A 72089-nucleotide genomic window follows, 5' to 3' on the forward strand; every position below is an offset into this window, starting at 1 on the left:
GAGAGAAACTACAGGCATTCCGTATTCTAGTCTATCTGGAAATCTGAAGAACCAGGTTTTGTTCACATCTAAGCCCATTATTCTGGTAATAGATCACGCCATTATACCGCGTATACTTTATCACAAAATACAGGCGCTAAATTTAGTTTCCATTATAAAGTGACATGAGGAAATAATGAAAGCAGTTCAACAACTCCATTTAACTGACAGGATATTCGATATTTGTGTCTCAATTAGTTGGCTGAGACTGCAATAATCGGTAAAAGTTTTTACGCCAGAGAAAGCAAAACATGAAATCATTACTAAAAGACAACTCTTAGACAACATCAGATGCTGTCTGGCTACTTTTTGTCATGAACGGAAATGGTTTAATCTGGGCTAAATTTCTTCTCATTTTTATGTAAGCCATAGCCCCACTATAAGTCTTTACTGAACTTAGAAAACAGTGTGTTTCAAAGATCGGTCTTTTACCATTTGAGAAAGCATGAATAGCTGAATGCTGTCTCAAAATAACGCCCTTTCTCAAGAATATTTCACTTCACCAATGAAGAAAAGTTAGCATATCACGTACTTATTCATTCATTTGATTGTTGTTTTACACCGTACTCAAGAATATTTCACTTGTACGACGGCAGCCAACATTATGGTGGGAGGAAACCGGGCAGAGCCCGGGGTAATCCCACGACCATCCGCACTTTGCTGGAAGACCTTCACATGTACGGCCACATGTCACGCACACAAGGAGGTAAGTATTCTCAAAAGGTACATATATAAAGCCTGCATATTTGGACATCTGTGTTCCATTATCATAACTGGTGTGCGCTTGCCCATATATATGTTGTTCTACTACACTTCGTTTTACCTTATAAAGAACATTCTATCTCATAATTTACCTTTTTCCTCAAATTGTGTACGGTTCGTTGGAAATGCATCATCTCTAATCAGTGACATGACCATAAATGTTTTTCCTATACCTTTGGGAATGTTGAGTCTTATTGACAGCAGAGACAGAAGCTTGATAATTTCCTATGTGCTTCACTATCGGGAAATGAGCTGTTGCTTAGTTTTTGTATGTGGTAAATTGTCCAATGTCCCAAATGTCTAGTTGTGAAATGAAGCTATCAGCGAAGCAGTTTGCCGCCATTGTCCTTGTAAACAGAGGGAAAATGAGATTTCTCAATATCGAGTTGATATTCAGTTATATATCACAAGGCAGTATACATGTATTCCGTGTGAAGTTCTAGCTTCATGAAGCAATGATTTACCACGGAGGTACTAAACTTAACTACAATTTCACAAAATGGGAAATTATTAAATGCTGGCAATATGGTAGCTGTGAGTTCCAATCCAAGTGAAGGTTTTGCAGCAACCTGCGGAGAGTCATGGGTTTCCTCCCGCCATAATACTGGTCGATGTCGTATAAAGTATGTAGTGATATATTCTTGAGTTTGTTGCAAAACTTTAATCGAATAAATACATAAATAAAGTGTTAGACACAGGCTCATACGATTGACCACTACATAATCGAAAGCATCAGGGTCAGTATTAAAAGTCCCACATTCTTATTACACCCGTTCCAAGTCTATCATCGCAAGACCCATTCAAGACCACAGCGTCAAATATCAGTTCTTAAAGAAATGTAAGAAATAATATATAAATACCAAAGCCAGAGTATAGGTGACGATATTGCTTCTTTAAGATCTTATTTTTTTTCAGGGGTGATGTAAAATTTAGAATAATGTCATAGAAGAGATTAGTGCTTTTCGCGTGCGTCACGTCCTTTGGATATTGTTTTGCGCAAATCACGAAATCAACAGGTCTCCAGGAAGAACATACTCGCAGGTCTCCATGAGCAACATACTTGCACGTCTCCATGAGCAACATACTTTCACGTCTCCATGAGCAGCATACTTGCACGTCTCCAGGAAGAACATACTCGCACGTCTCCATCAGCAACATACTTGCACGTCTCCATCAGCAACATACTTGCACGTCTCCATCAGCAACATACTTGCACGTCTCCATCAGCAACATATACTTGCACGTGAAGTTCATGTGAGCTTCCATTAAATTACATCTACGACACGTAAATATATTAAATGAAGACTCCAGCTGAATGCATAAATGGATACAACTGTAAATATACACATCCATTGTGCATCCACTCGTAAACATCAATCTGCCTTGAATAAAACCTGTAATGGTGCATAGTGACCTACACGTTCTCTGGTATGCATTCCCCAGATTAAAGAAGATAGCGTTGTGTCCTTAGCGCTTATGTTGTACCTGGCAATTTTAGTCTTTCGGCCATAAATGACCTCACGTGCGAGTCGCCGGAAATGATTCATTATATTAAACAAAATATTTTTTGTTTTGTCAGACCGATGCTTTTAGCCAAACGGTACTTTACTGCAGTTGCTATGACGTTTTCATCCAGTGCGAAATTTCAATCATAATTAATTTTACTGGCTCCCGGTTCTTGAGTTTAGTACAGGATATTAATGGCTCTTTAACTAGCATTAGATTGGGCGTTTGGCAAATGTAGATGAACAAAACACACATAAATCCGATCACATTGCCATTGACTCCTTTGGAACCCATTACCAGCGAAGGATTAATCCGTTCCTCCATTAAACCTGCAATTAATTCTAATATCAGTCCATTTGGGCGTTTACCTTTACATCGTTAAGGACATGCAATTATACAAAAAATTAAAGCAATGCCAGGAATGTTGCCATTAAGGGAAAACAGGGTTTAGAAAAAAAAAGTAGATTGTATCTAACAATACTACCCGATCTACCGTTTTAACGCCTGTTTGACTCCGCTGTTAACGGACATGTGAGAAGGTAATATGTATAAGCAAACAGTATGGTTTTATGGCATATGAATAAAATATGCGCCAAAAAGAAAGGAAAAAAAATTAATTTCGAGACATATTTTATATTTTTATTATCCCTTGTCTTCTATGCATATTTTCCGTCAGCGGCCGGGAATGTTCGGAACTGACGTTATCTATGAACATACTATCAACGCAGAACCAACTGAAACCAAAGCGCTTCCAATTCGTGCTGTTCTCTGAAAACGAGTTGTTTCGAAAGCTATCACCATTGAGGACACCATAGTGACTACCTAATTTCCGCATAGACCACCGGGGGCCTCAGGACAACTGTAGTTTAAATCCATCTTTACACCCCGAAGAAGAAAGCCACCTTCTGAACTCCATTATAACATAAAAAGAATAAGAAAAACAAAGCCAAGCGTTTCGTGTATCCCATAAAAAGGAGGGAGCTTTTGGTCTTCATATGCTTCTGGAAATAGGTGTCTCATACATGCTATAAATACATTGAAGTAAAGCATTTCTGCAACAAAAAGATTGAATCGCCCATCAGTAATATGTTTTCCGACTACCGGATGGAGATTTAAACTAATTGGGTACAGGCTAAAGTCGGCCGTACGACATAGAGAGAGCTATTGGTGGAAATAATTGTCACTTTAACAACACAATGCGGCTAGTGTTAAATGGAATCTGATTAGAACTTGGAGGTTGTACAGTATATGCAGTGTAGACGAGGTACGTTGTTAAGAGACTAATAGTACCTAACGCCATTGGTTTACGTCCGTACGACAAAAAGGAACTGAATTTTACTGTGTATAAAACAATGAACGAAAGAATACCCAACAGACTTCGCATTCACAATAAACATTTGTCAATGTATTAATATAACCTGATGGAGGCTTGTCTTCCGCACTGTATATTAGAAGTTCATTCACCATAATAAATAGCTTGGTACATAAAAAGTGTGCCATATCCTTCATCCGTAAAGCATGATTCTAAATCGTCCATCATCCATGTACAACACGTGTCCGTGGCCCATACTCAGTAAAACATGAGTGTCCGTCCACCATCCTCGATCAATATAAAATGAATATGTTGATCCTTGTTCTGTTTGTGTGGTCCTTGATCCACAAAGCACGAGTGTGTGTGTGTGATTCCTGATCCATAAAGCATGTGTACACGTATGCAGTTTCTTGATTCGTACAGCACGAGTGTGTGTGGTCCTTGATCGATAAAGCACAAGTGTGTGTGCGTGTGTGTGTTTGGTCCTTGATCGATAAAGCACAAGTTTGTGTGCGTGTGTGTGTGTGGTCCTTGATCCATAAAGCACAAGTGTGTGTGTGTGTGTGTGTGTGTGTGTGTGTGTGTGTGTGTGTGTGTGTGGTTCTTGATCCATAAGGCACAAGTGTGTATGCGTGTGTGTGTGTGGTCCTTGATCGATAAAGCCCCAGTGCGTGTCTGGCTCTTGATTCATAAAGTAGGAGTGCGTATGGTTCTTCACCCATAAAACACGAGTGTGTGTGTGGCCATTGATCTATAAATCACGAGTGTTTGTCTGCTCCTTGATCAATAAACCACGAGTGTGTGTGTGGTTCTTGATGCATAAAAGCACGAGTGTGCGTGTGGTCCTTGATCCATAAAGCACAAGTGGGTGTGTGGTCCTTGATTCATGAAGCAAGAGTGTGTATCTGATCCTTGATAAATAAACCACGAGTGTGTGTGGTTCTTGATCCATAAACCACAAGTGTGTGTGTCTGATCCTTGTCCATAAAGCACGCGTGTGCGTGTGGTACTTGATCCATATAGCACGGGTGTGTGTCTGATCCTTGATCGATAAAGCATGGGTGTATGTGTGATCCTTAATCCATAAAGCATGTGTTCATGTATGTTGATTGTTGATCCACAAAGCACGAGTGTGTGTGGTCCTTAATCCATAAAGCATGTGTTCATGGATGTTGATTGTTGATCCACAAAGCACGAGTGTGTGTGGTCCTTAATCCATAAAGCATGTGTTCATGGATGTTGATTGTTGATCCACAAAGCACGAGTGTGTGTGGTCCTTGGACCATAAAGCATGTGTTCATGGATGTTGATTGTTGATCCACAAAGCACGAGTGTGTGTGGTCCTTAATCCATAAAGCATGTGTTCATGCATGTTGATTCTTGATCCATAAAGCACGAGTGTGTGTGGTCCTTGGACCATAAAGCATGTGTTCATGTATGTTGATTGTTAATCCATAAAGCACGAGTGTGTGTGGGTCCTTGGAGTGTGTGTGTGATTCTTGATCCATAAAGCACGAGTGTGTGTGTGTGGTTCTTGACCCATGAAGCACGAGTGTGTGTGTGGTTCTTGATCCATAAAGCACAAGTGTGTGTGTGATCCTTGATCCATAAAACACGAGTGTGTGTGTGATCCTTGATTCATAAAGCACGAGTGTATGAGTAATTCTTGATCCATAAAATCACGAGTGTGTGTGTGTGGTTCTTGATGTACTCATGACGAGCATGTCCCATGATTGGTACAACTCATGTGGATGTCGTTATACAGTAAACATTTCCTGTTAGAATATTTGATTATGAAACAGTTATGGAAGACGTTCCCAATGCGCCATGAAAAGAATAATTTCATTTTATTTATTTATTTATTTATTGGATTAGGAGTTTAATGTGGTACACTCAAAAATATTTCATATACCACAGCGACCAGTATAATGTGGAAGGAAACAAGAATATAGAGATTACACATAGCATCTGGCTGTGCCGTTGTTCTCTGCATGGAGGAGCGACAAACAGCTGTGACATGAAAGAATGGGTACGTTTTTCTGTGGATGATCAGCTTTTTGCCATCGTTAGTGAATTTCAGCCTGTTCATACAGACAAATGCCCTACTGGTTCAAAGGATATACTCCATGCATTAATATACACTTCTATTAAGTAGAATTCCACTGCTGCAGTAAAAAATGCATGTCTCTTTTCAATTCAGTGAGGCAAAGTGGTAGCTTTTGTGACGAGAATTGGCTACCAATTTACTTAACTGAATACGGATCACAAAAAAGAAAAACATCAATTAAACTGCCCCATTATCTGTCTGTCACTCTTTGCACTGTTACATGTTCTTGGCAGCACAAACTTCTGGACTCAAAAAATAACATTTCTCTCCAACAAACAATAATGTCGGACAAAAATCTCTATAGGTCGAAGTAAAGAAGAACCATGTTTGAACAAACATTTAATGATGTGTTATTTCAGCAAATGTACTGTTTAATATAATGCCAGAGAAACTGAACTGTGACACGTGGGACAGTATTATCACGACTTCGGGTATAACAAAACCAGAGTGGTCATATAAACCAATCCTAGCCACCAAATAGCCCAGCTGTGTCAGCCTTCCCCACTGCTCTCAGGTCAGTTGTTTGTGGCTAACACTACATGCTTCTGGCTTGTGAATCCGTTCCCGTCTGTACCATGAACATATGTTATTAAAACAGTTTCGTGGCGATTATACATGTTTTTTATCTAGCTCTCGTCGACCAAATCACAGTTATCGGTTACGAGGGAATTTTCGCATGGCTTCTGCTATAATGGTGTGCCGAAAGATCACGGTGGTCTGAACTATTTGATAACATATGTTCTATGTACTTATCGGAACACTACAAATGAAATATTATACAGGTTGAACTCGTTCTAGTATTTGTGTTAATAACTAAACTGTCCCACTTCTTAAAAACTGTTTTCATTTTGCCGATGTGATTTCCTTCAGTTTTTTTACACTCATCGATAGCTGTTGTAAATGAAAAGATCATATCTGTATTACCGTTGATTTCTTTTTGTGGCCGTTTTTTTAACATAGTAAATACTGAGTCTATCATTTATTTATTTGATTGGTCGTTTACGCCCGTACTGAAGAGTGTGTTTCACTTAAACCACGGCGCTCAGCATTGCGGTGGAAGGAAATCTGACAGAGCCCTCTGCCATTTGCTTTCGTTAGAAGACAGACCTGCCTATATAGTTCAGGTATATATAGATGAAATTGGACATACCATGTTTAAAACCCATTAATAAACTGAGAATAAAAAAGTACCTGTTAAGGTACTGCTGTTCTACTCAGATTGTGTTGTTCCTTTCAGGACAGAAGGTGAACTGGGCCAATAGAATATCAGATGCATGCCTGTGAATTTATGTTTTTGAAACCTATTAATACTGGGTGAGCGTAAAGATGAGGTTCAGTTGATGTAATATTGTTACCCACACTCTTTCTTCTCCGGCTTACACTGAACACAATCACCCGCGGATAATGGTTACAATATCTATTTCTATAAGCACGAGTCCTATAGTCTGTTTTTTGAGTGAGTCGCCTATATTCAGCTCTCTGTAAAATCAGTCATACTCGCCACCAAAGTTGCCTTTAGTCAGTGACACATGGATATGTTGGAAATCTATGTTCTTGCAAGGAAAATGAAGTTAGGACACTGTTTCTAATTCAGAATGTTGAAGTCCATAAGCTCGGTTTCGACCGCAAGAACCCATTGCCTCTGGTGACATCATAATTATTAAAAAACTGGTGGCATGCTGGATATTGGGCGGAGTTCAACGTGTTTCAAAGGAGGGGGGGGGGGGGGAATTTTGGTAGTGAATATGACTGATTTTACAGACAGCTGAATATAGGCGACTCTCTGAAAGAAACAGACTATAGTGGGTGGCGCGCTACCGCGGAACATTGACCCGGAAGCCTCTAACAAATGCTGTTGCTGTGAGCTAAAGTGCTGTTCATGCTGGATTTCTTTCAGGATATAAGTGGAAATGTCTGCTATCAACCTGCCGACTGCCATGGGGTTTCCTCCGGCTCTGTGCGATTAAATCAACACATAATACCGGTCGAACTCGTATAAGTCAAATATTCCTCAGTACGGGCCCGAAACACCACTAAAATACATAAATTATTTCCAGGGAAAATAAACCCTACTTCACCGTGTTATTTGTTACAGTAGCCCTTCAATCTAGAACAGACAATCGTTGAGTTTACCCTTACATGTACATACCTTTCACTCGTCAGCTTATTATCTTACTGACCAATTCGCTCAACAATAGAATGGAGTATAGTGTTTTAATGGAAACTGTGTCTGGCAGCTAAAATTAAATATGACCCAATGTAAACCCCATTACCAAGATTGACCATGTCAATCAACATTACTGCTTCATGAAAGCATTTCTGCTACCTGAGGGACATGAAATCGCCATTGGAGAACTGGATTGTCTGTTTGTATCTGCCTCGATTTTTTGTTACGTCTACAAATCTACCCGCCTTCATGAAACTGAAAGCACAGCCTTAAAACATTAAAAAAAAATAAAGTAATTAATTACCTCTCAAATATTTACGTTTATTTCAGTTCAGGCGGGGAGACGAATGACATTTAACCACTCTTCAATGAAGTATCAAACAGCCCGAGGAAAATCAGCCTTTAGGTTTAGCTGTTTCATCATAAAAACTGATTATCTGTAACAAAATTATATCTGGCAATATATACTGAAGATTCTGTAATAACAAACGGAGATGAAGTAGTTCATCACTGACAAGTAGCAACTTGAACAGAGGTCACTCATTACTTTCTCGTTAATATGTAAATCTGCCGCAGTGTTGGAAGAAAGTGGCACATCAACAATCGTCGGTTGTTTTTTCTCCCAGTGAAAGTTTTCACAAATGCGTGTTAACCATCATAACTGCATTTAACTGATATATGTCTGTTTTTAACCACACAGGGTTCAAACTAAATTTTCAACGATCCGGACCATTTTTGGGCAAAATTTGCTGTGTTGTATGATGTGAGAATAAATGAATCCGTTCTCACTACAGAGTAAACAACATTGCATGGAACTGCAAAACTTCATCACATTGCCTCATCAGAGTGTTGATCAATATTGTGTTACAGAAAATAATACGTTATACACATGCGTATGCACCATTTTCGATCATTATTTAATACTGAGGTATCCTCATTAGCAGATTGTTTCCCGAGGGATAATAAGATAATGCCCATGTAATAATAGGTGGTGTCAGTTACCAGGCCCGCTCAACTAATCAGTGCAGCTGACCATTACGAATCCGTTGTTTTGTTACTCCTGAAAATCATCTCATACGGATATGGTACTTCGTACGCAGATGCGTTATCCCAACGTCCCCATCTGTAACAAAATGGAAGAAAGACAGGTCCAATACCAGAGGCTTTTTAATCATATCACAAAAATGAATTCCGCATACTATGTGTTCTGAATACAGAATATTATAATTGTGTCCAGCACAGAGAAAAAGCTGTGCAGTGACGAGTGTAACAGCTGGCAAATGACCACACGAACCAGTGAAGTACGGCCTCTCATCAATTTACCTCAGTTAGGTTTTTATTCTAACTGTTCATGTAAATGCATAAATAGTAGCAAATTACACGCACCCTAGCACCAAGAGCAGAATTCGGTCAAAAAATGCAGTGATGTTAATTGTAATTTATTAGACGTCACCGGTCTAGAATTACTCAAAATCCTGTGCTGTCATCACATTTGACATACAATCCCATTAAATAATACAAACCTTCTCAAACCCCTTGCGTGGACATCGGTACGGTGCATGAACATGTTTCAAATTACACTTAATCCCGCTAATATAAACGTATCGAGATTACAGATCGTAAATTACTACCTGACGGGCGTTTGATTTCAATTAGGAAGATCAGACTCGAACTTGTGTTGTTCCAGATCTGTTCTGAAGCCGTGGAGAGACATGTATATATCTCATTACTAGTACTGCCATGCATAAACCATAAAAGCTGTACACTACCGCTGACCTGCTCTTCTGTGAGTTGCCATCCGGATGCCGCACCAACATTACTCTCTAACTGTGCCAGCTTTGTAGCTCCCCACAATCACGGATGTCACGATCTCCTTCTGAAGAACCCAGCGAATGGCGACTTGGGCAACAGATTTATCTGCAAGGTTGGAAAAAGAACACTGCACACCCGATTCTCTATATTTAACCAGATTTGATGATGCGGATCAACAATCCATTGTTCCCATGTAACACCATTTACGTTGCCATTCATTTGTTTTAATCTTTCTATCTTCACCCGTTGGCCATATGCAATCCGAATTCTTTGTAAAGTCATGTTTGTTCTACGATACGTGCCCGGTACACATATATTGTTACCTGAAAATTGCCAATAAGTTGAGTGTATACGAGTTCATTGAAAAATTTAATTTAGGCATTTCAATAGAATCGATGTGACAACTGGTATATATTCCCCTAAACTATTCTTTCACGTTTCGTCAGTGAATTCCGTATCTCCGATTTGTTAGCTTGGCAACTGATGTCGTTTTTAAGGTTTATATCGATCTTTACAAGTTTTAATAAGCAATTTTTGGCATGCCTATTCAAATGCTGACAAGTTTTGCAGCCTTGGAACGCCCTGCCTTTAATCAAAGCGATATCCCCCCAATCCAGTCACGGTACATGCTGACACCAGCCTAACCAATGCTTAGCATGTTAACAAGGAAGTATCAAGATTTGTCGATCAGTTCTTGAGTCTGAGCTATTCGGGTTTGAACCCAAATCGCCGGATGTTGAAAGCATCACACACTAACCTCTTCTGCACTGCAGACCACAGTGTACATGTAACGGGATCCTACCCGATGAAGTAATCCAAGAAAGCCTTGAGCAATTTGTAGTTTTAAAATTCTCTGTTCACTGGCTGAGTTATTCTGTACATGGGATACATATTCCCTAGTTGACCACCTATTTGCTGCTATACAATGTGGTATTTACACAAAACGTGACGGTTGGATTGACCTTGTCTTCCAACATACCGTGCTGTTTTCCGATTTCTTCCATTTTCGCAATCAAATTCACAGTACTGACATCATTATTCGAGTACTTGGACCAAGCTGGGTGCGACTGTAAATTAATGCCCTTTGTCTGCGCCCAGCCTATGCGTGTGTCAGTGCCTGCGTCTATGTTTCGCTTGAACTTGCCAGCCAGCAGTCACCCTAAACAAACACCAATCCCCAATGTGTTACAATGCACTATTCTTGTCTAAGTCTCACTAAGTCGCAGAATATGTACACACCTAATGACTCCTCGTCGCAATTAGCTTAGAACGACGAAAAGGGACCCAAGCATTCATATATACATACACGCATATACATCCATACATGCATAATATTCAACGTTATTTTTACATTCATTCTACAAGGAAAATCATACCAGAACATGCACTAAAGTAATTATCGTCCAGAGAATTGTAGATAATTATTTTGAACTGTATCAATGGGTAGGACTGCAATGTGCTTGGATGTTAGGGCTCCACTTTATTTGGTAAAGGATTCATTGACCTAACCCCTTCAGAGGGCTCCACGGAAGTACTCCCAGTCCTTCATTCAGGACACACGTCAAAGACCTCCAATTCAGACTCACGGGAAATTAAGTTGTATTGTTGCTAAGAGGAAATCAAGAGACAGACGCCATCAGGACTATTTTCACGGGCTCATTCACTAAAGTGTCACTTTCTTCGCAGGTGATATACACTTCACCCTTGCGGACGCATATAAGAATGCAGCTCTCGCTGGGTCACCGGCGACTTAACAACGTGTTCAGCTATTTGTCACATATACGTCGGCGACCAGGTTTATGGATTGGGGAAACGGCGCCCTTCGCCAGTTGCATGACAAACCTTTAGGCATCAGAACCACATAGAATTTAGATTGGAGTTAGCGAATAAAGCGGAATCTACATTGTAGCTAGGTATCTGGCTAAGGCCTGCCACATACGTACCCACATACGTATAGATCACACTAAAAAGATGCTTCTCTTTTATAAACAAATTTCTATACGGTTTATAAACTCGCCTTGGTGTTTATTTATGACGACTATGTCTGCAGTTATAAGATAAAAGTGTGAAAAGCCGATAAACATGAAAAGTGTTCTTTGATAGTTTGTGTTAAACGACGTTTTGCGAATTTGGCCTTGCGATTATGATGTTCGTTTTGGTTGACGTCTGTTTCGATGCATTATTTTACTACAACATTTGTTTGTTTGTCGACCTATTACACTAATTAGACGAAGTCATTTTTACTGGACTATTTGTGTTTAAAATCCCATCAAATTACTGTGTAAACATGTCCCTTTTCTGTTTAATATCATAAACCCATTTTTGCGATACACATAGTCTTTATGTCTTTATGTACGCATTTACAACTGTGAAGAAATGGGTTTTTTTTATAAGCGAAACACGAATTCTCAATGGCGAAGAAATACAACCTGATTTTCAAACGGGCAACCAGTGTAGATCATCTAGGGATAAAACTGATCACCAACGTCTTCTACTGCTAACTGGATGGGTGGAATTCAGAACTGGCCACTTGAAGACTTCCCCCGGGGTACCCAGAATGGTACACGGAATGTACTTATAAAAATACACTCACACATTTCTACCATACACGGTATGCGTAAAATTGGCGCCAGGTCTTTACCACTCATTGTCGATATTACTGCTTCAGCGGATGCGTTGTGACTTGGTTGATAATAGTGCAGGATAAAAAATGAGGCATAACAAATCACAAACGTTTATCTATGTACGAGTACTTTTGTACCGGCGAAGTACTGATAAGTGGTTTATTTATTACCGGATGTCTGGACGACATATCGGATATCTGATTGGCGTTCGCCCAATAGTTTCCTGCGTTTTACGGGTGGACAAGGAAGCAAGGCCCGAAAGACAATGTAACGGGTTACAAGGCAAACTATAAAATCACAAAGTTTGAACAGATCAGGTATGAGCTATACATGCAGATAACTGTTGGAAAAACCAATCAGGGAGATTGGTTTTACATATCTCAAAGATTCGTCAGAGAAATTATCAGTGTGTGGAATCAATACTGCTGTTCCGCGGCTAACCTTGTTGGTCCACGACCACTGAGGTCACATTCAAATCAATCCTGATTTATTTATTTGATTGGAGATTTAGGCTATACTGAAGAAATTTTAGTTATACGGCAGCGGCCAGGATTATGGTGAGAGGAAACCTGGGGAACCCACAAGCATCTGCGTTTCTGCCATCAGATTTTCCCTAGTACGACCAGACGGGAAATCACCGTGGAGGAAAAAAGTGTGGCCTGGGAAAGCCGGCCATCCTTGACAGAAAGCAAGAAACGTAAGCCTGCAAATGGCAATTTGATCGCTTACTGCCACCAAAGTCCCACTAACAATATGTAATCTTGGGAATCTGCAAATTCTCTATCCAGTATAACAGACTACAGCATAAGGAGTAAAACCTGAGCAGTGACGATAGGGTGATAGTTGGCAAACGGACATACGTTTTACGGGTGAAATCTGCTCTCTTGCCAGTTTATCTCAGAGGTTTATTACATTTATTCTTGTACATTCTTAAAAAATAGCAAAATACACGCCCAATAATACCATGGCTGAAGCAGGATTAGGTAAAAAAATATGCATTGGTGTTAGTTGCAATTTCTTAGACGTCACTGGTTTAGAGTTACTTAACACTCTGTGTTGTCATCGCATTTCGTATATAGTCACAGATGTGGGATTAAACCCGAATTTCATGTTCCTTGTTTATGGAGTCGCGTTGTTTACCACTGAGACACGCCTTGATTCCCACCCTAGATAATTAATGACTTCCCCAAACTCGTACAATGTAATAAGCTTACTTGCAGGCTAATCCACCTGTTCAATCCCATCTGTCGGGAGCGTTCCACGATGGCTTGAAGTTGCCAGCCTGTCACATTACTGGCACCTACATATCGAATCTTCCCGCAGCGAACTAAATCATCCAGCGTCCGCAGAGTTTCTTCTATTGGGGTTCCATTGTCCCACAAGTGAATCTGGTGGAAAAGTAGTAAATAATGTTAAATAAGCTCAAACGACCCATGAGCAGGAGAAAGGTATAAACGTGAAGTCCTAAAAACCCTATCCTACAACCATATAAGTATACATGCACATAATTAATGCGTTGGCGACACCAAGCCTACATGGAAACTTATTGTTGACGTTTACGTAATTGTTACACTATAAATACTGCGTAAAACAGCATGTTTTGGAAAGGCCAGTTCACACTAAACTAAGAGCTCAGAAATCAGTACATCAAAAATGACCATGCCCAGTCCAGACTAAAGTTTAGTTTTTATCAAGCGCATTTATTGTTGACGTATCTTTTCACTGTGTGAGGTCATTGAAGTTACACAAGAGGCAGTTTCTAGGACAAGCTCATGGAACAACAATCTATACTAGCAGTATAGTCTCAACGTACTCGGGAATGGGATAAATATAAGATATACATGTATTTTGTCGGGCACAGTATGTTGCGATTTTCAAGTATGCTCATTTTTGACATGCCGTATTCTTCCACCTTTCCAACCACCTCTGCAACCGATATTTTGAAACATTCTGAGAGAACTATGGAGTGTAGAGAAAAAAAATGATCTCTATATGACCCTTTCATCTTCAGTGACACAAGCAAATCATTTCTGGTGTCAGTTTCATACAAAATGCATGCATAAATTTCACGCAAACAAGTGGTTGAAAGGGTTGAAGATTTACAGTATTCTTAAATTCCCCAATTGTATTCCATCGTTTTAAACGAACAACTATGTTTTGCTGTGGTTTTGCTTTCGCGCTATACGATGGATGGCATTTGTAAACATACATATGTTTGTATACATATATATATATACCTGATATAAATCAATGTAGTCAGTTTTCAGTTTCTTCAGGCTTTTGTCACTTGTTGCATGATGTGCTTCCGAGACAACCCGAGGTCATTCGACCATCGCCTACATTGCCCCGGACTTTCGTCGCCAACACGAAGTTATCTCTCTGTTGCCTGATGCATAAACGATAGGTAACATATACACTGATTGGTTGAACTAACAGCTGACTTTTGCCAGATAAATACTAAAATAATATTCTAGTACAGCGCTTTTAATATTTAACTTTACTGGTGATGTTCACATTAAAAGAAGATACCCCAAAGAAAATGTAAATAATAAATAGACAAATTAATAATCATCATTAATCTCAATCCTCGAAGCTTTACTAGATAGCTGCACAAATTTTTAAAAACGTTTAAATAAAATCATGTACATATTTTAATTCTACGGTGGGGTTTATGGGCCATAATTATGTTACTGTGCGCCAATTACTTGTAGAACAATCTACGTGTAACCATATTAGGCTATGGTAGCAATGACTATACTTATATTGACAAATGCTCACTAGCTGTGTTCGAAGCGCCATTACTGAAAGGCTATACGGTTGAAAGAACAGTATATATGAACACAGATAGGTTGTTATATTTCCTCAGTAACACTACTGTCTGGGGTTCAGGTTGGGTTCAGGTTCAACACGTCACACGGAACAAAAACACAAAGTAAAGCCACACAGTTGCAGAAATTACAAAAGGCAATCTTACGGTATGTTAAAATTTACTGGCGTTTATAGGACTCACTCAATCTTGACACAAAGATTTAATTTGTAACTAGACCTCAGCTCATCACCATCAATTCTATCGGCGCCAATACCACGGACACACTTAGCACTGAGGTGTTGTAAAGTCGGTCGAAATTTTCAGACATTCACTGGCACGTTTGGCCTATACCCGTGAACTCATCAAGTGTATGAGCGCTCAAAGCATATACTCTGAACCAGAGTGTTGTTAAATCCATCGACCGTTTGACACGGGTTTAACCTGTAAGTATCAACCTGTATACAATCGCTCAAACTATAACAACAGTGGGCCAGCTCATCCTGGCTTCCTCCTCCGGCCGTACGTGGGAAGGTCTGGCAACAACTTGTGGATGGTAGTGGGTTTTCCCCGGGCTCTGCCCAATTTCCTCCCATCATAATGCTGGCTGCCGTCGTACAAGTGAAATATTCTTGAGCACGTTGTAAAAACTCCAATAAAGAAATAAACATACACGGTGGTTTTAAATCATTATTAAGTCCCTCAACCATGTAAACTGTAGGTTTATGTACATTCGATCATAAAGATTAATGGCTAATTAATACACGTTAACGATAGAGCAGAAAATGATTACATGTAGTGCTTTTGTCTGTTTACTAATGAAGAAACCTTGCGCGATCACTAATATGCGATCACTCTAATTTACCAATAACCAGCTATAACTATACCATAACGACTTCAGTATGGTCCACTAATGGCCTTTCCAATTATGACATTTTATCTGTTTGGTTAATGATTTACGCCATGCTCAATAACATGGTCACTTGGTTGGGGACGGGTCCGTAGTAAGAAGAAATCAGTCCGGAGAAAGCACTTAAATGCCACAAATTCTCCGACAAATCCTTCTGAGGTCAGCTCGCAGCTGAAATACCGAGAGTAAAATTCGAACGTGCTATCTTATTGGTCAAGGACTAGTGTTTAGTACTTGGGCAGTATAATCTAGCAAGTTACACTTTATGTTAAACTGGACTTGTGGCGACGCACTTTGATAGCCAGTTGCCAACTATCTCTTCGGAACGTCCCCCGGAGTATACGTTAGCGGTATCCAGGAAGTTACCACCCAGCTCTGCAAACTTGTCCAGTAACACATAAGAGTCTTCCTCTGTTAGCTGACTTGGCGCAGACTCCTGAAATAGTACCAGAAGCAATTAAGTGTACGCAAAAATAAAACAAATTCCTTAGAGTAAGTGGTGCATTGAAACAGTCCAAAGCAAATATATTTGTCTCGAACAAATATATGGAGTGTTTAATATTTCATCTGCTTGAAGCGAAGACAGTTTTATAACAACAGATAGCCGATGCAAAGGATTTATTATAAGACCTTGGAGTGACATTCGACCAATTTCCTTAAAGAAACGTCCACGGTTCTGGAAGAAACTCTATGCATAGCGTTATTGCTGCAAAATGTGTGTCTATTTCTGGTAAACTGACCAAAACTAAACACACCAGGCATGGGAAAACTTGGGGAGGCGGCAGGGTGGGGATGCTGCAAGACGGATTAGCAAACTTCGGGACCATTAATTACTGTTGACATCATCAACTGAACAATCTCCTTAGCCTTCCCATAAATCTACATCTACATTTTAATCACCCCCGGCATTTCGTACTGGAAGAGTGTATCATTTTAGCTAATTAGTATTTAGATCTTCTCCACATACTTGGAACAACGGCACATCAACAGCAAATTGTTAAAGGAAGAAAATATTCGACCAAATGAACAGATGTATCGAACGTTTAAAAAGCATGTCTTTTCATTTCTTTGACGATGTATAACCAAGACATGGACAAAGTAAGCAAAATCTTCATATCTCGAAAATCAAAAGCTATATAAATCCGAGAAAGCACCTGTTTCCCCTGTGACGTCACACAATTCTTGGTGTGCCTTTTTTGCCATATTGACTGCGTGAGCGAGCCAAGAGTATGAGAGGCTAAGATTAACATTTGATTTACTCAGTTACCAAGAACAAAATGGCTATGGTTACATTAGTTGTATTATTTATAGTCTTTTTTCCCCCAATATAACTAGATCGAAACAAAATCGGCGTAATTTGCACATAAACACTGTAACGAATGTATCTGATTTTCACTTATGTAACATCAGAGCACATGTACATGTGAGTTGTACTTCTTTAACAATTCTTAGGCAAGAGTGGATCAGAAATACTTGTGTGGAAGATGTGGTGTTTTAGTGTTATATATGTTAAACTTCTATTTCAATCAATGCCCATTCCATACCATCGACCAAACAACCGACACCTTGATTTGTGGTCTATATTTTAGGGACTGTACGGTTTCTAGCTGTGACCCACATTACTCGTATAACCGGTGATGATCGCAGGATTACTGTGTCGGCGTGCATGTACAGGCCTACAGAGAGCATAGTCAAGGCCCCCCTGATGTCAGATATCTGCAGATTTGTTTTCGACTATATCTTGATTTATCCTAAACACAGCTGAACAAAATAATCGATGTTAAACATTGGATATATAACTTACACAAAACCACCAGAAATTAAGACTAGTCTAAGCATGACCAAAGACAGTGGCGTGGACTAAAACATGCATATCTCCTTGTATCTCTCATGTATGTGTATGAACTATTACGTAAAACAGCCCTCAAGTGATAATGTTGGGCACCCCGCCTGTGCTGTTTGAAAATACCATATTTTAAAAACTTTAGAGGATTAATGTGGCACTGTTATTGTGAGAAATTTCCCAAAAATGTGAGTAGGGTGCCCTAGTGGGACGCACAAAGCTTGTTCTGTGTTATGGTCTGCGTCACTAAGTTGAAAATTTGTTCTGCATATTCTTGCCCATTCCACTGTCTTACGAGATAATATCACATAATTAGAAAAGGATTTAATCAGTCTGAGTCGTGATATGGTCTGTAAACTCTGTATCTTCTGAGGAGTGTTTTGATGGGCTGACTGTTGTGCTGTGTTAAACAGGGACAAGGATACAATTACAGATATGCACATTTTCTTACAAATCTCACATCAGGATACCCTGTAGTGGACATGCTACATTTGACCTGTGATGTAAGCTTATCGTTCTGTAACTGTACTGATGCTGTGCACTTACTCTGTTAGGGTTAGTTCCGAAAGTCATACACCCCAAACAGATGTTTGAAACTTTCAGACCGGAGCTTCCCAGGTAGTTATAAAGCATAGGGGACTTGTCAGCGGCCATTTTGTCGCCGGCGTCTTCAGGTGAACACGTCTGGCAGTGAGTTTCACTACTGAGAATTACTTGACCGGTCGGTGTAGATCACTGGATCTGATTAAATCTGCACAGTCACCATGGTAGACCTTCCCCCCCTGTGATAACCTCCTCACCCGCGCTGCAGTCTCAGCCCACCGTTATAGGTGCATATACACTTGACATACATTACACCACGTGTTACCAGAGCTATCCTAAACATTTTGCTATACACATCTGATAAAAGAAGCATCACGGCAAGTGTAAACTCACGAGTTCCTGTGAAACAACCACGTTGCAATGAACAAGTATTCGTTTACTCAAATAATTATTGAATCATTCATGAAAATGAATAAAATAATGAAACTAAAATAAATGATGAAAATTAATTAAGTGATGGAAATAAATAAATGATGAAAATTTACTACATGATGAAAATTAATAATTGGAACTAATTGAAATCAATTGAAATTAATCGAAATCAAACACAATGAAATGAAAAAATCTAAAAGAATGTGAAAAATAAAAAATGGTTGAAAAAATGATGAAACAAGAAGTGAAAAAATGAAAATCAATGAAAAATCAATCAAACTTAAATCCACTATCAATTAATTCAAAATCAAATTAACTAGTCGCATATAGAGGGGGTCTATCTCACTGGTTGAATGTCGTCTTCTTTACATCTCATGGTTTGTTTTACGGGGAGTTGTGATTTTAAAGAACGACATTGACACACAACACACACAATTTTCTGGCCGACCGTAAAGTCAAGCAATCATCATTGTTGAGCGAAATTACTAAATTTGATTTTTTATTCCGTTATTGTAGGTCATTTCCAATATGAACATTGTTATTTCCTAATTGTGTTTTGTTGGTACACGACGAATTGCATTTCACCTAAAACACATCCTTACAGTTTACTTCACCACAAAAACGCTGAAAATGGCTGTCATTGACTCGATAGCCGTAGGAAATTTTGCATGATAACCGTTAGGGTGATGCTAAACTGATGGCAAAAAGAAACAGGGTGAGTGAAGTTTGATATATTGAAAAGACCAAAGACTTTAGAAAGTCTTGAGTAAGAACGGACAAAGCAGCCATCAAATCATTTTACAAGTGAACAAACAGAGCAAGGGTAGAAAAATAGCCATTCCGTCTTGGTTAACAACAGACAGAGTATACAAAAAGTTGATTATTTTTAAAATCAGTCATTATCAAAACCAATCAATATCGCGTGTGGCCACCCCTTGCTTCAATGCATGCGAAATCTCTCTGACGCATAGAAAAATGTCAGTCGTCTGATGAGATCACGTGGGAATCGTTGCAATTCATCTTGGAGTTTGAACGCCAGTTCTTGTCGGTTGGTTGCAAGGTGTGGCCGTTGTCTTACTCGACGACCCATGGCATCCCAAAGGTGTTCTATGGGGACATATCTGGAGAACGTGCAGGACACGGCAAGACGTTGCCGTCGTTGGCGTCCAGGAAGTTCTGCACAACTCGAGCTGTATGGGGTCTGGCGTTGTCATGCTGGTACAGGACACCACTTGGCGGCTGTTGAAGGAATGGCAGGACAACAGGACGTAGAATTTCATCCACGTAACGTTCAGCTGTTAGGCTCCCGTAAATGATGACCAGTGGTGTCCGTTCCTCTCCACAAATCACACCCCACACCATCACGCTGCCGCCACTAAACGGTTCCACCTCCTGGACGTATGATTCAGCCGTTCGTTCACCTCATCGACGGTAAACTGGCTGTCTGACTTCGGCTCGGAACAGGCAGAAGCGGCCTTCATCCGTGAAAACAACACGTTGCCAATCACGTCGCTGCCAACGACGTGCAATTCGAGCCCATGGCAGCTTCTGGCGACGATGTTCGGCTGTCAACAACTGCCCTATGAATGGTCGATAGGCCCTAGTTCCGTGAGCCATGAGTCTCCTGGACACGGTCTGCCGACTGACCCGGTGACCTAATGCATTGATTGACGGTGACGTCAGTCAAGAAGCGGTTCCTCAGGTGTAAGGTGCGCAGGTATCCGTCTTCTCTGGGCGTAGTTACCCTAGGCCTGCATGTTCTTGGTTTGTCCGATGTCTGCCCTGTCTGTCTGTAACGTTGCATCAAGTTTGACACAGCAACACGAGAGAGCTGAAGGTCCTTGCAATGTGGGAAGGGGTAGCTCCCATCTATACCATACCCAGGGGCCTATCGTGTTGTTCTGGAGTCGGTCGAGGCATTACTTTGGTGGTTTTTTAGTCAGTGTGCAAGTCCAGCACACTGTGTGTAACGTTTTTATACACCTATTACATGTGCAGTGGCGACCATCCATGATTTTTCAACTTTTAGTTGTCTCAAAACAAATTCGTGTGGGCGTATATGACGCTTGTCGCACATGGGGATATGCTTCGTACAATGTTTTCCTACAATAATTTGGTATTAAGTTGCTGAAAAGGCTGATTAAACTTAACCCACTGACTCGTACAGTTTGGCCGTCAGTTTAGATTTTTTCTCCATACTTAACAACCTGACTTTACTGCTAGTTTTCCCTCCACAACATTTCCTATGGTGTTTCCTCTGGCTCTCCACTTTGACCTTTCCTTGACTTTTCCCCTTGTGTTCCCAACAAGCACATGAATATTGTGATACCATGTCAGGTGTGTGTATATATACTCTGTCTTCATGCCCATGCCACCAAAGTGCTGCCGCCACTGAGGTATCATGCCGAAGGCAGCGGACGTGACACCCAACACAGTCACATTATACTGAAACCGAGCCAACCAGTCCAGTTTCCTTGCTCTAGCCTTAAAGTGCTGAGCGCCAAGGAACGAGTACCATTATTAATGTTTTTGGTATGACCCGACTTCGAGACGGACGCTCTAACCATTAAGCCACCGAAGTGGTCTATCACGATAGTGTATTCTAGTCCTCATAACCCTTTATATACCCAAAGCTCAAGTATATTTCACTGATGTTTTGCGGTGTGTGGCTGGGACAAAACAGGCATAAGGGACACCATGACATTAAACCATGCGTATATGTTGTCCAGTTGCAGATGACTGTTCCAGACATGTAACTTCTCTTATTATCATTGCTCAAAATAATTTATAGCATAATATATGTTCATTATCTTACATGTGTACAGGTACACTTGATAATACTTGCTGAAGAAATGTTAATAAAAGAAACACCGTTCACTTAATACTTCCTCAGGACACTCCATTTTTTATTTTCGTTACACTATCCAACCGGTTACATTTGGAGGCCATTTCCAAGCAGTCGATATGGCAACTGTGGGCCCTGTAGCTGAGTATTTGTGATGGGAAGTACCCCCTGGTGTGAAGATAACGTCAAGGTTCTGTCTCTGGAGATTCCGGACGTGGCTACATTAACCTCAATTCAGACTTTAATCATCTGTACTAATCTACCTCTCTGCAACATTAAATGTAGCCTGGTAACAGCCTAAACGAGATAAGTTTATATTCAGGCATGTGTGTGTGTAGCAGGTCTAAAAACAACCGGTGTCAGCGAGTGAATTCCCTGGGAAACTATAGTGAGAGATGCCGTACTCAAAACGTGGACAATATAATGGCCTCATCTTCGACATTAAAGGTTTCATTAATTACCTCCTTAAACAATACTCGCATTACTGACCAATTCCCCGTGTTATTTATAGGACAATCCTAATCTACATTATTGTAAGCTTTCATTTTCCAAACATCTTTTTAGTGGGTGAATCTGGGACAAATATCACAGAAATTCTTCTTTACGTCCTCAAATGGCTACACAGTTGGTATATAACGTGTCTAGTGTTACCGTGTTTGCATATGACACTTATACATGAAGACAAATGGATCTTTTTATGTGTTTACCAGTTATTATGACCGCTACAGCCTTTATATTAACCAATGCAGTTAGCGTTTCTATTGTATATGTTGTCAATATGTTGGGTGTAACATTATCAGTTGTTACACCCGTTATATCTGCGCGAAAGTCAATAGTCATTAGGCTTAGTGTTTCAATTCATCTAAATGACAAACAGTTGTTGACGGTAGTGAGAGGTTGTGAGAGTTTGTGCAGAAATTGTGGCATTGCTGTGCTATCCCACAAACAATGAGAAACAAATTCTGCTTTATTATTTTGTATCGTGAAACGTCAATATTTTGGAATACTGTCACAACCGTCTGCATCTAGCGTGGATTTGTTTACTTTTCTCAATGAAGTTCTTAGATGTGACTGAGGTCATGCGTGCTTCACGTTTTAGCAGGGATCCAAAACATGATCTATCACAGGCGCGGTCCAGGCACGTGGTACATCTTTTGTTTAGATTCAAAAGTAATCATATCTGCTAATGGCGCGTTACAGGTTGTCTGTGGCAAGTGTGTCCACTGTCAATGACAACCGCGTGGACCTGAAATTTTGAAATAAATTTGTCCAGATTAACCTGCAGTGCGACCTCGCCGTAGTTATATAACATGTAATTAAGAATAAAGTCGATGGAGCATACATATTTCGATACGCGGCCAGTCGAAGTTTATATTATTTCATATAATGACAGTTGTCCTGGCACACAATTGCACGCTGGGATAGACCAATTTATTCATGTCTAACATGACGTTCTTCTAATAACAGAGCGAGCTGAGGTGATTAATTTCGAGCCGGTAGCGGCATGCATACAGGTCACGCGTGCCCGGAAGCACAGTTACTTTACCACTGATTACCTCACCGTTCTTTAGCTGAACAAATTGGACATCATTAGACGTCGGTTGTTTTCTTTTTTGTCTAATGCTAAAGCCTCCTAAAGAGTCGCGTGTCAACAATTCACTTGGTTTCTTCCATATGTGCTTGCGTGATTTTCGTCCGTTGCTAATAGATGAAATTTCAATGTGAAATTCTCGAAAGCTCAGGTTCAGATGCATTTTCTTACAAGATCTAATTAGAAATTTGACAACTGTCTCAGAAAAAAAAAACTACCAATTCTTGAAACAAAATATGTGTAACACTAATGCATATGTGGAGCTCCACAAGCCTAATCATTCAAACTGTCCATTCAGTACGACATGGGAAGATGATTCAGGACGCAGACCTAGTAAGGACGCGGTTCCCGTGTCCATTTAGCAGTTTTCAGTGTGAAAATTCAGCAATACGGAATGTTTCGTAAGCAGCATGCGTTCACGCAATCTCAATATCTTTTTCGCAGTACACCCAAGACGTCATTTGCCGGCTATATTACGTCAGGTATTGTGATTATCAGCAGAGTTTTTAACCTCAGGCAATATGATCTGTTCGTGATATTTATCTAAGCCTTTATGTATCCTAGCCGAGTTTATTCAACAGGAAGGTAATCTAATGGCTTGAGATGCGCTAGACACTGACCTTTGCGGTTGCGAACTCAGAGTTAACTCTCCGTTGCGAGACGTAAAGAACAGTGGTTTTACTGTGCTTTGCAATAACCGCAACTTCAATCCATAAAATTGGCCGCAGTCGTGTAGGCGATACGCGGCAATTTCTCCTCCCATGTAAGACCCCAAAATCATCATGGTTGTTTTATTAAAACCTCTGCTAAGAAAATATATGACAAATAAAATAGATTTCGTTCGAACATAGGATTTAACCAGTGTCACTAACGGAGGCATGGGAGAAGCTAACAATTTTAACAAAGACTGCCCCTATCTAAAATATATTATTTTTTGTTGTGTCTTAGGTGTATTTACTTTTGTGGTTCTCTGGAAAATACTTTTTGTTCAGCGGGCTTATTGGGCTTATGTGATATTTTCAATGCTTAATTGACTTGTCTGAAGACGAAATATTTTTTCTTAGCACTATATACATGTATAAAAATATAATAATAGGTTGGTGATACTGTACCCAGTGAGGTCGTGATGTTATACCCAGTGATGTTGTGGTATTGTACCCAATGATATAGTGACATTGTACCCAGTGATGTCGTGATATTGTACCCAGTCATATCGTGGCATTGTACCCATTGTTGCCGTGACATTTTACCCAGTAATGTCGTGATATTGTACCCAGTGATGTCGTGACATTGTACCCAGTGAAGTCGTGATATTGTACCCAGTGATATTGTCACATTGTATCCAGTGATGTCGTGATATTGTACCCAGTGATATTGTCACATTGTATCCAGTGATGTCGTGAGATTGTACCCAGTGATGTCTTTGCATTGTACCCAGTGATGTCGTGATATTTTACTCAGTGATGTCGTGATATTTTATCCAGTGATGTCTTGATATTGTACCCAGTGATGTCGAAATGTTGTAACCAGTGATGTCGTGATATTGTACCCAGTGATGTCTCGATGCTGTACTCAAAGATGTAATGTTGCACCCAGTTATGTCTTGATACTGTACCCAGTAATGTGGCGATGTTGTACCCAGTGATGCCGTGATATTTCATGCCATGAAATTGCACCCAGTAATGTCGTGATATTGCACCAGGCGATGTCGTGATATTGCCTCCAGTGATGTCGTGATATTGCACCGAGTCATGTCATGATGTTGCGCCTAGTGATGTTGTCTTTACCACAAATGTGCTGCTGCACGCTAAACCCGTGCTACATCAAATGTACTTTTTGTATGGCGACTTGTTGACTACCCTTGTATTCCGGTACAAACGTTGTTTGCTGCATTCAGTTTGATGATTACAATTTTTTTCTGATGAAACAGAAATCGACTAAGAATGTGTGACTATGTCATTCACTTTAGCAAAACATCTAATGCATGTTGAAGACTAGAACTTGGTGATTTGCCAGTTTTCAACAGTCAAATTGTATAATATACAATAATAACAATCAAACAGTAGAACATTGAAGGAAAGAAAAACAATCATGACGTCGACTTTGCACAATTTTGCACTATTATTTATCGCATATCGTGCATGTCGGAAGTGACGCAACACGCACACAAGACGACGTGGCATCGCTTTATCAGTAAATATGAAAGTTTACCGTTGCAGATAAAACAGAGGGAACACTTTTGGGTGGTTTAAATGAACTTTATATTCAGCTGAATAGTCATACGTTATTATAAACTACTGTCACACAACAGTGTTTTAATGGAATAGTCGAGACAAAAAAAGTTGCTAAAAACATAAATACATTAAGTAAAAGTTGAAGAACCAAAATCTTGTTTCAAATTCAGCAGAGTTATTTTGTACAGGTGACTTTGATGGAGGAAGGCATTGTTTGGAAATTCAAAGATTTAATTCTAGTGTCACTCAAACGACATGCCTTTGAGTCGTATTTTTCTTAGATGTAACAATAATTTATTGAGTGTACATTTTTGTAAACTGCAGACTATGTACACAAAGACATCTGGTCTCATATGAAGTTGTAAATTTGGCACGTTCTTAATTGACTGGATGCCACCTTCCGCGCTCGAATTGACCACTCTATCAGTAGATGTCGCAGGCTGTTTTTCTCTGGCAAATATTCAAACGCTTGGCTGAAAATGAGTCTGACGGTTTCGATTATTTGGGTCAAAAGGAATTCCGCTCACGTAACTGTGGCTTTGACAACGGCTTTGTCATGATCTACGACACTCGATGGAGGACAGCGATAAAGCTCTTTTCCTATTCACACATTAATCTGACAACTACGCTGATCATACTAAACCGGTCTGGCTCCGCACCTCTCTCTTTGGTGGGTTGATCACACGTCAGATAGCAGGACCGCTCGGAGTCTGAGATCGAGCTATCCGACCGAGAGACCATTGGCTCTCATAATCAATTCCATTGCGCGATTCCATCCCGTTGACTCGGGCAGAACATAGAAATGTGCGGTGGACAGCTTACAAATAGTCTGTCTCTTTTTCCTGTAATAGACACGTGTGCGTTTAGATTCGAGCTTGTATACAAATGCATTCACATGTATTCATCACTAAATATATGTCATGATGATGATGGAAAGGCGCCATGAATGTTCTAGGTGAAGGAATGAAACCGTATCAAAGTAATATACCATGCTAGTGTGTTAATTATTCATAAACATCAACAAATCAAAGCCATATTTGAGAGCCGGGTGATACTGAGGAATTCAAAGTTGACTATTTTTGGCTATTATTGTTAGACAGCGAACACAGGAGAATAAATGTGTGTTCTTAGAACACCGTGACTGGATGAGTAATTATTCCTGACAAATTTGATGTGTTGCTGCGCGGTGGAACTGTATAAATATTCTCGCAGCTGTCGGTGACACACCCCTCTACCTACTACTATACATGTAACTCATTTTACACCCATAACCATTACACCCATAACCATTCACATTTCAATTTTCATATAAAACGCCCCACAGTCAACACACGCATGTACATCCACAATCCACTGATTCATACATATACATATATATATATACATATATATATTCACACATATACTCACACACGCACACATTAAAAAACATAAACCTCCACAGCATATTTATTCATGAAACACTTTGCTGCAGTTCACAGTTATGGAATGCTTTTTGGATATTATTTCTTTTGCTCCTTTGTCTTTTTTCATCTTTTCTGCTTGTTGCAAGCATTATTTTGTACACAGGCTTGATTTCGGTATAAATATGCTTTTGTTTTTCATGAACCGTAGACGAATGGATATTAAACTAAAATGTTGAAGCCCCGGGTAAGTGACCTCTGAGTCGGTGGGTTTTATTCCGATCAGCTGTTTATTAATTTTGTGAAAGATTTCATCGGTCAACCCCAATTCAGGAATTTGACAGGAGTTGTCTCAGGGGACGAGGCTTATCAGGGTTGGTGTGGCCTGGGATCGCAAATCTGGGGACAGTGACGTCATGTCAAACGTGAGGCTTAACATGTAAGTAAATGAAAAATTAATTGTGGACTGTACCCCCCACATCACACATGATTCAGAAACATTTACACCACAAATCATTATGGACATCTATTCATGAACATCCGCACCAGACATGCCGGTACTGATGATCATCCGCAGTACACATACTCATGAACATCTACACAACACATGCTCATGAGCATTCACAATACACATATTTACCAGTACCCATGAACATCCACAACAAAAATACTAACGAACAACCACACTACAAATACTTAAGAGCGCCCTCAACTACACATACCGGTACCCATGAACATCTGCACCACACATACCAGTATTCATGAGGATCCACAACACATTTATGAACTTCCGCACCGCACTTAGTGGTACTCATGAACATCCACATTACACAGCCATGAACACGCACAGTACACATACACATGAACATCCACACCACACACACTCATGAACTTCTACACCACACACAGTGGTACTCATGAACACTCACAATACACAGTCATGAACACGCACAGTACACATACACATGAACATCCACACCACACACACTCATGAGCTTCTACACCACACTCATGAACACTCACAATACACAGTCATGAACACGCACAGTACACATACCCATGAACATCCACACCACACACACTCATAAACATCTGCACCAGACATACCGGTACTGATGACCATCTACAGTACACATACTCATGAACATCCACAATACACAGTCATGAACACCCACAACACAATATACCGATGAATATCCACAATACGCATATTCAAGAAAATCCACAATACAGAGTCATGGACATCCACATGAAACACATTCATGAACATCCACACCACTCATACTCAAGAACATCCACACTACACATACCCATGAACATCCGCGCCTGACATACCGGTACTGATGATCATCCACACCACACATACTCATGAACATCAACAGTACACATACTCATGAACATCCACAGCACACACGTTCATGAACATCTACAACACACATACCGATGAACATCGACAGCTACCCTTACCTCTACTCTTGAATATCCACTATAGACCATTCTCTTGAACGTACCTCGGCTTCAGGTCAAATGGCTTACTAAGACGTCGACATACCGCATAAACGGTTACATATAAACATCCTCAGCTCAGATACCCATAAATCTCAATCCTCCAAATATAATTACAACTTGCATAAGAAAGAAATCTCACTCCACAATTCCAACATCCATACTCTAGAACATTTGCCCAAACTATCAAATCATCTAATCAGTATCGATGAACATCCACCCAAATGCCTTCTTAATGAATGAGGTGGACGTAGATGAGGCTATTCGTTTGACATCGTGCGATTCGTGTGCTGGACATGCATTACCTTTATAAAGTATTGGTGAACTCATCACAAGAACGGTCAAAGGGACGTAATACATTTCATCCGCTTAACTCAATTCAGGTTTCCCGTAAATATTTCGCACCACACTTATGCAGTTTCCAAATAGGCTTATTTGGTGAGTTCTGCTATGGAGAGCTAAAGGTTGATGGCTTTCATTAACACAAAATAAATTTGTATGGTGATTGTTCTCCATAAATGCTTCCATCTTGCTTTGTCATCTTATATAATTGGGACAATGAGCGCTATCTGGTCGCCAATTCTGACGCTTCCGGTGTCTCCAGTCACCTAATCCTAATACTTCTACCTTGAAAACTGGAAAACTGGAAAACATGTGTGGTTTAGGGTGTACATTTGTGTTTGTTATTCGTTTGTAGTTATTTTTTAATCCAGGCAAATATGTAAATGTTCTCAATCTTAGAAAAACATCGCTATTTTGTCCCCAAATGAAATCTGGATACACTAATAGTAATAATTTAACCGGATCTTGTCGAGACACAACCTAATTTCCACTCTTTCACTGAGATTTGTGGTTTTGCCTTACAATTTTATTTTTTGTTTATTTCGGTCTTTTTTTTTTGCAGACTCTGCTTTTCACTCATCTATGCCTTAACAATGCAAAACACTGACAGTGGCTAAACATAGTAAATATTCAGCCGAAATGCAAACACTGAAGGCAAATCAAAATGACAGCAACAAAGGGGGTTAACTCTAACAACCTAATCTCTACGACTGTGTCACTGCGTGGAATTTGTTGATTACGCCGCTGCCATTGTTCGCGGAGCCTTGGTAATAATGTGCGGTTGACAAAATTGCTGTGATGTTTTGTACAGTCTAACGTTTAAGTAATACCACCTGTGTTCATCCAACATGGTGTGTGCATGTATGTGCACATATGTTTGTCACCGGAAGAAAAGTCCTAAACCTTCGTGGCATTGCTAATTCCATGACCAGTAAAAATGATCGCCATCATATCTGGAAAATTTTTGAGCATGGTGTCAAACAGTAATTAAATGGATAATAAATAACTTTAAAAAATGAATAAATACATAAGTAAATAAAAAAAATCAAGGTCCAGTTTGAACCAACGTCACAAGTTATTATTACTAAAACGAAACTTGCCATGGATATTCCGCCAAACGCTTTTACTTCAGTAAGTTTCTTGAATTTCACACTTCAGTTACAGGATCTCTGCCGCTCTACTGTATAATTAACTGTAACTGCTTTTCAAACTAAGGCAATGGGATGTATGATGTATCGTGTTCAACAAAAGCCTCACGTTCGATTTTGGGTAGATATTTGCTGTGAAAAGGTAAGCGATATAGGCCTACACATTTCGATTAACGACGACTTAATCTATAAGTCAACAAAAACACAGCTATTTTACATTTATGCTATACGATGTGAGATTCCTAAAAACGACGATCGTTATTCACCTTGACTTCGAAGAGTCATTTAAAATCTGTATTCTGTAGGACCTAATTTGAACGATGTTCAAGCGAGTGTCGTTTTTTTTTCTTTTACAACTGTTTGGAATAAATGGTAAGATGCTCACTTTTGCAGAATTAAAGCACAACCATCTGAAACAGAAACTACAGCACATACCATAACAAAATAGCAAAAGTGCATTTTGTGTGACAAGTTCATCATGTTTCCACGAACATATGGCGTAAACACGTATCAAATAAACAAATCAATAAATCAGTGGATTACATGTATAATTTTGCATATGCCCACAAGAATGCTGGGACAGTCATAATAATACACATTTATGGTTATAATATTCTATATTCCAGGTGTGTTAGCAGTATGTGGATTATCGGGGGTTTCCTACCACCGTGGTATACGGTATAACGACGTGGTATAAGTGAAATATAAAACAATAAAATAAGTAAATAAATTCCCACAGCGTTTATATGACACAATCGCAATATCATGCACAGGTGCATGGGAGTCTTCAGTAGCCTATCAATGATCGGTTATTTACCTCCAGGCAGTTCAATTTCCTGCACCCATAAAACTCAACTCCATCGTATGGGTGAAAAATGCTTAAAACAATATATGAAATCAGTATACTCATCGGTGGGTTTTGCTCATCGGTGGGTTTTGCTCATTGATGGGTTTTGTTTGTTTTCACAAGGATTATATGATGCGATCACGAAACAGCCTCACATAATGACGTAAGTGACTGCCGATAACAGCGGACTGAGTTAGACATCAACAGTTCATGGAAACCAAGCCACTGATGTTGCTGCGGGACTCGATCGATAGCCCATTAACGTAACAACGTCACTGGACTATCTATGTCAGTTTGAGGATGTCTGTTCACATTTCGTGCCGATGATCACCATACCGGCAATCTCTGTCGTGAGCTCTGCCCCAAGGAGTTCATTCGAAGGACTCTCATTTGAGCCAACATATTAACTTTTCTTCCTTGACCAATGGATAAATTCAACTTCCACTGACGCCCAGTCCTCGACTTTACATAAGTATACGTATAGGATTTCCAGGTGTGTTGGTTCACTGTGTTGCTTTATCCTGATCAAGGTTTTCGTCAATTCACCGCATTGCCATTAAGTAATTATTCCCGAATGCTAAGAAAATTTGACGTTGGAAAGTATTTGGTTATTGTCGAGATCTATGTTAACACTGTTACTGGCAACATCGCCGTCACAATTAAACAAAAACATGGTGGTAAAACCGATAAAGGCGTTATTCAATACATATTGATTCTGTACCGGTTCTTTTCTAAAAAGGCTTTTAAATAAATTAAAAATATCTGACACGAAGGCTTTTGTTGATTTTTTCGGAGATATGACTGTGTTTCTTTCAATAAATCCCATCAGTGGGAATGCTGTCACGTCTTACCAGTCATGCAAACAACAGAGGACAAAACTGAAGGTGAACCAGGCCACTATCGGAATCTGGACCCACTTTCCATTCAGTCTATTGTTTGAATCAGTCACACGTGTTACACCTTTGGGGTATGTTACAAGCGTTACCTGGCTCGAGTCTAAGCAGAGCGTTTTTAATGAATCATGGTACACATGACAAATTTGTTCCACGTTGCATACAAAACATGTCATCAAATGTACGATAAGTGTGAATCTTTTGGCCCAGCTGCAAGTTTGTAACAGGACGAAAACAATAATGATCTTGTAACGATCTCAAAGGAACTTCTGTAATTGTCTTTATGTTCAGAATTTAATAGAATTTGCTGAAGCTAAAGTATCGCAAAGCAACAAAATGCTGTAAAACAAAAGGTCAATTATCTAAGATTGATGTGATAGGTTTGAAAGGCTGATTATAAGTGCAACGTTTCCATCAGCTTACCCTACAGAGAGTATCGGGGACATTAGATTCTATTAAACTACCTACTACTGTCGTACAACTAAATAACCAATCAGCAAATAAGAACAAACAAGACAGTCATGAGACTAGGCGATGTTATTGTGCCCTCAAGACAATGACGTCTGCATTACACTGTCACCATACCATCACGTCATGTTGTGCGAGGAAGGAATGCGTTGCTGATTTTGATATGTGCCATTTTCAGATGTACATTAATGGCAAATTGGAGGATGTTAAAATGTTAGTCTGCACCTTTGGCCTTCCTTCTGATGAACAAAAGCCCTCGCCACATTTGGATGTCACGAAAGAATAATGACAATAACTTGCTCAGGGCTATACGCAGCATTAATACATGTTTGATAGTGGAAATGTACGTACTTCTAAAATTTACTAGAGCAATGCAATCACACACATGTCTTGATCACCCTTTTATAATTTCAATACATGAAAATTTGGGTATTTTGCATGATTAAACAGTACTGTGACAATTTGCCTTGAAATAGCTCAGTGCTGTAAATTGTCCATTTACACAATTGTAAATTATAGAAGAAAGACATCATGACATTTGGAAAGCACAGGGAAGTTAGCCTGGGGCAGAAGTAATGTAGGTTGTAGACAGCACGTCACACTCCACTACAGGTCTGTAGGCATAGGCAGACTCAGTAGGTTACTGTGAGATAAACCAGGACATTAAGACATGACCTTCCCCACTGTTGGCTGTTACCACGATCATATTGCTTTACATGATTTATCAGTGAAGGAGCAAACCAACGTCAGTGGCCATACCAAGGTCACCAGCCGACAGAACGTGTCAGAGCCGAATGACATTGCGTCAATTCTGAAGAAATACAGACGAGATTCAAACGAGAATTGGAGGATAATCTGAGATCATCAGGACATTCCGATTAAACCTCCAATTAACTTCACCCCAATCTCACAACGTATACCAAAGACTGGATTGCATGTTTTTACACTAAGACATGTTACTGTCCCATTGATGGATGCATTCAATTCAAGAAACCAAAATGTTTACAAATATCTTATTAAAAAAACAAAAACAAATTACAGGTTGGGATGAATTTTGCTTACCACAGAGACATCAGTTCAGTGTTGTTAAAACTGAACCACATAAAACCATGCAGTGTTTTGGTCTTGCACGCTAATGCAATGAGTTGAAACAATACGCCTGCCCAGCTTATTTTTGTTTGTCTATAGGCAAAACTCGTTATGTTTTATGTCCTCAGTATGATTTATGACTTTAACAAAAGACTGGAATTACAAATGCTCTGTCAACAAAGCTATCGCATTTCACTTTGGAAATGACAATACATCAAAACAACGTAACGTCAACTAAGTACTATAAATAATTTGTACAGATATAACAACCGGCTAAACAAACAAAGGAGCTACTGTTAGATGTGCCCATCATTAAAACACTGTGCGTTCTCCTGTCTTCAGTTAGTTATGGACATCTGACTGGGGTTACCGGCGTGAACAATGTTAGATCATTTACATGCTATACTCACTTTTTATAAACCCGAAGTTTTAACTAGTTATTTTGTTATCCTGAAGTTTTATTACTTTGCAAGCTCTTTGTATGTCTTTATTTGATTAGTTTTTAAACACAGCACTTGGGGATATGCCATTGGCACAAAGCAAGTGGTTTGATGTTTAGTGGGAATTGGACTGAAGCCTATGGATATTGTAGGACTGGAAGTAACGGTGGTCACCATCACACTATAGACACAAGCGAGGTTCCAGGGATTTACCACACGGTCTCCTTGTCTAGCTTGTTGTATTCACTGGGTTGTTGTTTCTCGACACACTCTTAAGGTGTTCATTTATACGATGGCTGCCAGGTTTATGAGTAGATGCAACCCCGACATAAACCACAGACATTTGGTTCGTTAATGGCGAACTCTTTTACTCGACAGATTATTACCACCAAGACTCCAAAACTAATGGAAACAGAGGTTTTGCAAAATGGTTTGAGATTTGCTTCCATGCAGCATCCTGCCATGAGACCAGTACGCAGTCAAATTCCGCCGTGTCGTACATCTAGTTGTTAAGACAAATTAACTTTGTGGTGATGAGTGACATTCTTAAATGTCCACTTCTATTTATTGTGAGGTAAGCGTAATTATCGTTTGTTATTTTGTTGTGAATTGGCTAGTAATTTACGAAAATTCAAAGCTAGTTAATAGTTTCAATATTGATATGACATTGAAGAGTTGCGTAATTCGCGATGTGATTGTACCCATTGTGGACATCAAGGTAATGCTCTGTATTAAAATGTTTTGCTTCTATTGAACAGATGACTTTCTGGAAGTGTTGATGGTGCTTTTACCTGGCTTCAAGGAATAACGGGAGATTTAGGACAGTTTAGACTCTCGCCCGCCTACTCGTTTGTTGTTGCCGGCCCCTTTCCTGATGGAATAATAGCGTTTCCGGGATAAGTGCCTTGTTGTGAGGCAGAATTCATGAAATCAATGTTGGATTTATAAAAAAGTGTATTGTTTCTATCAGTCGTCTCAGGATTTTATGTGATCATTACACTTAAGGTGATATCCCGACGACGTCCAACACATCCTAGGGAGCGCTGCCTTTGATGCTTAAGTTCTTGGCAACCATGACTGTGTGTTCTATAGGCCTACATGGCAGTATTGTAGAGGGCTCTTTATTTGATCTTCACTGACGAGAACATTACGTGTTCTGCCAATGCTCCTACGTGCATAAAACATCTGGGTTCATAAATCCACAGCTTCAACCACCGTGTCTCGGGGTTCTCCGTTACAAGCTGCTTAACACAGAGCCTATAAACATTGTAAACAAGGGAATCGCATTTCACTTTGGCTTTGACGTAGCATAGAAAGAACAGAATAAAGGTTTATAGGAAGGGTCGTCGCTGGCTTATTTTATTCAAGTGTTACTCTTACGATAATCGGTTGACTCCAGACCATTGAGTTTACAAGCTCGACAGGGGATTTAAGTCTTGTTGTTTAGGTCTGTGAACTAGTTCGGAAAGCCTCTTGATAAGACGATTAAAATATACAGCAATCTGTCACCTGCCAGTATCAATATCAGATTTTCCTGACAATTACATTGCGTTAGAACACCACCACCACAAGCAACTACTATAAATATATGTCATAGACACTTTTTTAGTATCTTTTTTGACACAAAGATGCAACATAACAAGCACTTTCCAATTGACGTGTTTTCCACTTTAAACTTCCGCGTGTTATATTTTGATAAATGTTAACTCAGCTGCTGTCAACTGGCCAGAAATATCTGATCATTACATTCCTTAGTCAGCTTTTTCACGAAAAACTCACCAACGTTTCTGTCGTGGTAACTTAAAGAAAGGAAAACTCCTACCATTGAAGCAGAACCGATTTAGAAAGTGCAAATGTTATGACTGTGATACAGGTGAAATTTTCTTAAAATCCTGGCACATGTTTGGTGGTGTGCCCATTACATCCATGAATGTAATTAAATTTCAAAAAAGGACTAAAAAGCCCGAACGTAATGATCAGTAATTGAATTCATCGTATAAGTCACCATACGCATCCTTAGCCTGGACTTAAAACATCACTTGTCCAAGTTAAACTCTTACAGTTGTTATTTAATACTCTACATATACATAAAACAACATACATGGCAATAATTTGCTTAAGTGTAAGGCAAAACAGTTTTTTCTTACACTGGTAATAACACTAGTACAATATTAAGTTTAGTCACTGATTATATGTGGTGAATTTACATTAAAATGACCAAAGGTGATAGATTAAGCATTGTTAAACTACAGAATCCCTGCAATTTGACTGAAGGGTTTCCAACAGCCTGAAAGATTTACGCATGAATTTTAAAAGACTTAGGTAAACATCTGTAGCGAGTTGTGAAATATACCCATACATACCAATGCTTGTGGCGCCTCGTTCTAAAACTCTTTAACTCTTCAAACTATGCTGTTTGAACATGTATTTATCTGTTTAATAATTTTTGCGCCACGTGATTGTATAAGAAATACAGGGTAATGGATGCTGGAAATAGGTCACAGCCTTTGGGGGAAATGTCGATCCGCGCAAGTTACCTTTCAAAACACCTGGCACAGAGGAGCAAGCCAATCAGAGGTTGGTGGAATCTGACAAACTGCCTCCTGGGTAATGGTTTGTGATTTAGTCCATTAAGGCATTCAGCCCTCTGGCCAGCGGGCTACCCCACTCATGCCCTGCCGAGTCCTTCCCTCTTATCTTAAGTAAAATACAATTTTAAGTTTTAGTTAACATCTTCAATTCATTATAATCTTTATTGGTTAGAAGCTTATCAAGTTATTATAGATAATAGTAATTATGAAACATTTACTTAGTATGGTCATTAAAAAGAAATGAAGTAATTTACACTGATGTTACACTCAATTAACAAGTAAGATTGTTACTGGATATTGCAAGCTCTAATAACATATAATCGATGTACCCTTCCTGGAAGATGTTAAGAGTGTTTTGATTTGGTTTCGCTGAATTATGGTTAGCCTTGGCGAGTTTGATCTCTCATCCATCTTCCATGTTGCTGATCTGGTTTCTGTCGTCGTGGCTGACCGGTTCGCCTGAGAGCATATCCGGACAGGTACATTATTCCGGTACAATTTACCTTCATTAACTGGTCAGGTCTGTATGTACGTACGGTCTGATCAGCCATGGCAGGATTTCCTGTCGTTATTGCGGCTAAGGTGAGATTCTGTCACCGTCTACACACATCATTCTAAACGTTCTCTTTACGCATGATATATGGACAAGCAATACGGTAAGGCGCTCTTTGATTCTCACTGATTGTGGAACGTAATCACTCCTGCCAATGTCTTTATATAACTGAAATGTGTGTGTTAATAAACCACAGCTTGCATGAGTGTGTAGGCGAGATCTCCGTTACTTAACACAGGCCCTGTGATGTTTAGACTACAGGTTTTTTGCAGCTTTTTATAACAATACGCCAAAACGTTCTTAATTATCTATTCGGTATAGGAATAGGTATACAAAAGACCTCAATCGCTGTTCGTCGGCCATCAAAATTCATTTCACTTGGGTATTCATACTACATCAAAATATCATAAAGACAAGAAACTACTAGAAATATCGTGAAAGACGGGTTGTAAACATTATTTGAAATCTTTATTAGTGTTCCTGCCATTAAAAAGGAGTGATATGAGGGAATTCATCTAGATATTGCAACATGGGGTGTAAACACATCTGTGTGCTCGTCAGGGAAAAGCCCTTGTGCTTTATCATCGGGTTGAGGTAGTTAGCACGTGATGCCTCGTCCTTTACATGCATGTACCTTTCACAGTTACCCTACTAACCTATTTGTAGTTTAACCGAATGTATACGATTTTTTCATTCGAATCAGTCCATATCAATGTGTGTTAAATACTTAAATTGAGGCACTTGAAGACTGATGGGCTTTGGGAGAGAGAGGGTGACGAATGTAGATTTAAATCATATGTCTATCAGGGTTGCATATACTCATAAACATGGCCGACATCCTATAAGTGAACAACATATGCCAAGAAATAACAATCCACTCAGTACAAGAAGTTAGACAAGGAGACCACGTGGTAGATCTCTGGGTCTTCTGATCCCTTGTGTCTGTCGCGTGATGGTACCCAAGGTGACTTTCAGTCCGACTTCATCCGCAGACCTCAGTCCAATTCCCAACAATCATTAAACCACTTAATGTTTGCCAAAGACATTTGCCTGTGTTTAAAGCCTAATCAAGTAAAGATATACAAAAGCACACAAAGAAATAAAACTTGAGGAAAACATAATGATCGTTAAAACTGTCTGTTAATAAAAACTGGCATATCATGCCAATAATCTGATAGACAAGGGAACACACAGTGATTAAATGATGAACACACATTAAAACAGCTCATTCTTTTATTTTGCACACGCTAATGATCATCGTTGGGTGAAGGTATGTGTGGCTAGGGCTGAGTTGGAGGGGGCGCTGCCAAACCAATCTGTGTGTGTAATAACCCTAAAGGACAAAAGACATACACTTAGGCACACCGTGGCAAAAAATTTCTAGCTGGAAAATATTTAAACTGGTTTAAACGACAGGGAAAGTGGACGAGATGTGGTGGGAAGCAAAACGAAAACCTTCCCAAGACTTGGATCCACCGTCCACTAAAAGGGTGAATTCGAAGGAAAACATACCCGCGAAACTTTGCTTACCCATGGGTAGTCGGACTGTGATTGTTATGGAGGAATTGATGGAAAAATTAGTCCAAAGTGCTGTAAAAACAGCTGTTAATTCGGCGATCGAAGTAGCCATGACCAAACTTCTAGATGTGATCAAGGTAAGCCATACCAAAATAAATTCTCTGGGCGACGACCTTAAAAATGCACGAGACAAACTGAAAGCCAATGAAGGAATTATTAAAACTTATGAAAGTAAATTCACTTTAGTACATAACTAAATAGAACATCTCCATTTCCAAGCCGAATGAACGAGTAAGTCAGTTGTATAGTTGAAATTGGAATACGAAAAACTCCATGATAAGGCTGAACAATGCAGTCGTCGAACATGCCGTACGCATTATAGTGGCCTCAAAGTGCAAGAATATGAGTCCACTTGTAAAGCCATATGCAAATTAGCACTACAAATGAACGTTCTTCTAACGGTAAATGATCTATCTCGCTCGCGCTTCATCGGAGTAAAGAAATCGCATATAATCGTGCGGTTCATCTCATACAGAAAGAGAATAGAATTCCTGACAGCCCATCGCATCCTAAAAAGCTCTGATGATACAAAGAACATCTACATTAATGAAGACCTGACCAAACGCCGCTATTTCTTACTTTCTAAAGACCTGTTGAAACTAAGGAAAAATGGAAAGCTGTTCACCGCTTGAACCTATGGTGGAAATATTTTCTACTGGAAAGTTGAGTACGGCCAAAAATGTAGAGTCGAACCTAAGGACGACCTTATCGGTCTCTGAACGTTAACCTCTCCTTGCACATCAATTTACACCAGTGACTTTAGAGTATCTTATTTATGATCTTATACAGAACCTCAGTCTAATTCAGTTTATCATGTAGTACTACTGGGGAGTGGCCCGAGCATTGTACATATTGAACATAGCACCCTACTTCCCCTACCAAGCCTAACACAGGACTACGAACCTACCACTGACATAAACGTTCTTGTGCATGTGCGTGTGCCCGGATCCTAAATTGACTGGTGAGTACACTGTTTTGCTGATCCTACTGCATGAAATTCAATCAATTACGTAACTTCACATATATTACAAAAATCCTACACCGGTTTGGGGGTTCTTAGATGCCTGTTCTCTGGTATAGGCTTTGCCCACCTCGGTGTTCTATAAACACTTGTGGAAAGCATTCGAGCATGTATCTGTGACAATGCATGATATATGATCTGCCAATCTCTTCAGTCTTGATTTGACCTGGCAGACCCCCCCCCTTTCCCCTTTCCTTCCCTTTACCAACCAAATCATCTTACCCACATCATGTACCTGTACCTAAAAATAACGTTTGTAAATATTTCCCAGCCGTGTATGTGTCTATGTGCCAACTTGTACATATCAGTGTTAAATAATCCCCAATGGTGTCTATGTATTTTTAATTATGTAATTAAATTCCTTGCATCCTTTATCTCGTGTAAAATACCTGCCTCTTGAAGTATGGAAAACGTATCGGTCGAGTATGTGCAGTGAGAGCAATGAAGATATAAAAAAAGCATGTGCTCCCTTCCTTGATATTATATTGTTTACTCTGTGTGACTTAAATCAGCATCGAGGGGCAATCGGGGTCTGGTATAACTATATGTCATACAAAGACAGCCTATTCATTGTGAAACTCTGTAAAATTGTTGGCGATGCATGCATTCTTCTCCTCCCCCTTGCAACAATAAGAGATCGTGTGCTTGGGAGTTGCTTAACTGCCATCTGTAATCAGCATTTCCTTGTCATTTTGGTAATTGTCCTTATATTATATGCTCTGGGGATATTTGTCAAAACCCTGGGCCAAAATTTACACATGGCATGAAATGCGAGAAGCTTAGTGTCTGTGAATAATGATGAACTTGATGAAATGAATACTGTATTAAGTATACACTATCACTACGACATAACCTCTGTGACTGAAACCTGGTTAAGTGATAATGTTTCAGACCATGAGATCAGTTTAGAAGGATATATGATCGAACGGAAAGACAGGAATCAGGATGGCGTTGGAGTGGCCAATAGTCTTCAATAAGTGTAACTCGTAGAAATGACCTAGAAGGCAACACAGAAATTCTGTGGATTCAAATCGAACACTTTGAAAAAGAAAAAAAATCATCATAGCCGCTTGCTACCGTCCTCCAAACCAAAATGCATAATCACGTGGTATGCTTCTTGAAGATTTCGACACTGTCCTCAACGCTGTTCTCTCCGAAAATATAGACACTGTATTAATATGAGTGTGCTTAGAGATTTAAGGCGCTTAGCCATAAGGGCGGACCAGTGGATTGTTACTTTTGATGCCCAGAAAACTGTGTATCTATACATGTCTCTAAAAATAATCCAGCTCTTCCTAAACTCTATTTTCAGGGTACTGAGGTGAAGAGCGTTCGGTACCATAGGCATCTCGGTGTGATATTATAACAGAATGGTAAACAGGACGACCATATTCGGACGATCGTAACACACTGTAACAGAAAACTAAGCAAAATGACTCGCGTTAGAAGAACACCTAGAAGGAAATGCACGGTTAGATCGACACTAGAATACGGTGATGTCTTGTTTGATAACTACAGTTAATTTTTGTCACAAAAAATTGAAAATAGACAACGTAGAGCAGCTATTTTGTGTATAGGGTAAATACCCCGCACATCATACAAACCCTATTTACCGAACTTAATTGAAAATATTTGTCCTTAAGCCGAAAACCACACAGATTGCTCCTTTTTTTAAAAATAAAATAGTCAATGGTCTTTCTCCAACTCATCTTGAACAACTCTGTCCTTGAAGAGTAACAAACGACAAAATACACAACTTAAGAACTGATCACAATCTGACCCTGTTCAGCTGTAGACTATGTATATTCAGTCTTTCTTTCCCTAGACTACTAAGAACTAGAATTCCATTCCCACAGAAATAAGAGAATCATCTTTACAGAAAAACTACCTTACCCCATTACAGAAAACAATGTTATCGTATCTGTATAACTATTTCAATAATTTTGCTTCGGTTTTGCACTGTGGAATGAGACTGGGGCCGAGCGTTCACTTATTTAAATATAACATAATTGGCCACAACTCATGTCCTGCATGTGGCTCTGTAAATGAAGATAAACAGCACTATTTATTAAATTACCCCGCATTTGCTGTTCAAAGGGAGCACATGCTTAAATCATTCACAAATATCGCCTCTCCCGGTGTGCATCCGGTGTCTTTCTTAAGCAATGTCCAAAGTACATCATGTCTACATGTATGTTACTGATTGGCTCAAATGACTTGAATCTAGACGACAATTTAAAAATATTCAAAAGAATTCACAATTACATATCAACTACCCACAGGTTCGACACTGATAAAGACAGCTGTCCTTCATTCTGACTGCGATACCCGCCTACCATAGTGACTTATACCTATATTGTATATTTCCTGTATCATATTCTCATATCATACTATTATATCGCATAGGAGGATATCATGGAAATATTGTACATATCCTTACGTAAATAGTTTGCATATTTTTGAGGAGAATTCCAAGTGGCCCCAGGCTGTAGAGAATCCTCGATAAAGAAATAAAGAATTGAATTAATTTTTTGGCAAGTTGTTATATCTAGACAAATTGCCCATCATCTGTTTTGTGCATGTCAAGAAAACATATGAGTCTTCAATTAACGTTCACAAACCATCTGCTACGAGATTTATAGTAATTGCTTGATGTTACGTTGTTTTGATGTAATGTCAAAACCAACGTGAAATGCGATAGCCTTTTGGACAGAGCATTTGTAATTCCTGTCTGTTTAAATCTTCATGCTAACAGCAATAATTAGAACAGTTTTTACCTACAGACAAAGAAATTGAGCCGGGCAGACGAATGTATATAACTGAATTAGCGAACACGGCTCGGTGTTATATGGTTCAATTTTGACAGCAATGAACTGGCGCATGAGCACTATGATTCATTACTCCGGTCTACTGGTTCCACAAACACTGATCAGCTGATCTGACGTTCCCCATTACGTAAGTACACGGATATCACGCTTACATTACCTTACTCAGTCAATGAGGATCAAAGTGACCGCTCTCTACAATGTTAGTCTCTTGTCTGCCCAGGTGTGCTTCAAAAGATGTCAAGCATAAAGGAGAAACATGTGTATAGACGAGGACAGAATCTCGCCTTAACTTCAATAACCACAGTGAATCCTGTCATGGCTGATCAGACCACACGTACAGACAGACCTGACCAGTTAATGGAGGTACATTGTCCTGCAATACTGTACCTGTCCGGATATGCCATCAGGCGAACCGGTCAGCCACGACGACAGAAGCCAGATCAGCAACATGGAAGAAGAGAAAAAATCACCATGGCCTTCCACCATTCCCTGAGTGTAATATCGATTATATATCAAGCTACTCCCTGCCTTGTTTGATAAATACAGCAGTGTGAATTACGTAACCCGTGCTGATCGAAAGATCCGGCAGAATCGATGTTTTATCATTAGCTACTGTCTGGATTTGCTTCAGAATCCCCTGAAGGAATAAATTGTCAAGTAATTTTTTAATTCTTCGATGTGTAAAACAACGAAAATGTCTACGTGCCAAATCAGCACCAAAAACTTCACTCATCCCATCATGTAAATGTGGATGCAGCACAAAACATGATGAGGATGGCATTGCCGTCCCTGGGCTTCGGTTTCACATAAAGGGTACAGTCACTAACCAAAGTACAGTACGTGTATACGGTCTGATCAGCCATGGCAGGATTTCCTGTGGCTGTTGCAGTTAAGGTGAGATTCTGTCACGGTCTACACACATTGTTCAAAACGCTCTCTTTACGCATGATACATGGACAAGCAATACTGTCCCGTCTACTTACGAACGCATTGTACTACGCGCCCTATCTTTGATTCTCGTGCATTGTGAAACGTTACCAATTCTGCAAATGTCTTTTATACACTTGAGACAGGAGATTTAATAAACCACAGCTTGCATGAGTGTATGAGGAAGATCTCCTTTACTGAACACATATCATCTGACATTTAGACTACAGGTTTTTACAGCTTATTACAGCAGTGCATCGGAACATTTTTTTTTCCTGAAGACCACGAAGTTTCATAATTATCTATTCCGCATAGGAATTTTTAGTTTACTGTAAATATTGTCACAGATGGTCTGTGAACATTATTTGAAAGCTTTAGAGAATTAGCCCCAGTGCAAGAAACTGTGAACCTCGAGTAAGAAAACTGGCTATAGCTGTGAATGACAGCAGCTGACACACTAGTAAGGCTACTTCTTTATTCAGTTCTGTTTTACTAGTCTTTTCCGGTTAATTGCCAAGCATAAGGCTTATTAAGCTCCAAACATGCACTGAAACATATGTATATCGCATCAAATCGAAAAAGCTGGCTCCAGTCACATTGAAATATCTTCTTTTTTTGCATTTGACACTGTTGAGCTATGAAAATCACTGCACTATTAATTTAACTATCTGAAAAATTCTTGAGCACGCAGTTATGCACCAATCAAATAAATAAATAAATATCAAGTGTAACTTTCCTCCTGATACTTCTGCTACACATAACATGTTACTGTTAATGATAGCTAGTGGACCACATGTGCTGTCAACCAGGATTTTACGTATAATGTCGCTATAGTAGCCACAGTGTTATGTAATACTATTTATTTATTCGATTTATTTGATTGGTGCTTTACGTCGTACTCAAGAATATTTCACTTATACGACGGCGGCCAGCATTATGGTGGGCGGAAACCGGGCACAGCCCGGGGGAAACCCACAACCATCCGCAGGTTGCTGGCAGACCTTCCCACTTACGGCCGGAGAGGAAGCCAGCATGAGCTGGACTTGAACTCACAGCGACCGCATTGGTGAGAGGCTCCTGGGTCATTACGCTGCGCTAGCGCGCTAACCGACTGAGATGTGATGCTATAGCTTATCTATTCTCATTCACTTATTTAATGCAAGACGGCCTTTATCTTTACTCACACAACAGTATGTTTCCAAAAAAAAAAAATGTGCCTCAAAGATTCAAACTTTCCCCGATATACAGAATAAAGGATGCCTGATAGAGCAAGGCAGAAATACAGATTTTAAACGTCCTCAAATATGGCAAAACTCATCACATTATAAAGGTTGTTTTGCATATGAAGACAAACGTTAACCAAAACGAAACTTTCACAGCACATAGAAGTACACACACAAATGTTTCAGTAAAGATATTCTTCTGGTTAAAGTTGATCTCCATACTGTAAATTGAAAACACAGTGCCTCGTGTGAACGAAAAATTGGTATTTTTTTATCGAGAGTGCATTTTTGGAGGGTTATTACCAAGCAACATTTAGTCATCTTTCCCAATTTAATGTGCGGAGTTTAAGAAAATTTCACGTGTACCACTGTAATAACACTTGCACTTTTGAATGCAAGTCATCGTCAGCAAAGTATTTTATTCTGAATCTTACAATTTCTGAAGTCTCGTCTCTCTTTTAAATGTCTGCCATTTATGCGCCGAAAGGACATTCGTGTAGCAACCGTCAGCCAATAATCGCCAGTGTGACATTATCCGCAGACTTCAGTTCAGTTCCCAATAACCAGTAACCACTTGCTTTGTGACAATGACGTGTCCTTAAGTGCTGTGTCTAAAACATAATCAAGTAAAGACATAAAGAAGAATGCAAAGAAATAAAACTTGATGAAGCACGTCGTCGGCAAAGTGCGTTATTTTGTATCTTACATTTTCTGAACTGTCTCGTCTCTCCTTTAAATGCCTGGAAATCTGTGTGTCGAAACAGACATTCGTATACCAGTCGTTAACCAATAAAGATGTTCAAGGTCAATAATCGCAAGGCCAATTCCCCGAAGTGACGAATAAGACAAACCATCAAAGAACTAGAGTACGAAAATAGGATAAAACCATGCAAAGAGAAGCAGTCAACGGCTTTCAATGATGTTAGAAAGACGCAAGATATGCTCTAGGCGACTGAGTGAAATCAGTATTGAAATCGTGTACCATACTAGATTTTCCATTACCAAATATGTATTTCAGTCGGGCTTTGTTCGCGTCTGTTTATATATCCAACGTGGACATCTAATTCAACAAGATGAATAGGCTTCCCTGGCCCCGGGCTAAACGGAATTAGACACAATCGTCAAGCAGAGCGCCAGGTATTCTTGACCTCTGTCCATATTTACTTACAAGAGAATTATACTCTTTGTAAACCTTAAGAAACTTTGAGTGGAGACATTGGATGGAATAACCTTGACACACTAGTTTTTAAAGTAAAAACTTGTGACGTTCACTGAAATCGTATAACACACACGATCTAACAAATGCTACAAGACGAGATATATACACGCCCCATGTAGGGCCCTTCTGTATATTGCTATCCAAGTAAGGGTGAAATACAATGTGAACATTTAAACTATCCCTTGTGTCGTAAAGTCTGTAACAGAAGAAAACCGTTTTGGTCTTACAAATATTGGTCCAGAGGAGAAATACCATCTGGAGAGCCTGTGGATTCCTTTAAATACAGGCAAGGCAGGTAAATATTTCTACCGGTGTTGTTCTAATGTAATGTAACTACCACAGGGAAATGTCTTATGATGCTTCCAGATCACTGTCAATTCCTGTATATTCCTGTCTTATAGCGAGGTTTTCCGAACTGGTTTATAGACTTTTACAACAAAACTTAAATCCTCTGTCGCGCCTGCAAACTCAATGATCTGGGGTTGACTCATTATCGTAAGAGTAACACTTGAATAGAATAAACAAGCAACAACACTGCACGTATTAACCATATATAAGCAGTTGTTCTTTAATATGTTTCTTTCATGCTATGTCAAAGCCAAAGTAAAATGCGATTCCCTTGTTTACAATGTTTATAGGCTCTGTGTTAAGCAGCTTGTAACGGGGAACCCTGTTACAGCGCTTGTAGCTGTGGATTTGTGAACTCAGATGTCTAATGGACTCATGAGCATTCATAGAACACCATAACGTCCCCCAGTCAGCGAGGAATAACTTAAGCATCAAAGACAGCGTTACCTGGAATGTGTATGGACGTCGTTAAGATATTACCTCAAGTGCAATGAGCACAGGATATCCTGACATGACTAATAGATACAATATCTTTGTACTCAATAACGCATCTTTCCAGATATGTCTTCATTTCATCACGACAGTTGTCGACTGTCGATAGGCCTAACTTTCTCATAATTTCTCGAAGCCAAATCAATACGCCATCAACACTATCAGGAAGCTAATATCTGTTAAATATAAGCGAAATATTCAGTATACAGCATTACCTTGATGTCCTCTATGGATACGCTCACAAGGAGAATTACCCAACTCATCAATGTCCTATCATTATCTGAACTTTTGACTAGCTTTAGGCTTCAGTAAATTACCAGCTAATTTCACAACGAAATTGTAAACAATGGTTACGATTACCTCATGATAAATAGAGTTGGACATGTAAGTCGTCATAAAATGTTTTATTTCTTGTTTCAAGGACGTCTGTTTACAATAGTTTTGGAGCCTTGGTCGCACTAATCCGTGGCGTAAGAGAGTTCGCCATTAACTCGCCAACTGTCAGGTTTATTTCGCGGTTGCATCTACTCACAAAAATGACCACCATCGTATAAGCGAAAAACTTTAAAGTAAGGCGATGAACAGCAATCTAATAAACACAAGTTAGACGAGTGGATCCCTGGAACCTCTAATCCCTTGTGTCTGTCAGGTGATGGTGTATAAGGTTACTTCCAGTTTAAAATTATCTGTAGGCTTCAGTCCAATTCCCAATAATCATTAAACCACTTCGTTTGTGCCAATGACTTGTCCGTAAGTCCTGTGTTTAAAAACTAATCAAGTAAGGCATGCAAAGAAATAAAACTTGAGGAAAAGAGCATGATCGTTAAAACTTCTGATTTATAAAAAAAAGTGAGTATAGCCTGTAAATGATCTGACATTGTACACGCAAGGTACCTCAGTCAGATGTCCATAACTAATTAAAGACAGGAGATACACAGTGTTTTAATGATGATCACATCTCAAAATAGCTCTGTCGTTAATTTTCCAGATTTTTACACCTTTAGAAATTGTCTGTTGTCTCTCTTTTTGCATGTCAAGAAAACATTTAAACCATGAAATAATGTTCACAAACCATCCGCTACGAGATTTATAGTAATTGCTTGATGTTACGTTGTTTTGATGTAATGTCAAAACCAACGTGAAATCTGATAGCCTTGTTGACAGAGCATTTGTAATTCCTGTCTTTTTAAATCCTCTCACTGAGGCGATAATTAGAACCGGTTTTACCCACATACAAAGAAAACGAGCTGCGCTGGCGTATTGTTGTAAATAATTTTATTAGCGTACAAGGCCCAAACTCCGCACGACTTTAGATGTTTCAATTTTAACAGCACTGAGCGGATGTCTGTGTGGCGCAGGCATGTACTCTGTAATTTATTTGGCCTCTATATTGCTTCTACAAACAATGGAAAGTTAATCTAACGCTCCATGTTGTGTAAGTACACGGATATTATGCTCGTATTACGTTACCCCCGTCAATGAGGATCAAAGTGACCGCTGTCCACAATTTTAGTCTGCTGTTTGCCCAGGTGGGCTTAGCAAGATGTCAAGAATCGAGACGAAACACGTGTGTATACGGGAACAGAATCTCACCTTAACTGCAATAGCCACAGGATATCCGGTCATGTCCAATCAGACAGTACGCACATGTAGATCTGACCACCAGGAAATGAAAGTAAATTGTCACCCAATAAAGTTTTTGTTTGGATATGCCATCAGGCGAAATCAGCTATAAGGAAGAAGAGAGACCAAACTCACCGAGCCCTCCCATCATTCATTCAGTGTAATATCGATTATATATGATGCACGGCGAGGGATGTTCAATATCCAGTTACTCCCTGGTCTGTTTAATGAATACAGCAATGTGAATGACGTAACCGGTGCTGATCGAAATATCCGGCGGACTGGATGTTTCATTGTTAGCTAATGTTTGGATTTGCATCTGGGTTTTCTGAAAGAATACATTGCCATTTAGTTTTAATGTAAGTAGTTTTAGTGTAAAACAACGAAAACGCCTACCTGGCTATCGAGACACCAAAAACTTTAATCCTCCGATCATGTGGATGTAATGCAGTTTCAAATAAAATGTACAGACACTGACTTCGCTTAGCCGGCTAAGTCTCGGAAAGTCGGTTACGGGAATGGCGCTAGCAAGAATTATTACTTAACCCTGAAATACTTAGACTGCTCACCATAGCCGACTACGTGACCGGTCTGCATCAGCCTGAATGGTTAACTTGATGAATTATTAACATTATACATTAAATTACTATGTATAAATGTACAAAAAAAAAACATTTAGCCGTCACACCTCTAAGTCAAGGTAAAACCACAGGCGGGTGGTTTGTGAGATTTAAAAAGACGTCCTTATGAGTTATACTTGTTTTACTCCAATTACTAAGTAAACATTCAAACATAAGACACGTAACACTTTTAAAGCCAATTTACACGCCCCTATCCAAATCCGGGAATGACTAGGTCTAGTGGGTTAACTTTCAAAATCTGTGACGAACACTTAGTGGATACAGCCCAACATTTTCTTTGTGAAGTGGCTTTGACAAATACGGTAGTCGACCGGCCTAGTTAGTCGAATAAGATACTCAGACTTTTAGCTCAACAGAGCCTTATCTTCAATACCAAACACATTCCGTCTGTTAATCACAACGCACGCGAATACATCATAAACCGCAAACTAAGAATCTCGACCTTGCTCACTTGGCAGCACTTTAAGGTCAGGTGGCATATCATATAACCTTGTACTACATTGCATGTCATTTCATGGGTACTCGCCGACGAAAGGACCTTGGCCAATGAAGTCTTATGCTCAACTCGTGTGCATGAAGCCTCAACCCAGGAGATTTGTGGAGTATACTTGGAGAAGTACATTGGTTTGTACTCGCCCTAGTCTAAGTACCTTTATTCATAAACACAATTGCCATTGAACGACTCAAGTATTCTTTATTGTGGCCCTTAACACTGAAATCGTTCACATTAAATCTTTAAAATATCACTTTTAGTCCTTTAGTCCGTAAAGGTAGGCATGCTAATTACATCAGCATGAAGCCTTTATGAACAGTTGCAATTAAAGCGCGACTGAGATACTTGTTTAGCTGTTATTTGACATGGAACTCATTCACGGACTACGAATTTAAACTTTGATATGGAATTCATGCCTGGAATATTCATTGTCTGTCCGGCATCATTGAAAACTGATGATCGCTTCTCTCTTGTGTGTTTCCGGCTTTATTTCTTATTTGTATAATTTCTTACATACGTTTGTCTTCGGGAGTTAGTGTTAAACGTTGTTGTGGAAATGGATCTTGCGATTATCGACTTCGAACGCCCTTTAAGGACTACGAATGGTCTAAGAATGTCGGACTTGACGCTTATATTGATCTGGTTTTCAAATCTCACCGACGCTATTAGAAACAAGCATAAATGATGTTTTAAAGTATCCCAATGATTGTGTTCATATTTGATTTCAGTTCGATTCATTTCAGATAAAATCGTGACTTGTCCATACGAATAGAAAATGGGTGATGGATCTAGCCTTCATCTACGGTGTCGTGCGCAAAGCTTGTATATTGGGCATTGCTAGTATTTGAACATTCTGTTCAGGAGAAAATATTCGGCTTAACGTTATTAAGAGGTGGCAAGAAATAACGTAATCATTTGTTTATTTTTCGACAGTTTTCCAAAAGTATTCCTCCTAATTCAGCTGTATTTTGTACTTTACTGATCACTTTTTACTACCTGTATGAAAGGGAAGGTTTGGAGGCAACCAGGGGTGCATAGACAATCTCGCTTTCGGTGTGCTTATCATATTTAGATTAGCGAGTTTTCCTCCATCACTATTTAGGGACTACACTTTAACACCGTACAGCAATTTCGGAAAATAGGTACAAACAGCTCTGCCCGGTTTCCCTCACCATAATGCTGATTTCAATGATTTGTAACAAAATATTAGATACCGTTCAGTTAAAGGGATACAGAATCATTTTGTTTTGAAGCTTTCAAAACAAATTTAAATTGTCGATGTGTCTTCTCGCAAGATTCGAATTTCTTCTATCAATCAAGGACAACCTTATAGACTACACCGGCAAATTACTGATCCCCTACCCAACTATCCAATTATTGTGGTGTCTAGCAAAGAGATTTTCTTCAAACATAATCTTAATTTATGTAATGCAACTAATACTGAGTTCAATTTATGGAACATCTACAAGTAGGAAAAACAACATATCAAACTGATTAAAGCTTTATAATGATAAATGAGAATTCAAAGCTCATTGAAGTTTAATTTGAAGGTTCCATAAACATAAAAGTTCAAATTTATTTGACATACATAGTTGGCTGTTTGTCAAAAGTAGGACCGTTGAAAAGCAAACCTAAAATTAAACGCAAATCGATTCACCAGATATCCACTACTAAGTGCGCCCTAAAGAAAATCACAAACATCAAGGCAATCAAGTGAAGGACACACGTTAATAGCTTTGTTGCCTAGCAGCATCTCCAAATCACCAATTATCTCTCTCTTGCACACAGGACAAAAACCTCATTTAAAACAGCACGAAGTGTAACAAATGAATTGGGCCTGTTAAAATTTCTTTTCAACAGGATTACTTATACAAGAAAGTTGGGTCTGCATTTAAGCATTATTCACTATCCTTATAACTTTCTAGGACCCGTATTTATATATTTCAAAGACAACAAAGGTTTTATTTCCTTTTTAAATTTCGTTAATAATACCTTATTTATTTATTTATTTGATTAATGTTTTACGCCGTACTTGGCAATATTTCACTTCATAATACGTTTTTTTACCAAATGTAATGAATGTCGACTTACACATCCACCACTTAAGGCAACGTTTATTCTCTTCTTACATGTGATAAATCAGTGCGTGTATGAGGCTGTAAAACTGATCTGTTAATTAACAGCTACTTGGTTTTGGAAATACAGGCACTAATCTTTCAGGTAATATTACAATTTGTATGTCGTTATCATTTCGGCCAACACCCCATCCCAACCCTCTTCACATCGCAACTCACACTATTGTAACAATACCATAGTTATGTTACTATTCATCGCGAAACGTCTCTTTAATAAGGACCAGGGCCATGAAGCTTCTTACGGTTTATTGCTGAAGTAAAAGTGTTTTGCGCAGCTGAGCAAAAAACCTTAAGTCTGTTTCTCGAACGGACTGAAGCAAAAGGAGTAATTTGCTTAGCTGAGCAAACCTGTTTTCAGTTATGTAGCCCGTAGCGTGGAACTCTTTAATGCCGGGAGGTGATGAAGACGCGTATGTGTAAATACTCGTGGAGGGCGGGTTTGTTGAAAGGCGGGTGGGTTAGTTGAAACGCGAGTGAAACAACTGAAGATGAGATTATGTTGATGATGACGATGAAGAGGCGGAGAGAAGTGATCGAGGGGCGATGGCAGCGGCCGAGTAGTGGTAACAGCGTATCAAGGAGTACAAAACGATCTCTCAGGGTCAACGCGCAAAGGTCAGCTGTCAGCGTTGAAAGATGTGTTCAACATTGTTGAAACTTCAACAGTAACTTGGCTACCTCAAGTTAACGACTTTCTAGTTTTACCGGCACTTAGGTCCAGGCTGAACGAAAGTATAGTTTGTTTTATATTTTCGACAGGGTTTGTGGAATATAACCCAATTACATGTTCTCATTGTGCAAAAAATCTTACTTTAGGATGGGTATCGTGATGTGGCGCATTTGTCAAAAAATGTGCATATCTGTATTCGACTATCTATATTTCTTTTTTTCACAGCACAACAACCAACACATCATTGTCAAATTAATCATTTTTTTTTAAATTGAATTTTAATCAAGTTTTTGATTTATGTGCGTTATACTTTATGTATTTATTTGATTGGTGATTTACGCCATACTCAAGAATATTCCACTTATGCGACGGCGGCTAGCATTATGGTGGGAGGAAATCGGGCAGAGTCCGGGGGAAACCCACGACCATCCGCAGGTTGCTGTCAGACTTCCTATATATAAACCATCATGTAAAACAAGACTCATATGTCAATGTATACCTGTGATTTTTAAAAAAAAAATCATATTTCATATCATTAAACACTTACAACTTAAGAAATGTAACCCATCGATGCGGTCGCTGTGAGTTCAAGTCCAGCTCATGCTGTCTTCCTCTCCGATCCTTATTATATTTTTGCTTTTGTTGTGCTTACAGTTGATGACTTGGCTTGCCTACCTGGTATGTCTACCTTGCTGGATCAAGATCATGACACGGTCTTACTGTCTTCCAACATATCTGATAGGAAGTCCAAAACTAAGGTGATCCTCTGACAAGAACGGGGCAATCCAGAAGACAGCAAATTTGATTATTAAACATTCTGCATTATCAGTTTTTCAACATTTTCAACCAGAAGGTTCACTGTATTGTCAAAGTTTTTTTGTCTCTCCGTCTATTACCTAAATATCTTGAGAAGCGTTTGATGTATCATATAATTAGGTGAACTTGTTTATATTTGCTTCAGTAGGAAGCCTATTGAAATTGAACTTGATGAGATAATATTTTACATAACTTTGACACAATTTGGTGTGATCAGAAATTCATATTTATCTTAATGCTCTACATCTTCAAAACTACTGATCCAAATTCATTGAATCTGTGTACAGGGAATCACTGGTGGTCTCCTAGAAAATATGTGAGTGTGGTGATAGTTCATATATGGCTTGTTTAGCAGGACGTCTTCAAACCTATTGGTGGTTTAATCCGGACACTCAGGTATTCTCTACCAATGAACCTATCCTTCGTGATATATGTGCAAAATTCTTAACCACAGCTTTAATCATTCAATGAATCAGTCAAAACTATTGGGACAAATGCAGTAAAACTACACACATTGATTGACTGGTGAGGTTCATAGTTGGCTCCAAAAAGGTTTCCAATATTTTGTGTTTATAGACAACTGTCAAGTGTTGGAGAAGCAATAGGTTTTGAATTGTGCACCTTCATGCCTACACCTGTTTAATAATGATGACAAGATGTGGGTGTATCAAGTCATGGTGGTGTTATGGCTGTTCAACATCTGAAACGTGTTAAACTTTGACTGGTTTCTTACAAGCCTCTTCAATTTTGAATTTTTGAAGAACATGAGACAAAGTTTTTGTAGGCCTCTACATGTAGCTTTATTACATATGAACATACATCGGGCAACCTGTGGAATTAACTTTTTATTGTTGACATAATACATCTACTAGCTAGTCAGATAACATATAGGGTGACATTCTTTTGTGCAAATAAGGATAACAGTTAAACATAGTAACACTGGTAGATCAGTAGTAGTGTAAAACCACCTATACATTTTGTACAGATTGTAATTTTCAAGTTTCAAATAGTGCCACAAATGTTTAAATTTTAGAATTATTTGCAACAGACAGTATTTAATCATGTGGAATTTATTCATTTTTCAACAGACCTGTTTTAGCTCACCTGTTGACAATTTACATTTATATTCAAAGATATATATTCCCACCGTAGTTCAGCATTGTTGAGTTATATTTTTATTAACAATTACACTTATGAATAAACATTAGACAGGTAAACGAGTGTGAGAAAATTGTATGAATTACTTTATTTGCGCCAAAAATTCCCCCACATAATTGCATTTTTAGAGGCAAATAAATGTTCTAAAATATTACTTTTGATGTTGAAACCTACATTTTCCCAGTAGGATACTGTCTTCCAACAAACACTTTCCTACGCTCCATAGAGCTCAGAGAATAGCGCAAATTGAGTAACTTCATCATGGAGGAAATTCTAGGTCAAACACAGTAAAACTAAGTATAGATTTCTACATGCTCATTCTGTTTGTTATACAATGGTTTGATCTTATTGTTTGATACTCCCATCCCCCACACATGTTTGAGGTGATATTACAAGCAAACCATTTAATTCAAATATATAAACTACCGGGCAAAAGAAACGTATAACTTTTAAATGCAGTTTTTCCTATGGAAAAATAAGTTGAATAAGTTTGAACGTTGTGCGAATACGTTTGCACATAAGCACCCTGTGTACACGTCACTTTTTAACGCGATTCATTGAGATTGGTGTAAGACATCATGAAAAATCGGAAAAACAGAGTTTCGGGCCCTGTTGAAAATTCTCGATAATGACCGCCGTATAAATACCGATGTAGCACATGGTAAGGGTGCAATACCATAAAAAACATCTAAGAGATGCCGAGACTCACACAAGCAGAACGTGATAGAGCAACTGGTATGGCCGACATGGGGGTCAGCTAACACCACATTGCCAGAACATTCAATTGCAGTCAAGCGACGATCAGCAGACTGTTGGGTCGTTACCGCCTAACAGGCAGGACACAACATCGTCGAAGATCGGGCAGACCAAGTGTTACAACGCCTGGCGAAGACCGGTACATCCGCACAATCCACCTGCGTAACCGGTCTGTGACGGCGGAAACGGCACTGGGACACCCCATCAGCAGACGCACGGTCTTACAACGACTCCGCGTGAGTGGTATCAGAGCCTATCGTCCCTTCCATGGAATGGCATTGACTCCTCTACACCGTCAAAACAGGCTGCGTTGGGCAAGAGTTGTATGTCGATGGCAGCGACGAGACTGGGAAAGGGTGCTGTTCACTGATGAAAGCCGATATAACCTCTTCAGAAATGATGGTCGAATTCGTGTGTATCGACGCAGGGGAAAGCGATTGGCACAAAACTGCATTCAGAATGTCCACCCTTTTGGTGCTGGTGGGGTGCTTGTATGGGGCGGAATTTGTGGACAGGTGAGAACGAGATTGGTCATCATCCAGGGAAATCTGACTGGCCAAAGATACCGAGATGAAATATTGGAGCCTGTTGTGGTGCCATTCGTGCATCAACAGCAAAGGAGTATCCTTTTGCAGTAGGACAATGCACGACCTCATACCGCCAGAGTTGTACTAAATTATCTGGACACCGTTGATGTCAACGTACTGCCTTGGCCAGCACGATCGCCAGACATGAATCCCTTAGAGCATCTGTGGGATCATCTTGATCGACGTCTGAGACAACGTGTCCTTCCCCAACAAAACAGGCAACAGCTCGAACAGGCGTTAGTTGAGGAGTGGGACAGAATTCCTGATGACGTCATCCGGGCGGCTGACGACTTCCATGAGGGGACGTATTTTGGCTTTAATTGATGCAATGGGTGCTCACACATGCTACTAACGATCTGTCTTATGACATGATAGGACATTAGGTACACCTTTTTTAAGGGAGTCCCTTTACTTGCATTTGTGTAATTTTTCAGATTTACCCCATGCCTTCTTTACTCGGCCTGACAGCAAGTGTAATATCCATATGGCTTTGAATTTTTGAACAGAACTTGGAAAATGGTTTATTGCAATATAATGCTTATCATGTTGATACTGTCTGTTTTTCTTTCTCTTTCTTGTGGTGCTGAACAAGGTTATACGTTTCTTTTGCCCGGTAGTTTATGTGAACACATTTACATGTGAAACATGTATACTGATAACTGATATATGAGTTTAGACAGTAGTGATATGATAACCATTCAAGTTATAATTTTATTCTTACAAGTGACAGTGTAATTACCAATATTGTTTGTTTTCTGAATGTTATAAAGGAATCATATCATATTTTGTTTGCTATATACAGTATTTCCGGGCTCCTGGGGTAAAATATTTCTGTATGGGGTTAGCAGTTTTTAGAGAAAGAATCTGAAAATACAGTAAGTACTTCAACTTAGGCCGCCAGTAGAAGTTCAACCTACATAAATATATGCGCACAGCTTGAAGAGAACATAAAGTCTGCCACTATATATACAAAGAAAAAATGATATAGGACACAGTTATCTTAGAAAAATATGTAAAAAAAATTCTATAAAGTGTTGAAAGCTGAGAAGTTTAAGTTCAGCATTGAGGATATGGCTCTGACGGATAATTCACTCCGAGTAACCATGTTGTAGAAGCCCTTATTGTCTTGGCCAATCACTAGCGCTGGAAGCGTCAGGTGATAATTGGCTGTCACGTCAAAAAAACTATTAGCTCTCGATTGTCAGCATGCTTTCTTATAGTGCATAGACATATATCGATGCAATAAACTGGATTTTGCGGTTAGTTTAAGTGTTAAGTTGATGCATTTTGGACCACACATTCATGAGCAGGTAACTGAGAATGGCAGCCCGTGCTACAATGCGTAGGCCTACATATTGAGCAGGATACTGCTGTAACTTGTCATGTTGAGCTGGCAAGAAAACCGTCTCGGGAGAGTAATTGCTCGAAGAAAAATATTGTGACTTTCCTTTTTTTTTCATTAGCAATGTTAGATTTATTTCGAAAATATCTTCCGAAAATCTGTTATCAATCAGAAAGTCCTGTTCGGTAAATTCCCTAAAGTCGGTACAGCCAGCTAGGCCAAATGCTTACGCCCATGCAGGACGAGGACGACTAGGACCGCTAAATCACCACACTTTTGTGCACGAACATCGCTCTCACCGAGCTCCAAACTAAAAGAAACATCGGCCGTTTGAACACGTAACACAGCTGATACTCTTTAAATGGGTATCAGGCATTTTTGTTTGTATTTTCTCATTGTTACCTTGTTTAATACCGATGGTTCGGTATGGAAACTCTGTTTTAATGGCTGATTTTATGTTCGCTTTAAGGCCATCAATTCACTGACTACCTCGCAAAAATATCTTGAAGTAAGTCTCTGTACAACTGGCCGTACAAATATGGCTATCATGGACCATGTTTATTATCATCGTCTGATGATCACAAATCATCTGAAACACAAAAAATTGTTATTGTGATATTTTGAAAGATTACTTTTACCGTAAATTAATTTTATTTGAAAAGTTATTTTGAAGCTTCATAATAATTTTAGTAATAGTTTACATTTGGGACTAAAAATGAGTATGCATACTGTTTCAATAAGACAACATTTAGGCCTACCTGAACATTAAGGATGTGGAAATCCTCTCAGTTCCTGTTCTCCTCCCACTTGTCCTTGAATCCCTATTTGAGTACTCTACTGACTTCACGAAATCCTGCAAAGTAAATAACTATATGTACAAATATGGCATTGTAATACTTATGATAAGCAAAGTTGCATTTTTGGAATAAATGAATAGGGAATAAATTATTCAGTATGTTACATTAAATCAAGGGGGTTCAGTCTGTATCGAATTACCTCCCTTTTCCATTTCGTTTTTTCATAACGTTACTAACTCTTTTTACTTTTTGGCAGTTGGACATTAAAGATTTTTATCGATGGTAAGTCAAATGAACCAAGCTGCAATCAATGCTCTTTCTACTTTGATAAAAAAAAGTACCTGATATGGCCATGAAAGCCAGCCATGACTCGATGTGCCTCAGGTCCTCTGGGAAACACGAACCTGTGTGGTGATCGGCCGACAATTGTGGCTACATCCGGCGTAATCCTGTATACACACACTAGACTTGAAATTATCGCCCAATACCACAGCGACACAGGGAATGCACCCGATGTGCTTCTCTTCAAGTAAAGAAACCGGTTTGACAAAACACTAAAGTCGTCTTGGACAAAAATTTGTACCACACCTGTACCTGGTGAGGCGTGCATAATTCTAACGGGTTTTGACTATCGCTTAAAAACACTTTCTGGGCAAATTTGATCAAGCATCTGTCTGGTATTTCGCCTGACAGCCGCCATGTTTGGTAGCAGGCTAGTATTTTGCTTAAGCAACCTCCTTACCATACTTAAGCAATTTACGTAATTTGCTCAAGTTTTGTGTAGTGGTTTACTTAAGTTTTTCGAGAAACACTCCACGTAGGCAATTTGTGAAACCGGGCCTTGTAAAGTACATGCATACATGGTCGATGGAAGGGATACCGACAGCTCCGTCACACAATTAACGTGTGCTTCGCCACACACTTATAATCAAGTTATCGCTCCCTGTAACTCTGAGGTACAGGTGTTATATTGTCCAGTCACAATGTATTTTGTCGGAAATCTCGCTACTGGAACAGACCAGCTTTCGCGAGAAGTGCTGAATCAGCAATAGAGATGACGGATAATTGCTCAACGTGTTGATACCTCCCTCGGAGCTCTGAAAATCAAACTATTATGTAGGCAACACTTCATGGAAAATAGTTTAGAAATATCGATCAATATGACAGTGTTACTTGGAACATAATTCTGTAAAGATGCCTTTAATGGAGCAGATCTGAACACGCATGGAGAAATACATGAAAAAATTCAACGCATTTTCCTGAAAATGCATTAACCTCTATGGATAAATGTTGAAACCAGATACTTGACTTGTGGCAAACTTCAGTTCATTATAATAAACATTATCAAATTCGTAGTTTTCTGTTCTAAACTATAGCTATCTGCAAAGATCTTCTGTGCATTACACGCCAGTAAACCACAGAAGAAAGAAAGTTAATTAAAAATTCGATATAGTGACCTTTCCGATTATATAAGGCCGAACCACGTTAGCTTTTTTATTTTTACTCTTTGCGTTTAAATTTTACATTTTAGGGATCACTTTGGTATAGGTATTTTTAATGTTACATTGCTTATGTAACATGTTTTTCCAACCGATGGGATTTCTTTATATTTCACATAAACATTAAACAATCCACAAGGGAGCTCGTACGGATGATTTACAACACCATATTTTTTCTTCATAGCAAGCATTTTTCGAAAGAAGTATAAAATAAATTGTTGTAGAGAAAGGTTTGATTAATAATTTATACGGCAATAGGTATGTGACAGGTGATTGGTCGAAGTATTAAAATTTTCATGGTGAAGAAATATGCGGAGGACAAAAATGTATAGATGTACTTGCCATACAGGATGATTGCAAAGAAAAGGATAATTCCCGTAAGATGTTTACCTGGATGATCAGAACATCTTTTCAGATCAGAACATCTTTTTATGATGACAGAGAAAGTTATACCAATATAGGATGAAGCGCAGCTACATGTATACTGAAAAGAGGCTTAGCGCCAGGAATATTAAGAGCTTTATCCTTATTTATCGGCAAAACTCGTGGGAAGATTTTTCGCCCTTCATTGAGTATGCTTGACGAAGATTTTTTAGGCAATACATTGGAAATAATCACCATCATCACAAATTTAATGATATCAAAAAGATTAAAAGAGGACAGGTTTTTTGTGACATGTTTGAGTTCAATGAACGCTCAAGAGGTAGACCTACTTGGGTACCGACACTGACCCACGACTTTCTTTTTATTTACGTCCAGTGCACGAGGTCATGTGGAACAACACAGATCAGGCATAAAATAGACTTGTTTTGGTGTGTATAGATTTTGCGAACGAGGCTTAATTAAGCCTTTGTTTTGTGAGCGGACAAGCCGGAATTTCTTCGCTATTTCCACTTTTTGTAGACGTAACACTCTTTAAACCGAAATTACATGTCCCTAGCTGAATCCAGAAGTGACTATGGCTATTGGGTTAACTTTCATAATCTGAGACAAAAAACTTAGTCGATACAGCCAAATATATTGTTTGTGAAGTGGCTAAGACAAATGTGCTAGTTGACCAGCCTAGTTAACCGAGTAAAACTGGCACTTAGACTTTTGTAACTGAGCCCTAGCCTTGAGACCAAACATATTCCGTCTGTTAATCACAAAGCACGCAAATACGTCATCAAGCACGAACTAAAGAATCTCAACCCCGACCACTCTGCAGCGGTTTAAGGTCAGGAGGCATATCAGGTAACTTCAGGTGTTACCTGAAGTACCAGCCCTATAATGACTCTTTATGCAACTCACATATTTCGGAGACCGAGGTTTACATGCATTAGGCTGATACATACTACAGTGTACGTCATTTCATCGGTACCCGCTGATGAAAGGTCTTGGACCAATGAAGTCTTGTGTTCAACTGGTGCCGATGCAGCCTTAACCAAGATGGTTTGAAGAGTATACTTGGAGAAGCACGTTGGTCTGTACTGGGCTTACTCTAGGTATCTTCACTGATAACCATGATTGATATGGTATGACTAAAGTATTCTTCAAAAGTGGGTGATGGATCTAGCCTTCATCCACTATATCGTGTTTAATACTTGTATGTTGGGTATTCCTGGTATTTGAACATTCTACTCAAGCCAAGATATTTGGCTTGATCTTATTAAGATATGTCTATAAATAACTTTATCCTCTGTATTTTTTTGCCAGTTTTCCACAAACATTCCATTTACTAAAACAGTTATAATTTGAGCATTTCTTATCATCTCTTATTACTTGTACAAGGAAATTCGGAGGCCACAAGAGGTGTGCAGACAGTCTCTCTTTCAATGTTTGTACCAATCATATTAAGATTAACGGGTTTTCCACAATCAGTACTTAGGGACTACCCTTTACACGTAACCTCCGATGCTATAAAATATTGTCCTTTCAGACAGCAAAAAGTGTAACCTTACAGGTACAAACAGACCGAAACACCACACCATTTTCTGACGTAAATGGTAACTCAATAAATCAACTTTCAACCTGGAATTCTCATGATAGCGTGGGAACAGTAACCTACTTGTTGGAATGGGTTTGTGTGTTGATGGTATCTTGGGACCGAAGGCACTGTAACTGTGAAGCCGGCCGCTGTATAGCATCTCGTGGGAAGGGCGCCGCGTCAAATGACAGTGCGTGGTGAAATTTATTATGTAGCCCTAAGTTAAGGTCTATAGTCAAATGACCTGATTTAAATCAGCCAAAGCTTCTCTCATCCATCTTGTCATTATCGCGGAGATAATGCTCATCTATTCTCGAGTAACCCTAGGAAATAGAACAGAAAACACACTAAAGTAAACTGAAAGTTAATCGCTGCATATAGTTAATTGTACATTAGATAAGTGATGAATATACTGGCTACAGGTTTCAGCTATCCAATTATTGTGGTTTCAAGCAAAGAGTGTTTCTTCAAAGATTATTTTAATTTACGTGATGCAACTAATACTCAATTTAATTTGAGTTCAATTTATGAAACATCTACAAGTAGGAAAATGTCTCCGAATTTTCAAAACAACATTTAAAACAGAATAAAACTTTACAATAATAAATGAGACCTAAGAACTTATTGTTGTTTAATGTGACGGATCCATTATGATAAAAGCTCAAATGTATTTGACATACATAATTGGCTCTTTATCAAAAGTAGGACCGTTGGAAAAAAGATCCTAACATTAAACGCAAATCGGTTCATCCAGATATCGACTACTAAGTGCACCCAAAAGAAAATCCCAAACATCGACAGTATCAGCACACATCAAAGGTTTTGCGTCTAGCAGCATCTTCAAATCACTTATCTCTCCACTGCACGCCAGACAAAAACCCATTTAAAACAGCACAAAGTGTAAAAAGTGAAGTTAGCCTGTTAAATCTTCTTTTGGCCGGGGTTACCTACACTAGAAAGTAGAGTTTGCATTTAAGCATAATTCTGGTACCGGTATTTATATATTTCCAAGACAACAAAAATTCTATTTCCTTTTTTAAGTTTCCTTAATAATACCTTTTGATTGTTTCGATTTCATTGGTATTTTACGCCGTACTCAGCAATATTTCACTTCAAAGTACGTTTTTTACCAAATGTAATGAATGTGGACTAACACATCCTCTAACGAAGGGAGCGTTCATTCTTTTCTTACATGTGATAAATCAGTGCGTGTAGGTGACTCTAAAATTGATCTGTTAATTAACAGCTATTCGGTTATTGAAATACACGTATAAGCTCTAACCTTTCAGGTTATATTACAATATGTATGTTTCTATTGTTAACGATATCATAGTTATGTTACTATTCATCACGAAACGTCGCTTTAATTAGGTACTGTGCAATACATGTACACACAATCGATGCTTTACAGGAAGGGATACCGGCGGCTTCGTCACAAATAATGTGTGCTTTGACAGACACTTATGATCAAAGTTATCGTTGCCTGTTAGGATGATGTGCAGGTGGCACTGATGTTATGTTGTCTAGTTATGATATATCTTACCGGAAATCTCGCCACTGGAACCAGTCAGCATTCACGAGAAGAGCTGAATCGGCAACAGAGACAACGGATGGTTGCGCCAATGTGTTGATACTTCCCGCGAAGCTCTGAAGATCAAAGCATTATGTCGGCAACACTTCATGGAAAATAGTTCAGAAATATCGATCTATATGACAGTGTTATTTAGAACATAATTATGTGAAGATGCTTTTAATGCAGAAGACTGAGTGTGAATTCAGTGTATGTTTCTGAAATACATTAACCTCTTTAGAAAAATCTTGAAAGAAGATACTTGACTTGTGGCAAACTTCAGTTCATTATTACATACATTATCAAATTCGTAAATAGTTTTCTATTTTAAATTACAGATATCTACAGAGGAAAGTCAGAGCATGTAAAATCACTTAAAATTCAGCGAATAATCCTGAAAATCTATTAACCCCTGTAGAAAAAGCTTTAAACCAGACACATGACTTGTGGAAAGATACAGAAAACTTCACTTGATTATTACATGACAATTGATCGAAGTATTAAAATTATCAATGTAAGGAAGTACGTGATGTTTATTGCAGACAAAATGTACAGATGTACTTGCCATACAGGATAATTACAAAAAGAAGCATTAGATTTTTGCCAGGAGGATCGGAACATCTGTTTATGATGATAGCCACGGTTATACCAATGTAGGATGAAGAGGAACTAGACTCCGCTGTACTGAGAAGAGGTTAAACACCAGGAATAGCTTGGAACTTTATTCTTATTTATCGGCAAAATTCGTGGTAAGCAGCAATACATTTTCGTCGAAGGTCCTCGATGGAGTATTTGCAATCAATTGGAAATCAGCATTATCACAAATTATTTGATGTCTAAAAAGATTTAAAGTCGTTTCTTTATGGCTGATTTTAGTTAAATGAACGCTCAAGAGGAAGGCCTACTTGAATACCGAGGATAGCGCATGATGCCATTTTCATTTACGCCTGGTGCACGAGGTCACGTGAGACAACACGAATCTACGCACACAACAGAATCGTTTTGGCCTACGCAGATCTTGCGAACGAGAATGATTGTTTTATTAAGCGAGTTAGCTGTGTTGTGAGTGCATGAACCGGAATTTTTTGGCTGCCTTTACTAGAAAAACTAGAATTTGCAGTCAAAATTTTCGGTGTTGTAGCGCAGGCATAAAGGACCACATTTTTTTGTTTTTCCTACGTAGTACCACGTTGCTGGTGTGTTCTGAGAGAGTCTTCACAAAAGTCAGACAGAGTTTCAGTTAGATCTGAAACAAGAGGAATGGTACTGCTTTTTGAGCAGGCTTCTATCAACCCACTGAAACCACCAGGATTTTGCTACTACCAGTCCAAAGTCTCGGCACGGAGGAGCCGCTAGGACGAAAACTGAGACAAAATACCCTATGAGAAATAATAGTTTAACCCGAGTTTTCCGTTTTTGCCTTAGTGGATGGTGCACCTCGCTATTATTCCCTAGCCAGAAAAGGCTAACCGCGTTTAATCGAAAAGAGATGGTTGCACTTTATGCAGTGAATGAATCAAACCGCCAGTCTGATTGTTTTAATATGACCATTTGATCCCTTAAATATAGCACTCTGCGTGTAAGTTAAATATTTTTTTGTCATCTGGGAAATAATAATATATCATTATTTCATGATTCTCATTTTAGTGACGATGTAGAGAGTGATTTGAGCTTATTGGTTTCCTTAAGCGAATAAATATATTCTGACTTACAACAGCACCACTGCCATAAACGTCTCGGAAACTGCTTCTAATACATAAAAAGTTACTGGAATGTCTAATTTGATCAAATTGCTCCAGCGGTTGTAATTCTAGAATAATAAACTGATAACAGGATATAGTATATCTTAACCTGAACCAATTGACACAATCACACAGTTTTTATGATGCAATCGAGTACAGGAAATTTTACCATAAATCAGACAACAATTGTTGCTGAGGACCAATCCCGTGACAGATCAACCTTACTGTGTGGGCTTTGATCGATATCGCCGTTTCATCAACGAAGCCAGTGCACTGGAATATCTATGTCCGGTAGAAATTGTCTCTTGACATTTTGTCACCGTGTTCATCACCGCAGTACTGACTGAAGCACCACAGATAACATACATGTATTCATTGGTTTTATGCATATACGCTGTACTCAAGTTTTAAATACCAATGGTGACGGTGAAAACTAAAATTAGGCGTGGGATGAAACCTTTCTTTCCAATAAAATGTAGCTAAAATACCAGCTGTCAACCACTTTTCTGTTTTTACCCAATTCGAATTTACATGTAATCTAGAGAGTTACAACATGGATAGTATTGTATTTGAAGTTTCTCGGTAATAATGCCAGTGACAACCAGCTCCGTGCATAATCCGTATTGGAGGCTGCGAATATTGGCGCCCAGATATATGAAAAAGGATGTCGTGTCTTTGTTGCTTGCATGTATTTATTCCCCTCCTGCATGCTCACGGTGGCAATTTATTTGGATTTAAACTCACTCGTTTCGTTGTTCTACCGAGCTGTAGATGAGAACAAATACCCGATATTGTCTAGGATAGGCAAAAGCCGAACTGTCTGAGACGAAAGCAAAATCAAAGTGTAGATGAGAACAAAAATCCAGTTGTCTATGATCGGCAAAAGTCGAGATGTCTGGGATGAGTAAAAAAAAACCTAACTGTCTGGGATGTTGACAAAAAACAAGCTGTCTAGGATGTAAACAAAAACAAACTGGTTGGTCTGCGCTGGAACGAAAACCGAGGTATATGTGATGATTACAAAAGCGCAGCTGTCTGGAATGAGAACAAGAAAACCCAAACTTCGCTGTTTGTGGTTAGGTCAAGAATCGAGCTGTTGGAGGTGGGAACAAAACCTGAGCTGTCGTAGGTGAGAACAAACCCCGAGCTATTAACGTATCATCTCGCCCCAGACGATTTCCTTTGTCTATAAATTCTTTTATTCTGTTGACTTTAACAATAGATCAGCAGATGTCTGTGATGAAGGGACAGGCAGAGTAATGCGCATGGAGCCTTACATAGCATTTACATATAAGGTAAAGTACAAATCCATGTACAAAATTCTTGTACAAGATTAGCTTGGTAAAATTAAACCTGGACCAGCGTATGTCACCGGAAGGTGTAAACCTCTTAATCCACACAGAGAAAGCACAGCAACACAGATCATTTCTGTGTTTATAATCGACAAATATCATATTTGCATTGATTAGTTATGAGCCAGCTGTCTGTACCATGCTGATCGTCGAATTGTGGACATTGCATGAATTTAAGACCAATATATTCCACTTACAGAGGCAATCCCAAAACATTTGTTCAACAAACATGCTGGAAGTGTTGCTTTTGCGATACATCTGCCATTATCAAGTGCAGCACAAAAAACAAACGGCCATAAATTTGTTAAAAACTCCGCTGAACATGGTCAACTATTTGACTAGGTTTCAATTCAAAAAATAAGCGTTAACAGATTTCTGCTCTAAAATAAAGCGATGAATTATTTGACTTAATACTGTAGTCTGTAATATCGGACAGAAAGGAGAACAACAAAGAAATGCCTTAATTCACAATCTCCAAAAGTTCCACACGGAACTGTTCGATTATCTAGTCGCCACAGAATGAGATACGAAGACACCCGTCGTCATGCGGGAGCCATATTTTCGCTTCTGGTGTACTGCAATAATAACGAGTGGTTTTCATTAATGTCTGGCCAACCATGAATACATGAACTTTGTCCTTTATGCTGAAATGTTTTCTCTACAAAAGGGCAAGCTATCAGGGAGCTGAAGACACGACAGTGCGTAAACAACCGTCATCAGAGGCTATTGACACCCTTCAATACTTCCAGTCTCAGCATGTTAGTGTGGAGTAAACTTTATTACACGATGTCTATGTCCATCAGCTGATTTGAGTCAAGCCCAGTTCCTCTTATGCGCCATAATTACAACAAAGACAGGGGTCATTCATGACCAAGTTAGGCCTGGAAACATAATAAAACTCGAAGCTGAAAGCGAATTAAGTGTTCATATTAAGGCACAGGTATATCAGGGAAATTTTGATACTAACTCATGACTTGGATTTGGTATGACCACAGTCTATAACCAGTCCTGCTTTCCTGTTTTCCTTTGTCCACAGCTTTAGGGCGTTGTCGTGTCGAGGTGTGAACCGGTCGAAAATAAGCTGATTGTCAATTTTAGCGCCTGATCCCTCGGAATATAGGAGATAGGTTTTACACTTAACATTCAGCTTTTCCAAGTTTAGGAGTTCTGTGAAATAAACCCATCTTTCCCATTTGAAGTGCTTTTAATATTCGTGTTTGCAAAATATCGCAAACATTTAAACCAGTTATTAGTTGATCTATGGAACAGCTTAGCATAAAAAATAAGCAATGTAACTCTGATGAAATTCATTTTGACGATCTGAATATTTCGACATCAATTAGGTCATCCTCAGGAGAGTTGTACCAAGTGAGGCACGTTTTAGTCTGTCCTGTTGACACTAAAACCACATCATAAAGGCTTATCTTATTAGACATGTTTGTAAATGTTTGTTAACTATGCTTCCCTGGGAGCCCAGTGTATGCATGTAAGTATAGCTAAAACGTGCCTCACTTGGCACAATTCTCCCGAGGGTGACCAAATTAAAACCGAAGTATTGACATCATCAAAATGAATTTCTTCGCAGTTACTTTGCTTATATATTATCACCAGTTTCAATTCGTATCTATATACATGACGTGTAAACCTAACAATTTATTTCCTAATAAAGCATCTGAAGGTGTTATATATACAGTAGTATACTTCACCGTCTCTGATGACAATAAAATAAGGAAACGAATGGGATACTGCTAACACGTCGACAACATGTTTTTGTGCACAACATTTACGCTTCAAGGGCACTCTTTCCCAACATTATTTATCCTTTTCTCACTCATGGAACACGTCCATCGGCATATGACGTATTTACAAGACATTTGTTTTTTTTATTTCGTTTTGTAACTGAAGGTGTGTTTATTTATTTTATTGGTTTAGTTATTTCATTGGCGTTTGGCGCATTATTCAAGAATACTTCACGTATCCGACAGCGGCCAGCTGTTTTAGGAAACCAACAGAACCGAAGAATGGACAGGGGCAAACCAAAGACCCACGATATATGTTGCATAATTTATATTGATAGATGCTCCCGTTTCCATTCCAAAGTTTAAAACACACACGATTCGACGTAACGAGGACCGAAGTGAACCTGTCCGGGTGAAATATGATAGTCTTTTTTTCACCTCACAAAAGGGCTATATCTTGTCTTTTAAGCCCAAAGAACAAAAACATAAATTGTGGCGCAACATCCATTTGGACAGACAAGGTACAAGGGATGATTTGATTTATGGTTGTTCTTGAAAACGCTTGACATTTACCCCAGACATTTGGTGATGAGTAATGCATGACTTATCGACTAAATGAAACTGTCACTTGTGCAAGCGTCCACACTTGTCAAGCATAAAAAGACGAAGAATTAGAGCCATGGCGCAATCCCAGAGTTAACATCAGTTGTCAAAGATTTACATGTACAAATACATTATTGATGCCTCAGTCTGCTGACACCTTACAGCTTTCTTAAAATCAACATCAGATTTCCTTGACTATACCGATGCCATTTTCCCAAATGTAAGCATAAATTCCAAATTCCAAAGTTAAACCTGGTATAATTTTCCTGGTATAAGATTTACACACACCTCAGTTGCGAGGACATTGTTAACAATGAAAATATACCGATACTTATTTTTTTACTTAACTTTTAAACACAAGCAACAACTTTGTAAAAGTTTGGACATTTACAGCCACGACTTTATTAAAGGATATACAGATTATGGTGGTGACTGGATCCTCGCCAACTAGTTCAGCGCTTACCAGAGGTATAGAGGCGAATCAGCTATAGAAATTTAAAAATACACTTTTAGCATGTAGTATAATTCGGCCGATTAAATTGCAGAGCTATGTACCTGGGAAGTATCAAGTGACAGCTTCTTTCCTAGCCAAACTAAGAGGGTCAAATGCGCAACGAGTGTACCCCTTGGGACAACCAAACAAGGTAAGGAGCATAACTGAAATAATAGCGTTCGGCTAGCTTGGGAAATATTTCTCGGATTTGGTTCGTAATAGCATTGTACAGCTCGTGGCATTTTAAATTCACCAAATCATTTGACCCAATGTGGATAACAACAAAATACATACAGGTAAAGTAATATTATATCAGTGTCATTTTCTGGGTAAAAGCTGAATGAAAATTCATCTCACGGTTTTATAACTTATAATGGCAATTCCCAAATGTTCAGCAAAATGAATGCAACTGAAAATGAACTAGTGACAAACAGTAGAATTTGATTACCTTTTTAACACAGCAGAAAACTGCTACCGGGTTACAGCTTGCCCATCCAAATGGTAGAAGTAATATGGACCGTCACCTGTCCGCAATCGGTTAAAATGAGAGACAGCTGATACCTGGCAAGTTGAATTATCAGTAATGGAGAAATCCATACCTTTGCTGATTTACCAATTTGGTCAGTTTTACTAAGCCGCAAACAGGCTGTGACAGGGACAGTAGATGTTAATTATCACATAATTAACCTTTAAGTTTCAATTTGAACCTGTATCTGTGATCAAAAATTCCCCTCAAAACTCCAAAGAAAGCCAGAGTGAAAGCCATTTTAAAGAAGCGCACTTCATAGGTTGAATCTCATAATCTAAGGCACGAGGGAAGTCACATTTACGCCACATGTCTATAGATATAAGGGCCATGCTGTCTGATCAATGATATAAACGTTTCATCCCTTCCAGGCACTTTTTAACAACAAACAATTGAGTAGGGTCAGGTAGGACACAGATTTTGTGGTTAAACGAAATTACAGACATGTATAATGCTGCAGTGTTTGGGGAATAGCCGTGGGTAGATAGAAAATCAACATTATTCCCTAGAGTCCCCTTTGACAGTGGAAAAGTACATCTTTTATAACAGTTTAAGCAAAATCGATCATGGGACAGTCCTGGTAATTTCTAACACAGCTACATCTAAAAGGCGCTTCTTTTCAGCATTTAAATCACTTCCACATGAAAGTCGGCTGATCGTCTGCCTGTGAGGCTAGCTCTCATCTAGCCCACTGTGCACGAGAAACTGAATTGGCAATGGAGTTATCAATGCCTGGAATATGCTCAGTTTTAATGAGAACATTAAACTTTAAACATTTCATGAAAAATCGTCTAATTAATTTCATGACGTCCTTTCATCTTATGTGAGGTATTCATAACCTGTGGTGTGTCACAGACTTTGTTAATAAGAAGTTTCCCCATAGGACAAGCGAGGCATACATCTGAAAAAACACCAAGAATGTTATGTCACCTGTTAGACCGGACTTATGCCATTCCTTGGGCCATTGACCAAATGGCCATTTTTCCTGGAAATATATACCAAAGCCGAGAAAATCAGAACTGTCCGTGTACACGTGAAGTTGTTCACTGGAAAGCCAGTGTACGTCTCGGAAGACCGTTAAATTTCCCCTGAAAACGACATTTCATTTCGTGTGACTGAGCAGGTAGCATATTTAATGTGCGACAAATGCCATACCTGCGAAATTTAAAGACCGAGAAAAGGAACTTTGGCTCTTTCAACTTTTTTCACACTCAGTAATGCTCATTTTACAACAAATTTCATTTATTTTACCATGTTGAATTGTTACCACCATGACGACCGTGTCTATTTCAAAGCCTACGAAGGTGATTAAACCTACTGTTTTATCATCAGCAACAGGTACCCCAAGGTTGTCAAAGACTTCAGAGAAAATCTATAGATTTAGATCACACTCCCTACATTTGACTCACCACCAAAAAGGAAGTCATTTAAATAATGTGGGCATTTACCACTGGGTTATCTGTCTTTCATATGCCACTCGAAGAAACTACAAAATTTCTCGAACACAGCACAGGAAAGTGAATAACCCATAGGTAGGCATTTATCAAGACTATAGCATTTATCACATGGAATAATAGGCAGCAGCCGAAAAAAGTGATGAATTTCTCGGCTTCAGCTAACAGGGACCCTGAACCTAATTACTATATCATATAAAAAGGTACACATCCTATTGATGAATTTTAGGATCTATGTGATCGATTCTTAAGATGATGGATCAATGCAAATTCGCCCTGAGTCATTTTAGGGATCAATCCTAAAGGCGATATTCTCATAACAGGCAGATGTGACTATGAATATGGTCACGATAGTATACCTAGGAAACGTTGTTTTCGGCCATTTTTAAATACAGCCTGAATTAAGCCCCTAAGCAATTTTTGTTTAGTGTAGTTCGTAGCACGAAAAACATATGTTTGGCCACTTACCACACTGGGACTTGTTTCACGGTCTTTGATTGAGTGATCTGCAGCGCATTTTGAGATTGTTTGTTACTGCAATTCTGGCAGTGACAGCCCTTTCCATTGAAGTAGCAGCAAATTGGCGTAAAACGGTGCAATGTGAGACCTAATTACTTATACTCCCGTTAGTGTAGGGCACGTTAGGAGGGACAATTTTAGGCCAACCAAATCTTGGTGTTAATGCTTGCCCAAGAGCTATTAGGCCATGCAGCTAGATGAATATGAATTGCTTCTCTTACAGGCGCCAACAATATCCACTGAACCTTTCCACCGATATGCGTATCGTATGCATAAATGTCGCAGATTTTGGGGGAATACTGTACGTCATCAGCTGGCAAAGGTACTGTTCTGGCTAACACAGGAGATCTTTTCACCCAACGTCTCCTCTAAACTGCTATAGATGCTTCAGACGCCGTTTCTGACGCCCTCTCGTTTGACTCCGCGTGTTCGCTTGATCTCTACTTCGGAGGTGCAAGTTTCCTTCTGCCACCCCATGCCCATGGCATGGTGTCGTAGTCGCACATAAAATTCTGAGAGATGGTCAATCTAATAAAGCAAATAGACATCAATTAAATAACCGGTCAATACAAAAACATTCAAGATAGAACTTGATTGTTAAAGGATGACTTCTAAAAAAAATATTTTAGTTTGCAGCTTGTGATTACAGGGTAACCGTTAATGCAAGAGCTTCTGTTATGAAAAGGATCGGGATCCGCCTGGAAAAACAAAGAGGCTTTATTAAAGGGACATTATTCTCATATACTTAAAATACGGAACAAAGAGGGGAGCTGACTCTCGTTTTTATCCAAAAACACTCCCTGTGTACAAAATCAGAAAATAAAGTGACCCTTCCTAGACGAAACTCCAAGGTATGCTTACTTTTAGGTGTGAATTATATTAAAGGAAATAAATTCTGAGTAATCTTCATACATGTATAAAAAGGCTGTTCACCATTACTATACAATGTTTTACCTGTCTGCATACATACACTGTATTTTAATACGCAATACAAATACTGTACAAAAACAGAGTAGATCTGCAAAAATGCTTACACAAATACAAGCATACACACGGTTATGGAGCGGCTTCATTGGAATGGTGTTGAATAACGTGAGAAAACACAATTTGTACAACACCATTTCTTATTCACTCAAACGCTTAAGATTGGTTTCTCTTG

General features: G+C 39.1%; 1 protein-coding gene and 1 long non-coding RNA gene across 2 annotated transcripts; both read right to left on the minus strand.

Moving 5' to 3' along the window:
* Positions 1–8200: 8200 nt before the first annotated feature.
* Positions 8201–10733, minus strand: LOC135481812 (uncharacterized). Its single transcript, XR_010446184.1, has 3 exons — positions 10685–10733; positions 9670–9810; positions 8201–9016 (listed from the first exon to the last, which is right to left on the minus strand). It is a non-coding gene; the product is annotated as an uncharacterized LOC135481812 (long non-coding RNA).
* Positions 10734–11213: 480 nt separating this feature from the next.
* On the minus strand, positions 11214–18723 carry LOC135481811 (1-deoxyxylulose-5-phosphate synthase YajO-like). The gene is given in 7 exon segments (XM_064761531.1): positions 11214–11313; positions 13544–13717; positions 14567–14613; positions 14616–14657; positions 14660–14715; positions 16339–16481; positions 18435–18723. Coding segments are annotated over 7 exon segments (633 nt in total). The 5' UTR covers positions 18543–18723; the 3' UTR covers positions 11214–11250.
* Positions 18724–72089: the final 53366 nt, after the last annotated feature.

This window comes from Liolophura sinensis, chromosome 1 (genome assembly GCF_032854445.1).
Source record: "Liolophura sinensis isolate JHLJ2023 chromosome 1, CUHK_Ljap_v2, whole genome shotgun sequence".
NCBI lineage: Eukaryota > Metazoa > Mollusca > Polyplacophora > Chitonida > Chitonidae > Liolophura > Liolophura sinensis.